A 72,089-nucleotide genomic window follows, 5' to 3' on the forward strand; every position below is an offset into this window, starting at 1 on the left:
GTATCAGGTGTCTACCAGCTTGGGGATGCCCTCCCCTTCAACACGCATGTAGACACACACAAAGGAATACTTGGAAACAGAGCAGGGCTTCCAGTATCTCATAAATACAATGACAGATTTCCCAAGAATTATACTCTGGGTTAGAGGAAACCAAGGATAGAAAATGTTCTTAAAAAGAAAATCCATAAAGAGATATCTGACCCTAACCTCAACTACCAGAGCCACAGAGAAGAGAAACAAAGACTTTGTTATAAAGAAGACATTAAAACAAACACATGTACAACATTGATAAGCATTTTACTCAAAGGGAGAAAAGAACGGGAAGGGCTGAAAGTCTCCACACAAGCCAATCTTTTTGATGAAAATATATTTCCTTTTTTCTTCTGGTCTCCTCTATAAGACAGTGCACAAAGTGCTCATTTATATTTTCTTTGTTTTCATCCCAAAGCTAGAAGATCAAAGAGTTAATAAAACCTCCTAGCTATAGAAGGTCATTACAAAACTAAATGCAGCAATTCAAAGTGGAAAATAGAATGAATGCCAAGGAGATGTTTAACGAAGTAACATTCTAGATGTATTCTTTGAAGAACATTTGCAGACTCGTTTGATTGCTTTAGAGCACACAGGGAACAATGCAGCTGCATGGAGCTAACATTGACTGATGGTTGCATTCTGCCAAACCAAAGCCAGGCGGCTTAGAATCACAAGTGTATTTGATACAGAATTACCTAATATAGTGGAAATAGTCCTGTGTATTTTGCATAGCAAAATAATATTAAAAACTTCCACCTTTTCCCCCCTTGGGCCTAATTAAATGCCCAAACATAAGACATGAGTCTATTCATTGGAAAAATAATGAAGCACTATTTTTCCAAAAACTGACAAAACTAGATGGCAAGATAAGGGATTAGCTTAATTCTTCCCATTAGCTATTGAGATCCTCCTTCTTTTGCTTTCTTCTTCTTTTTTTGTTCTTTAGTGCTGACATCCTTATAATGGTAGCAAATACAGAATACAAAAGGGAGGCTTTGGAAATCATCAATATTACCACATTGATTTATTCAAAAGAGACAGGTTGGTACACTGGTCTTGCATTACAGCGTGACATGCTAGAGTTTGCCATCTACTGTATACTGTCATCTAAATGTTTGAGTTCCCCCCAAATTCTTATGTTGAAACCTAATCCTCAATACAATAGTATTGAGAGGTAGGGCCTTTAAGAGGTGATTAGGTCATAAGGGCAGAGACCTCATGAATGGGATTAGCACCCTCATAAAAGAGGCCAAAAGAAGTTTGTTTGCCCCTTCCTCCACGTGAGGACCCACCTAGAAGTCATCACTTATGAAGCAGAAAGCAGGCCCTCAGCAGACATGAAATCTCCTGGTGCTTTGATTTGGACTTCCCAGCCTCTAGAACTGTGAGAAATAAATTTCTACTGTTTATATTTTTGATAGCAGCTCAAATGGACTAAAACACTGTAACCCTGGGGTCTTAGCATTAGGACCCATTAAACAGGTTTCCTCCTGGAGAAGAAACAGCTGAACATCCTAGAACATCAAAAGTGCCTATCCTGTTGGTAGGCCATGGCTATGTGGCAACATAAAGGCCAAATGATAGAGGGTATTTAAGGTCTCCTACTGAGGTCTAATCAAATGATGTTTTTCCCACTATTTGAAAACTTGGGAAAAATTTGTTTTCATGTTGAGGTAAAAGGAGATCTTTCCTAGGGTAATTTGAGGGTGAATTGAAGACTGGCATAGCTAGGTGTTCACATAATGATTTTATTCAGGAGAGTGTAATTTAAAAAAAAAAAAGCATAGAAATATTTAAATAGCTGAGATTAAGCTTTAATCAATTAAACATTTTAATTATTTGGGACAAATAACTAACATTTCACTATCAAATGAATCTGTTTTGAAGTACCATTGAAAGTTGCGTTGATGCCAATAAACAGTCTTTTCGTTTTTCTTTTTGCCTCAGTGGTGCATGTCACTTTCCTGCAAGGCAACTAGTTTGCAGATATGGTCAGAGGGAAAATTACTGAACAACAAAATGAAAAGGGGGCATAAGTCAGCCAGCTCTCTCAATCCTAGGAAAGGAAACTTCCCTCCTGCTTATGAAAGAGGACGATTGTGCTCAGTACCACTTAACCAGTGCCAACAATCTGGTAAGCCCTCTATTCAGTGCTACACCAGGGCTACAAAAAGGTGACCTAGAGTTTGGGGCTGAGGTCAGGGAAAGGTCACAGCCTGAAAAATGAAACTAGTCAAAAGAAAAGAATCCTAGGAATGGGTGAGGTTACTCATCCACCAAAGTAACCCAATCTAAAAGATGGCATTTTTTTGTTGTTGTTGTTCTGATAGTTTAGTGGTCAGGGAAAAAATAAAAGAGAAAGAAAAGGATTTGTTAAAAAAAAAAATATTCAAAATTCTAAGCCTTTTAAATAATCCTGCTGGCCCTTGCAAGCTTGTCCTAGCACGCTTTGAAGTGTGGCCATAAGAATCAGCATTTTGTCACTAAAATGCCTACAGACTTTCTCTATTTTTTTACTTCTGCTTTTTAGGTTCATCAATTCCCCTCTCCCCTCACTGGTTATCCTCTCCATCACCACCACTACAATTTCAAAACTAAAAATCAGATGCTAGGTATGAAGACACTATTACCCTGTTGTTTGAAACGTGCTCTGAACTAGCTGGTTGACCTTCCCCTCCTCAGCATCTTCTTGGTGCCTTTCTATAAAGGCAGCGTATCCAACACATGCCAGTATGTGGACCTTAGTTGGTCATGGTACGCCAGGAGTGCCTGTTTTAAATAACCCCTTTTAAGGTTAAAGGAACTTTAATTCTTGGCATATTTATTTGCCCTTTCATAGCTTTTATCTTTGAGATGTAGATGAGTGCTTACAGGGTGCCTGGAATGGAAAGAGGCTATAGGATGATGGAGCATAGGCTCAGGGTTGCATATCTTCAGGCTTCCCCACCTCAAAACAAAACAAAAAAATCCATGACATTTCTTTTCCTGGATGGCAAAATGAAAACATCTCATGAATAAATCCACAAATAAAATGATATCACTTTAAAGATGTAAAAAAATTAGGTGTACTTTGAAAAAGTACATTTTAAATAGGTAGCCAGAAGCAGATATGTGCAACTGAAATGTTTACTATTCATCTGATTTCTTTTTCTAAGAAACACAAAAACCATGAAGTTAGAAAGAATTCAATTAACTCTCTTCAGTGTGTAGAAGGATGTAGAAGGACTTTCAACTTCCTTTTGTTTTATATTTGTTGTCAAGAATTCATGCAAGAAAGTCAATTTTATACAAAATAATTTTACAAAATTACTTTTAAGATAGTCAATTTCCATAGATCAACTTCAGTAGGTCATATAATATGTCTTTTAATATGAACTCCTTAGCTTTATTAGTGCATTAAAAATTATTTATCTTGCAAAACAATAAATTAAAAACAGAATTAGAATGTCTTTGCTTTATGTAGCCACAGTATTAAGTTAAAATAGTATAATGCATGTTATACAAAGAGAAATGTAAATGGAGCCTAAAAGAGCATTTTTAAGTCAGTTTCACATTAAACATTGAATAGAAAAGTTGACTTATCTTAAGTAAAGCAAGTCACTACATCACTCTGCTACAGCAAATGTTTCTTTGTAAATGAGGATGAACTGACAATGCTTGAAAGTATAGTTCATCAGAATCACAAGAAACCAAATATTATGAATGTGTAAAATTCCGTGTTTATTTAATATCAGTTACACAGCCAGTTTATTGAAACCAGTCTTTGTAAAGACAAATAACATGTCTGATGAACATAAACAGTATCATACAGTTGAAATTCACCCTGTATTTTCACCTGAATAAAGATGTCATTATGCAAGAATTTCAACAATAAAGACCTTGCCTTGAATTGGCATGGCATCTCTCAGAGCTTCAAGGCAGCACAGTCTTCTATCCAACTCCAGAGAGATTATCAGCTCTGCATCAGGGAACTTCCGTGATTAGCTTGTCCACACTTAGCTACCATGTAACCTTCCTCCAGTATCTGCATTGGCCTCCAGTGTGGTCAGTGACATGGGCACCTTCTCAGAGGACATATCCAGAACTCAAGCTGGGTATTCCTAGGACAAAAAATATGCAGATAATGTAAAAAGGCTCATTCCAGTCACAGAGAAGTATGAGTGTTATACTGCTTAATAATGATACCAACAAATATTAATTTTATTGTTATAGTTGCCCATATATATTAAGTTTACTATGTGCCAGGCATAGTGTTAAGCACTTTACATTCACTAGCTCATAAAATTGATATAAGAACCCTATAACTGTTAAAATTATCTCTGCTCCAGAGGCCAAGAAACTTGAAAAAGTGATAGAAGCAGGGTACCATTTGCATCATCAAACACAGTTCAGGTAAGACTAGTAGCTTCCTTCACCCAACATTGTAATGAACTAATAGTTTCTTCAAAGCCACTCACACTTTCTCTTCTGCTCTGCCTTTCTCTCTTTCTTTCAAATTAGTTTTTAAATTGATATATAAAATGTTATATATTTACCGTGTACATCATGATGTTTGGAAGTATATATACATTGTGGAATAGTTAAACTTAGATAATTAACAAGTTTATTACCTCATGTAGTTACCATTTTTGTGGTGAGAACACTTAAAATCTACTCTCTTAGAATTTTCCAAGATACAATCTATCATCATTAACTATAGTTACCATGCTGTACAATAGACCTCTGGAATTTATTCCGCCTATCTAACTATAAATATGTATCCTTTAACTAACAACTTCCCCCTACCCTCAACCTCCTAACCACTCATCCTCCGGTAACTATCATTATACTCTTCACATCTTTTCCTTCTTTTCTTTCTTTTCTTTTCTTTTCCTTCCCTCCCTTCCTTCCTTCCTTCCTTCCTTCCTTCCTTCCTCTCTCTCTTTCTTTCTTTCTTTCTCTCTCTCTTTTTTTTTTTTTTTCAGAGTTTCACTCTTGTTGCCCGGGTTGGAGTACAATAGTATGATCTCATCTCACTGCAAACTTTGCCTTCTGGGCTTAAGCAATTCTCTCACCTCAGCCTCCTGAGTAACTGGAATTACAGGTGCCTGCCACCACTCCCAGCTATTTTTTTTTTTTTTTTTTTTTTTTTTGTATTTTTAGTAGAGATGAGGTTTCACCACATTGGCCAGGCTGGTCTCAAACTCCTGACTTCAGGTGATCCACTCGCCTCGGCCTCCCAAAGTGCTGGGATTACAAGCATGAGCCACTGCTCCCAGGCTTACACTCTCCACTTCTATGAAATCATCTTTTTTAGATTCCACATGTAACAGATCATGTAGTACTTGTCTGTCTGTGCCTGGCTTATTTTACTTAACATAATGCCCTCCAAGTTAATCCATGTTGTCAGAAATGACAGGATTTTCTTTTTTTTTTTATTACGGAGTAGTATTCCATTGTGTGTATTTATACCACATTTTCTTTATTCATTCCACTGTTGATGGACATTTAGATTGATTCCATATATTGGCTATTGTGAATGGTGCTGCAATAAACATGGGAGTGCAGCTGTATTGTCAACACATCAATTTCCTTTTCCTTTGGATGTATATTCAGTAGTGAAATTGCTGGATCATATGGTAGTTCTATTTTGAGGTTTTTGATGAACTTCCTTGTTGATTCTGTAACGCTGTACTAATTTAAATTACATCAAAAGTGTGCAAGGGTTCTCTTGTCTCCACATCCTCACTAATACTTGTTATCTTGGTTTTTTTTTTTTTTAATAGTCACCCTGCTAGATGTGAAGTGATAATCTTGTGGTTTTTTTCATTTGTGTTTCCTGTGTGATTAGTGATGTTGAATGTTTTTTTCATATACAGTACCTGTTGGCCATTTGTATGTCTTCTACTAAAAAATGTCTATTTGGGCCTTTGTCCATTTTCTAATCAAGTTATTTGGTTTCATGCTATTGAGTTGCTTTTATAGAGGCTAACTAAAATTCTTGATAGTCTAGAAAGACTTCCTTCTGCCTCTCTGATAATATTTTTCTTTTTCTTACAATTTTTATATTCCAAACCACAACATAGCTCTCCTTGCAGCCAGGAGTGGCCATGTGATGGATTCTGACCAACGAGATGCAAGCCGAAGTTGCTAGTTGGGACTCCTAAAAACACTTTTAAAAAGTGACGGACTCGGCTTTGCAGACGCTGCCGCCGAGGAAATTCTTGTACTACTAGCCATGGTCAACCCTACCGTGTTCTTCGACATTGCCGTCGACGGCGAGCCCTTGGGCCGTGTCTCCTTTGAGCTGTTTGCAGACAAGGTTCCAAAGACAGCAGAAAATTTTTGTGCTCTGAGCACTGGAGAGAAAGGATTTGGTTATAAGGGTTCCTGCTTTCACAGAATTATTCCAGGGTTTATGTGTCAGGGTGGTGACTTCACACGCCATAATGGCACTGGTGGCAAGTCCATCTATGGGGAGAAATTTGAAGATGAGAACTTCATCCTAAAGCATACAGGTCCTGGCATCTTGTCCATGGCAAATGCTGGACCCAACACAAATGGTTCCCAGTTTTTCATCTGCACTGCCAAGACTGAGTGGTTGGATGGCAAGCATGTGGTCTTTGGCAAAGTGAAAGAAGGCATGAATATTGTGGAGGCCATGGAGCGCTTTGGGTCCAGGAATGGCAAGACCAGCAAGAAGATCACCATTGCTGACTGTGGACAACTCGAATAAGCTTGACTTGTGTTTTATCTTAACCACCAGACCATTCCTTCTGTAGCTCAGGAGAGCACCCCTCCACCCCATTTGCTCGCAGTATCCTAGAATCTTTGTGCTCTCCCTGCAGTTCCCTTTGGGTTCCATGTTTTCCTTGTTCTCTCCCATGCCTAGCTGGATTGCAGAGTTAAGTTTATGATTATGAAATAAAAACTAAATAACAACAACACAAAAAAGTGACGGACTCATGATCTCTTCACCCTTCTTCTGCCTGTCTCGAATTGTCCATCCTCAGATTTCTTTATACACAAAAAAATTATTTTCAGCTAGGCCATGTTAATTTGATTTTCTGCTACATGCAGCTGACTGTACTGATTATCTAAAACTGCTTTATAAAGTTTTGTGACTAGGGGGTGGGAGCAATGATCACTAATATTCGTTAAGTGAAAGGATAAATGATTGAATTGTATATCTTAATTGTGGTATATTCTGTACAACATTTTTACAATAAATTATGCTGAATGAGTTTCTTTCTATTTGATACCAAAGACTAGCACATCTGAAATAACTGTCAGTTTTTCTCCTTGCTAAAAGTACACAGATTAAAAAATAAGCCGTTTGGGCCATGTGCACTGAAAGAATGGCTATAACTCTTGCCCTGATCAGAGGCTTCCGCAAACTAGCGTTGAACTCACTGGGGGCCCAACAGAGAAGAAAAGGAGGAAATCCGGAGATAAATTAAGGAATTTTTGGAGAAGGTGAGATACTTAAATTTTATAAAGATTTTTCAATTAAATTGAATAAAACCCACTTTCTAATCTCCCCCTATTAATGATTGAAATCCCATTTCCAACACTTATTGGGTATGTCATCTTAGACAAGGTTGTTTCACCTTCCTGAGGTTACTATATTTTTTAGCCATAAAGTCAATATTTTACAATCCATCTCATAGTATTATTTTTAGGATGAACTAAAACAATGGATGTGAATTGCCTAGTACCGCACTTGACACATAATATAAAGTTAGCAGACTTTCATGCCCTGTCTGCCTCCCTGCTACCTGATTCCCCACGGCTCATCTCCACTGACCGAACAATGACTTTAAAGACATCAGTCTAATCTCTGAAAGCATTTTTCCTTTTCTTGCCTCACAGCCCAGTCACTATACAAAGACATCATTTCACTGGACAGAGATATTAGTGAAAACAATGCCTCTGACCAGGGTATAAGTTTCTTGAAGGCAGTAACCATGACTTAAAACGTCTATGTCCCTTACAGAACTTGAGTTTCTAAAGAATTTCCAACTACACTATCTGAAAGGAAAAGAACTTTGAGATATTTCATTTTAAAATAATTTTTATCAATGCAAATGATCCTGTTTTTCAAGGTACAATCTTGTCAGCATTTACCACCAAATAAGCACAATGCTTGAGGACCTACAAAGTAGTTATGAACATAGACAAACCCATATTTTTGATGATAATATGAAGGTATACCAAAAATAAAAGAATCCCAATATAACTTACAATGGTTGTTTACTATGAACTATTCACTATGCTAAGCAACTTCATACATTACCAACAATCCTTTCTAAAACTCTACAAAGTAGGTATTGCTAACTTCACATTATGGAAAGGAAAACCAAGGATACAAGACTTGACTAGCACTAACTGCTAAGTGAATCCAGAGCACCTTAGCCAGAGTGTGAATTCAAATTTTTTATGTTCCTATGTTTGAGTTCTTTGTACTTCACACACTGCAGAGCAGAAGACATGAAGATTATGAATTTCTGGGGAAGAAAAGTCAAAAATGTCCATATAGTTTGATAGAAAACAACATTTTGGGATCTTAATCATTCAGATCCATACCATCAAAATTAGTTGTTGTTCATAAAATAAACAATAAAATAACAAATATTTTTAAAGCAACATACAAAGTTCTAATTTAATCTTTACAACATTTCTGTAAGGTAGATATTATTACCTCTTCATATGAATAGATGTTGAAATTCAGAGAAATAAATGACTTTTCTAGATAACAAACCTTGAACCCACACCCTGGCCTCATGATAGAGTTATTTCCACCACACCACAATATTATACTCCCTGTGTTATTTTACTTGAGTTTCAGTGAAAAAAAGGATACAGGAATGGATGAAGGGTGTTATGGTTTGGCTCTGTGTGCCCACCCAAATCTCATCTCAAATTGTAATCGCCATGTGTCGACGGAGGGACCTGGTAGGAGGTGAGTGGATCATGGGGATTGTTTTCTCCATGCTGTTCTCATGACAGTGAGTGAGTTCTCACAAGCTCTGATGGTTTAAAAGTGTGGCACCTCCTTCTTTGCTCTCTTTCTCCTGCCATCATGTAAGATATGTTTTGCTTCCCCTTCACCTTCTGCCATGATTGAAAGTTTCCTGAGGCCTCTCCAACCATGCTGAACTGTGAGTCAATTAAATCTCTTCCATTTATAAATTACGCAGCTTCAAGTAGTTCTTTATAGCAGTATGAAAACAGACTAATACAGAAAATTGGTACCAGAGAGAGGCATTGTTATAAAAATAACCCGAAAATGTGAAAGTGACTTTGGAATTGGGTAACAGACAGACATTGGAACAGCTTAGAGGACTCAGAAGAAGATAGGAAGATGTGCGAAAGTTTGAAATTTCCTAGAGACTTGTTGAATGGTTGTGACCAAAATGCTGATAGGGATATGGACATTGAAGTGCAGGTTGAGGCGGTCTCAGATGGAGATGAGGAACTTATTGGGAACTGGAGCAAATGCTACTCTTGCTATGTTTTAACGAAGAGACGGGCAGAATTTCTGCTAAGACAGTGGAGAAAATGTCTACAGGCCATTTCAGAGATCTTCATGGCTTGGGAGGAAAAAATGGTTTCATGGGTTGGGCCCAGGGCCCCACTGCTCTGTGCAGCCTCGAGACATGACACTCTGCATCTCAGCTGCTCCAGTTTCAGCTGTCCTAAAAGAGGCCGACATACAGCTCGGGCCATTGCTTCAGAGGGTGCAAGTCCCAAGCCTTGGTGTCTTCCACATGGTGTTGGACCTGTGTGTGTGCAAAAGACAAGAATTGAGCTTTGGGAGCCTCTGCCTTGATTTCAGACGTTGTATGAAAGCACCTGGATGTCCAGGCAGAAGTCTGCTGCAAGGGCAGAGCCCTCATGTAGAACCTCTACTAGGGGAGTGCAAAGGGGAAATGTGTGGTTGGAGCCCCCACACAGAGTCCCCACTGGGGCATGGTAGACTACCACTGTGAGAAGAGGGCCACCATCCTCCATACCCAAGAATGGTAGATCCACCAACATGTTGCACTGTGTGCCTGGAAAAGCCACAGGCACTCAACATCAGCCTGTAAAAGCAGCCGTGGGGCCTGTACCCTGCAGAGCCACAAAGGAAGAGCTGCCCAAGGTTTTGGGAGCCCACCTCCTGCATCAGCATTGCCTGAATATGAGTCATGGAGTCAAAGGAGTTTATTTTGGAGCATTACAATTTAATGGCTGCTTTGCTGGATTTCAGACTTGCATGGGGCCTATAGCCCCTTTGTTTTGAACGATTTCTCCTTTTTGGAATGTGAATATTGCCTGTACCCCAATGGTATTTGGAAGTAACTATCTTTTTTTTTTTTTTTTTTTACAGACTCATAGGTGGAAGAGACTTGCCTTGCCTCAGATGGAACTTGCCTTGTCTCAGATGAGATTTGGACTTGGACTTTTAAGTTAATGCTAAAATGAGCTAAGACTTTGGGGAACTGTTGGGAAGGCATGATTGATTTTGAAACGTGAAAAGCACATGAGATTTTGGAGGGAACGGGGTGGAATTATATGCTTTGGCTCTGTATCCCTACCCAAATCTTATCTTGAATTTTAATCCCCACATGTGGAAGGAGGGACCTGGTGAGAGGTGATTGGATCATGGGGGCGGTTTTCCCCATGCAGTTCTCATGATAGTGAGTGAGTTCTCATAAGATCTGATGGTTTAAAAGTGTGGCACTTCCTTCTTTGCTCTCTCCTGCCACCATGTAAGTTGTGTTCACTTCCTCTTTACCTTCTGCTATGATTGTAAGTTTCCTGAGGTCTCCCTAACCATGCAGAACTGAGTCAATTAAGCCTCTTTCCTTTATAATTTACCCAATCTCAGGTAATTCTTAAAGCAGTGTGAAAACAGACTAATACAAAGGCACGGACTTGTCACCATCTTTAGCCCTTCTTACTTCCATTATATAAATTGCTCTCTTTTGAACAAATGTTTTTTTCAACAGGTGTCTTCGGTGAAGTCATTTTGATACAGTATGAATTCAATAAGATAAGTCTTCCATCGAGCATGCTTGGGCAAGTAAATATCAAATTTTCTAAAGGTCTTTAGTCCATGCTTGGTGTTCAGCATTCCCTTTTTCTCCTCCTTAATGTTTGTTTTCAAATGAGCAGCAAAGAATCAATTTAAGGGCTGGAATAGCTCTGGGGTATTTTTAACAGGTGCTGAAACTCATGTTTAGGTCACCAGTTCAGATCCCAAGATACGTGGTTCTCTCTTCTGCTGCTCACGATTTTAAGTGGGAAGACCAGATCACTACCATTAAACTGGCATGTCCTACCATAAAACCGTTTCTCCCTACCTTCATTGAAGGTACTGGTGAGGAATCACCTAAGGTTGTTACCATTGAAAACTAGCAGAACAGTAACTATCATTCACTCCAATGACACATGGTGCATCTCTTATGCTACTAGAAGCAGCACAGCTGGATATAAGCAACCAGGTGAGGTGGGAGAGCATATATTCCTTGAAAAAAAGTCATCTTGAGTTTGGGAAAGGTGGGATTAGGGTGAGCAGCAGAAAGAACAGAAAGGAGTAGGTGACAAAGAAGAAAGATGATGATCCAACTTTGGACTAAATTAGGACAGAAAGAATGATCAAATGGATCAATAGCTAAACATGTGAGAGAAAAGGGGTCAAATGCCAAGTGTATCAACTTTGAAGACCAGAGAACCCTAGATAATAAAGATGGAAGTCAAAGCAGTTTACTCCGTTATTCTTAATAAGTCTTAGTTATCTTTTTATTATCTCTAAGTGTTATAAACATTGTCTTCAGGTATTACTGAGAAAAGATGTTGAATTAGGAAGACCCAATAATATCTGTAGTTAATATCCTGGTTCCTGCAGTGGATGTAACAGTGTACGTCATAATTTAGGACCTCTAAGACTCCTTTCCATTTGGTTGTGCCAGATAGTGCATTTTTTTTATTTTTTTCCTTCTCAAACTTTCACTGACTGCTGTGTAATGCCTTATTACCAAGTGAACACTTTCATTTTACTGTTCTCTGTAACATATCTTTACTAATTTAATCATCAAAGCAAACTTGTAAGTCCAAATTTATTAATATCCCCATTTTACAAATATGGAATCAATGTAAGAGAAAGCCCTGGTGACTTTCCCAAGGTTGTGTAGTTAGTAAAGTTAGGGTTTAAACTCAGTTAGTCTTCTCCAAATCCTTCTTCCTAAGCACCACACAATAATGTCTTGCTTAGATGTTTCATGGAGTTAAAATATTTTAGTCTTCTAAGGATAAAACTTCAGTACAAACAAAGTTATAGTTATGCTCCTAAGAATTTAGTGAACCCATCACTGACCTAAAAAGCCAAAATTGTTTTGTATTATAAATCTATAATATAATTCCTAATCCATTTAGGTGTGCAAATTATATTTTTAGACATAAAAATTATAATATTCTTTTATCTACCTAATGACAATTATTATAGAAATATGAAAATTTCATGAAGAACTTAAGAATTATAATATTTAAATGGTTTTATTCAAAAAGCTAGTTTTTTTAAACTATGTCTAGTTTACAAATAATGAAAGAGTCCTATATTCCTAACACCATGTCTGGGCACTATAAACATTGTTTGTATTAGTGAAAATGATACTGCTGTTGGTGGCATTTCAAAAAAGGAAGCAGAAGTTATACTTGGGAGTTGAACATAAATATAATCAGAAAAGATGATGAACTAAGTCATATTTACAAAAGGATTTAAAATAATGACTCATGAGTCTTGTAAAATATTTTCCCCTTTTTAACATAGAATCACAAATAGTACCCTATTGGTTCATTTTTTTGATGTCATTTGTGCCATAAATCTCCTTGCTAGATAGGAAATCTAGGCCATACCACCATTCTTTAAATTAAGGTTACTGCTCTTGCTTGGTGATTGGATGAAATAAAACCTAAAGATTACTTAATTTGTTTCATTTCATTTTGAAATCAATTTAAATCAGTGGCAATTAAATAGGCAAACTCCTAAAATTTCTGGCATGGTCAGGGAGCATATGAATGGGAGTCTGCGTGTGTGTGTGCGTGTGTGTGTGTGTCTGTGTGTCTGTGTGTGTATGTGTCTGTCTGTAGTTTATGCATGTGCCCAACTGGAGACTACTGCAGTGATGACAACTATTTGGTAGTAGAGACTGGTAAAAAAGGGGAAAAAGGAAAAATTTAAATGAGGTGAACTTTTTCTCTATTGCATGTTTATCTACCAAAGTCGTAGAAAACCCAAACTCATTTTAGGCTTCTTGAAAAGTAATCCAAAAACTGATTTAGCATCTCTTATAAGATGTGCACATATGGCTGGAATGCTAAACATCACGTTGAATAAAAAGCAACTTTCTACACTTTCCCCTAAAAAATCCTATTCTGATTGTACTGGTCTGCTTGGGCTGCCATAACAAAATATGATAGACTGGGTGGCTTTAACAACAGAAATTAATTTTCTTACAGTTCTGGAGGCGGGAAGTCTGAGATTTAAGTGTTGGCCCATTTGGTTTCTGCTGAGGGCTCTCTTCCTGGCTTACAGACTGCCACATTCTTGCTATTGCCTCACAGAGGGACAAAAACATTCAGTTCACAGCACCGACCAAATATGATTTCCAGGCAATCCAGTGAGTAAAGTCTGACTATATTAGCCTGAGGCTTTTCTGAAGTATTCCTGTATCCACACAGCTCAAGTTTCCATCTCTGGCCTTACTAGAAGCATAAACCTTCTGGCTATATATCCCAGATATACGCTATCCAAAGAAAACACCAGAATAAAGTACAATGGAAAAGTGGTTCTCAAAATGAGATTCAAGAATTTCTGAAGTTCTGTGATAATCCTATGTAGTCTGTGGGTGGTCCCCGTGTTACATAAAATAATCAGTTTTGAGTGGCAATGTCCATCCTTTTTGTTCTGGCATGAGCTAATAATTTGCTTATCAGATATAGTAAAATTATGTGTCGGCTCACTATTACATCATCAAAAAGAGCACTAATTCTGATAAATTACTTTGACAGGTACAGCTGGAATAGAAAAGATAGTGGATTCTTTGGCTTCATCCAAGTGGACTGAGGGTTGAAGTATTTTTCCAGTCATGTTCTTGAACATCAACTTTCATGGCATGCTGACATTTCCAGGCTACTGAAGTTGTGATGATTAACTGATGCTGCATTTGATGAGAAAAAAGTTTGCACGTTCTAAAGGAGCTAGGTTTCAAATGACTATAGAGGGTACAATTTCCACTGAAGTGATTTCTCTTAATCTTAATCCTTAACCACTCTCATTGCTACAGTACCTTCCAAAAGTGAGCATAGTTTATAAAGTCTTCAGACTACCTTTCAGCACATTAACATACTCTTCACAATCCCACAGTAAGAGCACCTTAAGTGCAGGGATATTTTTCTTTCTTTTCTTTCTTTCCTTCCCTCCCTCTTTCCTTCCTTCTTCCCTACCTTCTCCCCTACCTCCTTCTCTCTCTCTCTCTCTCTCTCTTTCTTTCCTTTCTTATCCTCAGTGCCTAAGAATTTGTTCTATAAAAGTCTATTTGAATGAATGCATGGAGATACCTAAAGTGAGTGACTTGAGGTAAAGTGATACTTGATCACCTATATCGTAAGGAAAGTGAGGCCAGGCGTGGTGGCTCACACCTGTAATCCCAGCACTTTGGGAGGCCGAGGCGAGTGGATCACCTGAGGTCAGGAGTTCGAGACCAGCCCGGCCAACATGGTGAAACCCCATCTCTACTAAAAATACAAAAATCAGCTGGGCGTGGTGGCTTGCACCTGTAGTCCCAGCTACTTGGGAGGCTAAGGCAGGAGAATTGCTTGAACCTGGGAGGCAGAGTTTGCAGTGAGCCAAGACTGTACCACTGCACTCCAGCCTGGGTAACAGAGCAAGACTCTTGTCTCAAAAAATAATAATACATTTTTAAAAAGAGAGAAAAATAGGCTGTAGATATGGATGGGTAGTTCAAAAAAAATAAAAAATAAAAAAGGGCTCATAAGGAAAGTGAAAAAAACATTAAAATGTACAACCATGTCAAACCATGCCAAAATGTCTGCTGATAGAAAGAGCCCTTCTCACTATCATATATAATCATTTAGAACAGAACAAGGCCTCCAGTTTTGTATCATCGCACCCCTGCCTAACTTCTATGATTCCATGTGAATTTAAAAAGCCACTCTCAATCCCAGGGTTTACACTCACTAACTTTAGGCATCAGTGTCCAATTCTATGAAGTCTTAGAATCGCATCTACATTACAGTGCTCAAGCATCTTACGACATGCTCTTTGATGAGCATGTTTGGGGAAAAAGTGACCAGTCTCTGTCACCATTCAGATCTCCTAATTTCAACTCACTCCTCTACTGGCATCTCTTTGGCCCAGCAGAAATTTAAGAGAAAAAATATTGTGAAAAGACTATTTAAGTCTGGCCATTGAAGCAATTAGTGCATCAGATTAAAATGACATCCCTGTTATAACAAACTAGATTTCTTATAGCACTGGAGAAAAGAAAATTTACTGATGAACTTTGGCTTCGAATTTTGTAAAACTCTAAGACAAGTTGTCATTTATCTTGAAATACTTTGAGATATTTACCTCCTGAACTTAAAATGTCCAACTTTCTTACTTCTGCCCTTCTGCATAATTCTTCCCTCTTCCAAGCAATAAATGGCAACTCAGTCTTCTGGGACCATATCCAGTATCGTCTCTACCATGAAATCTTTCCTAATTTCTTCACTAAAATGTGTGCTTTAATTAATTTTTCTAAACATATTTCTCCTTGGTCCAAGTCCAAGGCCTGTGTCTTACTCATTTGCCTGTCCCTAACATTTAGTAGAGTATCTGATTAGTACATGTCAGGTACTCAGCAAATATATGTTAAATGTAAATAATTAATGAGTGCAACCACCTCCCAGAGATTTCAACTTCTCCCTAAAGTGTAATATAAACTGAAGTCATGATAGAGTACGCCATCTTAAAATTTGATATTCATTATTATTATTATTAAAGAAGCCACTATTTAGGGAGGAATAAAAGATAGACAATTTTTTCATTCGAACTTTCCCAAGGAGGGCATGTCCTTATATTTTCAGAGTGGGCAAAAATCAGACACATTGTTATTAAGGCCAATTTAATTCTCTTTGTCCTGGAGTCATTTAACATTTAACGTAATTATCTGCTTGTACCATTAATAAAGAAGAGGAAAATATATACAACGTAAAGGTATCTCTACCTTGACAAAACCAGGTTTTAAACAATTCCACACTCTTCACTCTTTCCATGTTTATTATGTCTCTCAGGGGTCAATGTCAGAACAGATTTTAAATTCTTGTTCATTTCCTCAAGCAAATATTCTGAAACAAAGGATCCAATAACACTTTCAATTTATAATATCTCACTACAAATTTTTAATTTTTTTTACAAATGAATTATTCAAGTTGCAATTGATAGTGGCTTCCTTTGAACATTATTTAAAGCTCTTTTTAAGTACCTAAAGGATAACAGAGAATAAGAAAATTCTTCTGTGATTGGTTAAAGAGCAAAGGTATGTGTGCTATTGACAATATGGAAAAAATCTGCCAAGTGATTTTAATTAAGCCCAATAATGTGAACCCATACTTGATGAGGAGGAGAACTAAGCAGGAAGCCAGTTATAGAGGATGACATAAAAGATGGGAGATCATTGGGTCTGAAACTCTGAAAGCAAAGATAAATGACTCTTTTTTTTTTTCAACCAAAAGGAATCGGTAACTTTTTGGCTAACTTAGTTGGCTTTTCCTCCATCAACTAGGGTATATTCTTTCCTCTCCTTAAGACTGTTTCCTTTACTGTAAAATGGGACCATTGTAATACCCTTCATAAATGACCAGGATAGGCAGACCTGAAATAACAGTCCTTCCTGAACTCAGTCAGATAGGGTAAAAGCTGAGATAGAGAATGCTACTGGGAATTGCACTGCAAAAGAAACATCTGGCTGGACGCAGATATAACCCTAATACTTTGGGAGGCCAAGGCGGGTGGATGGCTTGAACCTAGGAGTTTGAGACCAACTTGGGCAATGTGGTGAAACCCCATCTCTACAAAAAGTAGCCAGGTGTGTTGTGCATGTCTGTAGTCTCAGCTACTTGGGAGGCTGAGGTGGGAGGATCACCTGAGCCCTGGAAGGTTGAGGTTGCAGTGAGCTGAGATGGCGCCACTGCATTCCAACCTGGGTGGCAGAGTGAGACCCTGTCGCAAAATAATAATTAATAAATAAATAAAAAGAAAGGAAGGAAGGAAGGAAGGAAGGGAGAGAAAGAAAGAAACATCCAAACGGGAGGCTCAGTATTGGGGTGTATTCCAATTATGACACAGCTATGGGTGACTTGGTGTTGATAAATAAGTAAATAGCTCTTTGTGTCAGATTCCTCCCTGATGAAACAAGGGAGATTTGCAATACACATAAAGCAGTTGACCCTGAGCAAAGTCCTAAAAATAATTTGTGGGTTACATAAACCAAATTAACTCACACTGACATGGATTGCTAAAGAGGCATTGTGGAATCCACACACAAACAGTGTTGTTTCTAGTCTACCCCACCATCCTCTTTTCAGAGGAGATTACAGGAGAGACATTTCTAAAGACTGGACACTTAAAACAAACTCTCAAATGACCTGGGCTGGGCTGCATGACATGATGCTGCTAGATGAATGGCAGTCTCATGAATGAATCAAGGAACTGTAAAGATGAATTTCAGGCCTTTGTGAAAATGGCTCACAAGTGATCCCCAATTTCAAATGATTGTCATTTCTGTTTCTGCTCAGACATTCTGCATCTGAAACAGATCTGCTCATGAATCCTTGCCAGAAAATCTAACAGAGTACAGCAGAGTGTTCCTTTTCCTGGTGAGCTAATGCACAGAAATATCCATTCTAGAGTCCATGGTGTGCATGGAATGACATTTCTTGGAATTTCCCAGGGACTGAAACTTCTCCAATGACTATTCGACTGGGCTCTCAGAATTAGGAATAAACATGTCAGAGCCAGAGGGTGGGTCTGAAAATGGAAATCCTCAGGATGAGACAATATTAATTAGTTGGAAAGGGTGATAACTTTTCTCTGTCCCTAGTTCACAACCTGGGAGTGATTTAGACATTAGGATATGCAGCCTAATTTCCCATTTCAACCCTTGGTTTTATACTTCACTAATTGCTGTTAGTTATTTCTTTAGATAACCCAATAACACAGAGGTCTATTGGTCCCATTATTTGAATAAAGAAAACTGAGGCAGAGAAAGGATAAAAAATTAGTTCCCATCTGTCTGGGATTTTAAAATGTGTTAAATGTCTTACTCTGTTTTACCTCTTTCCATATACATTGATTTTAACATCCAATCAATGGATGAACCAGCTTGACTTTGCTGCCCACCTCTTCATTCCCTCCACTCCAACAAGAGACAGGCTTCAATAAATAGATAATAAGTAGACAAGGCAATAGATGTTTTTAATCTAATTTAATTTAATTTATTGAGGCAGAATCTCGCTTATTGCCCAGGCTGGAGTGCAGTGGAACAATTATGGCTCATGGCAGCCTCAACCTCTTGGGCTTAAGAGATCCTCCTGCCTCAGTCTCTGGAGTATCTGGGACTACAGGCATCTGCCACCATGCTCAGCTAATTTTTGTTTAATATTTTGGCCAGGTGCAGTGGCTCACACCTGTAATTCCAGCACTTTGGGAGGCCAAGGCGGGCAGATCACTTGAGGTCAGAAGTTTGAGACCAACCTGACTAACATGGTCAAACCCTGTCTCTACTTAAAATACAAAAATTAGCTGGGTGTGGTGGTGGGCACCTGTAATCCCAGCTACTCAGGAGGCTGAGCCAGGAGAATAGCTTGAACAGAGGAGGTGGAGGTTGCAGTGAGCCAAGATTGTACCACTGCCCTCCAGCCTGGGCAACACAGCAGGACTCCGTCTCAAAAAAAAAAAAAGTAAAATGTTTTACGGAGACAGGGTCTCACTATGATGCCCAGGCTGGTCTTGAACTTCTGGCCTCAAGCAATCCTCCCACTTCAACCTTCCAAAGTGCTGGGATTATAGGCATGAACCACTGCACCCAGCCAAATATGAAAGTTTTTAATCTTTAAGTCAATTAAAGATTGACTTTAAAAAGTTCATTTTAATTCAGAAGTGACCATTTTGTCATTCTGAAATTTTGTTCTTTGTCCTTCAGAATGTTTGTTTACTTGACTGGAGCACCCAGTGTGGTCGAAGTCCCTGTGCAGTAGGAGGAAGTTGTTCTTGCATCCTTCTCAAACCTCACAGAAACACAAGGATTTCACAAAAATCTGTCGATTTCTTTCTTCAACTGCGTTTAATTATGATATTTTTAAGACACAGAATTTCCTCTTAATTTAAAGCTTTCGTTTTCTAGGAGCATTTCAGTTTTTTCTTTTCTGTGAAAGCCTGTGCATTTTTTTAAAAAGATTCATTAGAAAGTTTGTCTTGTCATGTTTCCAAGAATTCAAGACTTGTAAACTTAAAACAAAACCCATTTTTACCTTTGCAAACAAGCCTCAAAAGAGAAAATAACCCTACTTTAGCTTTCAATTTAAAGTCAAATTTTATATTGAAGGAATTCTTTTCCATTCACTTTCTCACTAACTCATGTCTCACAATGCTGGCTTCATTTTTCTAATATTTACTGTTCCTCCTCAATAACCTTGTCAAGTCAATCTTGTCATAATTTGAGGATGAAGAAATAAAGTTTTATTGTTTTTCAAGTTCAGACTTAATGTATATTGTTCACAAAGTGATGAAAAAAGGTCATTTTGAAAAAATGATTCAAGTTGTCAAATAAAGTAGTGACATCCATTTCGTAGGTGGCCTATGGATAGCAGTCCTGATTTTATGATTTTCTGACCTCTCTGGGCTTTGGGTTTCCCATCTGTCCAGTGAGGGAGTTGGCTGCCAACTCCCCAAGATATAGTCTTTAACACAGCAGCCTCGTGCTTTTCACCATGTCACTGACTACAGCCATTATGTAATATTTCCACTGCTATATTCACTGCACTAATTTTCACTTGATGTTTGTCTTTAATCTAACTCAATTTTTATTTTTAACTTTAAGCGTGTTTTAAAAGGAAGCTTTGTGTACCTGCCATTTTAAAAAGTGTCATCCGTATAGTTGGTAACCCAAAAAATTATATTTTAATGAAAACCATACAGTATTATTAAATTCTGGCTCTACATAGTTATCTGCTGAAGATGCTGAGCCTGAGGCTTGTCTTCTATTTCTCAAAAAGGAAGATAAAAGTGTTAGAGACTTCTTTGTTAGCACCAGACTGAGATTTTCTTCTTGATATAATTAGAAGTCTCAAAAATCCTGAAAGAGGCTAATTTTCTCATTGTGTTATTCACTATCCATATGCTTCCTAAAATTATTTTGTGCACATTAGTGATCCATATTCTTCATCCCAGAAAAAAACTGGGCTGAATGTTGTTCTTAACAGTTTATTATATTGCAGATCAGTAATTTCAGTTTACAGACACACAAAAGATACAGAGGAGAGGTACCTTCCTCTTCTGGTGCTTCAAAAAGTGGAAACACAAGCATCGTGTAAAAAGAGCTGACTCCTCTCTCTACTCCATGACTCTGGGTAACTTGTTTGGACACGAAAAGGTAATAAGGAAGTGTGAATAAGAGCAGGAATGAGAATCCAACTGGTCAACTTGATTTGGTTGTTGTAAAAGACCTTTATCTAACAATCAGATTGAAAAATGTCATTAAATCAGTCAAAACTATTTTTGTCAGAGCTGAAAGGCAAATGCTGGAATCAACTTGACAAAGTAGTTGTATTTTAACAGAGAATCGGTGCAGTTTTGGTAATACTGAAAAACTACTCGACCATCTTTAACTTGTTCTAACTACCAGTAGCCATTCATATAGTAAAAGTGAATGTTTTAAAAGCCGAAATGAATAACTATTTCTGCTATACTTGTTCATAGTTTTGTTTGTATGTCTGTGGTTTTTTGTCGTAAGCTTGTATAGTTAAACACAAAGTAAAACTTCAGTTCAAAAACTTTACTTTCCCCTTTGTTTCCCCTTTGCTGCTAGAATTACACAAATGACCAAAGTTTATAATCTTTTCATTATCCAGCATGAAGTAAAAATAATAATTAAAGCAGACTCACGTTGAAAGTAACAACAGAAAATTAGTGGGATAATTCACTGCTTTTTTTCGGTTTTTACTTCTACTGCCAACATAAAACAGCATAATGGCAATTGAGATATCAATATTTTTAATGCTCCGTTTTACTTGGCAGTAACTGCAAGGAAACCTATCCATCTCCCTGAGTCTTAAAGACAATTCCTAAAATTAAAGTTAGCACTAGCCATTTCCGATGCTCACTTCTGAGTAGGAGATGGGTGGTTCACCTTCACCAGAAGCAGTCTCAAAAAATCCCCATGGCATCTGCCATTGTGAGAGAATTTCAAGTTCATGTAAGCTTCAGTTGCTCCTTTATGCCTTCACCTACCTAATTCCTGCTTTACCTAGTCTGGAAAAAAAAATAAATGAACACAGTCTGGGTCCACAGACTGCAAGGCAAGTTCCTCACAGGATCTGCAAAATCAGACCCTGGGTGGGATCTTGAAATTCTGTGACTTGGTGTTGTGGAGAGCAGCGGCCTAGGATTCAGGAGCCCCGGGCTCCAGGCCCAGCTCTACCACTAACTGTGTGACACTGAGCAACTCTCCTGTATTTACTGGTCTTCAATATTCCCATCTTTAAGGGAAAAGGAGAGAAAGGATCTAGATAGTCATTTGTTGCTCTAACGTTCCATAATTCTGTCTACTTCCTATAGTAGTTACAGTAGTCGTCTAGTGTTAAAAAATAATATCAAATAATCTCAGACTTCAGGGCAGCAACCCAGCCTGGCTAAAAGTTTTAAAAAGATCAGGAAGCATGAACCTTCATCAAGCCATGCATTTTATTAAGGAATTAATAATAGACTCACAACTAGATAGATACTGTGATTTTGATTGGCTGGTTAACTCATTGACTCTGCCATGTATTGACTTTCAGGAAGTTAGAGAATAATACAGACCTAACCATTAAGCAGTTGATCTTCAAATACACTTGCATTAATATTTTGTTAATTTCATTTTATTTTCATCACAGTGTGGCTAAAATTCCAGAGATAAGTATCTTCCTTTATGTGAAGTTCTCAGGGAACAGTAGCATTGATACATTTATCATTAAAAAAAATGCAGGCTATCTGCCCAACAATTATGTATAAAAATACATTTGAGTGACTAGACCAATAGAGGCCTTCATATTTTGTTAATTTTCTTTTGTTTTGTTTTTTAAAGCGGCAAGGTCTCGCTCTGTCTCCCAGGCCAGAGTGCAGTGGAGAGATCATAGTTCACTGCAACCTCAAACTCCTAGGCTCAAGGAATCCTCCTGCCTCAGCCCCTCAAGTTTCTGAGACTACAGGCATATTCCACCACACCTGGCTAATCCTTAAACGTATTTTGTAGAGACAATGTTTTACAATGTTGCCTAGGCTGGTCTCAAACTCCAGGCTTCAAATGTTTCCGCCTTAGCCTCCCGAGAAGCTGGGGTTATAGGCACAAGCCACTGCACCCAGCTTAATACAGGCCTTCATGTAAAATCAGTGGCTAACTTCAAGCTTCACAGGAAGGGCATGCTTCCACAGAAAGGTGGAATATTCCCAAGCTGGAGGACTAGCTGAGAAAAGGCACCCAAACTTTATTCACTTAAAGTCTTTACTTTTCCACAACAACTCCATCAACAGTGTAAAATTGAAAACCAAAGACTATGTTTTCCAAATATTTTTTCAAAAGCAAAAGACTATATTTATTTATTTTAAATTTTAGCCAAAATGTGATAACTTTTAATTACAAAATGTTATTGTAATATTCTTTCCTTTTTTTTTTTCCCCCAAGAGCAGTATTCTGACTTTAAGAAATGTAGGCCGGGCATGGTGGCTGACGCCTATAATCCCAGCACTTTGGGAAGCCGAGGCAGGTGGATTACCTGAGGTCGGGAGTTCGAGACCAGCCTGACCTAACATGGAGAAATCCCGTCTCTACTAAAAATACAAAATTGGCTGGGTATGGTAGTGCATGTCTGTAATCCCAGTTACTTGGGAGGCTGAAACAGGACAATTGCTTGAACCTGGGAGGCGGAGGTTGCGGTGAGCCGAGATCGCGCCATTGCACTACAGCCTGGGCAACAAGGGCGAAACTCCGTCTCAAAAAAAAAGAAAAAAGAAAAAAAAAAAAGAAATGTAGTAGCTAATATTAAGTTCCTAAGAGAGTCAGTCAACATCTGTTAAAATTCAGCCATTCTGAATAGATAGCTGGTAAACTTTAGTGGGATTTTGTGCCTCAACTTGTTATTAAAGTTACTCTTGAGAAATGATCTTCAGTTTGAAGTTCCCTTCCTTTGTGCATTCAGCAAACTAATATTAAGGGCCTACTACGTGTCAGACACACAGTAATCTCATGTGTGTTCCTTAGCACACTCCTTTCCGATGGAGATAGATAAAAACCACCCCGTGGCTCAAGCTTGGAACTACATCTTGGAGGTCAAATGTCCACCCACTCCCAGAAAAGAGCAGAAAAGATAGTCTGAGGCTAAAAACCGTGAGAATGTGTTCTGTACCGGAAATCCCAAGATCTCCTTCAGCTCCTCTCTGACTCACTTTCCTGAATTATATACTTCACACCTGACTTTCTTCATCAAGAGGAGGCAGCATAGCAAAGAATAACACTGCCTCTCTAGCCACACAAATCTGTTTCTGAATCCTCACTTCCCCACTTACTAGATGTGGAACTTGGGCATGTTCTTAAAACCTCTTTAAGCCTAAGTTTCTTCTTCTCTAAGTTGGAAATACTCTGCAGGGATAAAATGAGATAATGTGAGTAAAGCTCTTAGTACTGCGCCTGGCAAATGATAAGCACTCAGGAAAGTGTAGCTTCAATTTAATCTTGTCATTAGCTGAGCATAGAGATGACAAATGAACTAAGATTTATTAAGTTCCTAGTGATCCCTGGGCAAAAAGAGATTCTAGAAATTACCTTCTCCCCATTCTCTCTCCCCAACCCCACCCCACACGTTTCTTCTTTATAGATTTGAGAGCTAATTCTCTAGCTTGTGTACCATGCTTTTCCTTAATATCCTCTTTCTAATTACTCATGATTTACTTTGGAAATATCACTGTATATCAAGAAAACCATCAACAGAGAGAAAAAAGAAAAAGAAAAATGGTAAAAATTTATATCATGACCTAAGAGATATTTATTAGTAGCCATTTCTATGTGGTAGAATTAATGATGATTTTTATTCTTTTGACTTGTGCTTTTTTGTATTTTCCAAATTTCTACATTAGCACGTACTGCTTTTCAAAGAACAAAAAAGGTATTTAAAACGTATGTGTGTGTATGAGAGTGTATAGCTGGAGGAAGTGATGTAATAAAATCAATAAAAAGATGTGGTTGTAGGAGACTGTGTGAAAGTAACTGAAACAGGCATGACTACTGAGAGAAAATTATTTTAGTAAAAAGTCCAGGACTTCGAGCTAGAAGACATTGGGTTAAAGTCTAGTTCACTGATTTGGTAGTTTTAAGACCTTTGTGATTTAACCTTGCTAAACCTCATTTTTCTTCTCAATAAAATGGGAGTAGTAATATCATTCTCCTTGTAATTCCAAGTAATTCCTTAAAATTTAAGTGAGATTGCAAGTAAAAAATGTATGATACATTGTGCAGAGTTAGTGCTCAGATTATAAGTCAGTGGACTTATAATCTGAGGAGCACGTAAATACTTTTAAAAAAGAATTAATCAGAAAATTTAGACAAAAGCTCCTGTACTAATTAACATTATTTCATGCACTTGGATGTCTCATCCATACCTGATGTGTAACATGGTAAAAACTGAATGTAATATCTTTTTTCTCATTTTCCCCACCAAAACCAGCTCTCTTTCTTGTATTTATTATACTGTTGATGAAAAGTTCCACTGTAGTGTATTTTCCTGTTAATAATATAGATTTATTCCAACCCTTGATTTTGCAATATTCAATCTGTTCCTTATTCCAATTGAGATTTTCTCTGAAATGTTGGTTTAGTTCAACCTTTTGTCTATATTTCCATTGACAATCTTGGCATATGCTGCTCTTTTCCCACTCCAAATGGATTTTTTTGTTTGTTTGTTTGTTTTTTTTTTTTTTTTTTTTTTTTTTTGAGATGGAGTCTTGCTCTGTCGCCCAGGCTGGAGTGTAGTGGCGTGATCTCGGCTCACTGCAATCTCTGCCTCCCGGGTTCAAGTCATTCCCTGCCTCAACCTCCTGTGTAGCTGGGATTACAGGTGCATACCACAATGCCCAGCTAATTTTTGTATTTTTAGTAGAGACAGGGTTTCACCATGTTGGCCAGACTAGTGTTGAACTCTTGATGTCAGGTGATTCACCCACCTCGGCCTCCCAAAGTGCTGGGATTACATGCATGAGCCACTGCGCCTGGCCCCATGTGGATTGTTATGATGCCAGTGTCTCTTCTCCTGAACATACTCAAGTGGCCTACAAATCTTCAAACTTCATTCTCATCACATCACTCTTTTTCATTAAAGCCTTCAATCTTGGCTGAGTGTGGTGGCTCATATCTGTAATCCCAGCACTTTGGGAGGCCAAGGTGGGAGGATCCCTTGAGAACAGGAGCTTGAGACCAGCCTGGGCAACATAGTGAGATCCTGTCTCTACAAAAAAATGGAAAAATTAGCTGGGAGTGGTGGCAAGCCTGTATTCCCAGCTACTCAGGAGGCTAAGGCAGGAAGATTGCTTGAGCCTAGGAGTTGGAGACTGCTATGAGCTGTGATTGCAACACCCGCTCCCGTTGCCCTCCAGCCTGGGTGACACAGTGAGACCCTGTCTCTTAAAATAAATAAATAAATAATACATAAAATAAAAATAAAGCCTTCAATCTAAATTCTTTGTGTTACATTCAGGACTCTCCATGAAAGTATAACCAACTGCCCCTCCATCCAACACTGTATTTCTCCAACATCAGTTGTTAGTATTCTAAAGGCCCCGGGTTGGCCCTGTCCTGTGTTCAAATTTACTTCATCACTGTTCTCTACACAGAACATGCCTTTGAACGTTATTCTCTTTCAGAGTTTGTGAGCCTCAGCACTATCAACATTTTGGGAGGCATTATTCTTTGTTGTGAGGGACTGTCCTGTGCATTGTAGGATGTTCAGCAGCATCCCTGACCTCTATTTTGTGACAACCAAAAATGTCCCCAGACATTGTCCACTCTCTCAGGGCAGTGGGTAAAATCATCCCCAATTTAGAACCACTCCTCTGCTTCTATGTTTTTGCCCATATCCCATAACACCTGCACTCTCAGATTACACTATAGGTGTACATAATAGTACTAGGGACTTTTTAGAACATTTATTCCAAATTTAACACTTGAATCTAAATTTGTTATAAGGATTCTCCATGTAATTTCCAGAGGGTTGTACAAGAGAATGCTGAATACACTGCATTCATTTTTCAAAAATCATCTGGATAGGATGGTGCTTCATGTTTTCCTTCTTAAAAGGCGGTACATATTATTAAATGAAAAGATCTCCCTCACCATTAATCCTCAGAAAAGTAACAATTTTTTTAAAAAGTCCTCTTTTATTTTGCTGTGTAAATTACATCAATATGTATTTTTTACATATTATATTCTTGTTTGTCTATATTAGAACACATGTTCTAATTGCAATGTAGGTGGAAAATGCAGTTCATATATGAAACTGTCTATAATTTACACAAATGTATCCAATAATATGTTCATTAAATGTTAAACAATCAAGTATTAGGTGCTTTTTATAATACATAAAGTCTTAGTAGATTATCAAGTAAATGTTTAAGAGAGTTTTACTGATTATTGAAGAAATTGTTGGGGTTTTGCATGTACTAAGAATGCATTATTATTTTTCCCATTTACAATATAAGTTATTTGCTTCTGCTACACAAAAATTTGCCTTCTCACATGTTTTCAGGAGTGGATTAGATTTAGATAGTTAGAAATGGCTATAGTTACATTATTTGAGCACTTACGCAAAGGTTTGTGCTAAACATTTTGTATATGTTGTTTCTTTAAAATAAATACCAGCAGACATACCTAGACAGGAAAAATAGAGAATAGATATGGAAGGGAGGTAGAAGATCTCATTTTAAATTTTTTAGAAAATATGTAAGTAATTCTGGTTTTTAATTCTGAGAGGAGATAAAAATCTGCTTGTTATTGTAAGGTAGGACATTTTGTTCCCTTACTTTCCAGTTTATCTCTCCATCCACTGAATTCTAGCTTCTGCCTCCACCAAATTACTAAAACTCCATTTGCTATATTCATCAATAGCCTCTTGTGGTGAATCCAGTAGGTTTTATTACTTATTGTATGTGATTTTTTTGACTTCCTTTAACACGTTTGACCATTAGGTCCCTTAAAAATACTCTATTCTCAAATGTGTATCCCAAGCCAAAATTCTTGCCTGATCTTCAGATGCAATGTTCAACTAAACACCAGGCATCACAACTTAGATGTCTTACAGACACTCCTATGATTCAATTATGTGACTGAATTCATCACATCGTCCTCACCCCAAATCTGCTTTTCCTCCTCTGATCACCACTTCAATAAATGGCTTCATATCACCTCAATGTTTTGAGCCAGGAATAAAGCATGATTGGTGAATTTCCTGTCCTTTGCTCCTTTACCCAAACAGTCATCAAATCTGTTGATATTTGTCTTTAATAGCTCTTAAATCTTTTATTTCTCCATCCTCACTGCTACCACCTTAGTTCTGAATCTCACAGTCTTTGACTACTTTATGCAGCAGTTTCCTAATTGGCCTCCCAGGTGGTCAACTAAGTATAAAAATAAAGTGCTTATTTTCCTGAACTGACCAATCACGTATGCTAGAATAGATAAGACACCTCACACAGCTGTCAGGCAATGCACAATGTGGAACGAGGTACATCGAGAGTGCAGGAAGAAGGCAATGAGAGTACTATCAAAAAGCTAGGGGACCTTAGTTCAGGTGGGTGATAAAAGGCAGCTAAATGTGACTACTGGGTGTCATAAGGAAAAAGTCAAATTCTAAGGCAAAGACAAGAACCAAGGATAAGCAACTACTGAAACCAACCAGAATTACAGACAGAAACCAGGGAACAGCAGTAGAGGGATTTATAGGATTCTGCAGAATATCTTATTTTTATCCAGGCCATTTTTCATAAACCAGGTGTAGACTTGCAAGTTCTTATACAATGGCGTCTTGGAAGATATCATGTAGCATCTTCCTTGAGATACATGGCTTTGGGAGGCCGAGACAGGTGGATCACGAGGTCAGGAGATTGAGACCATCCTGGCTAACACAGTGAAACCCCGTCTCTACTAAAAAAAAAAAAACGAAAAACTAGCCAGGCGAGGTGGCAGGCGCCTGTAGTCCCAGCTACTTGGGAGGCTGAGGCAGGAGAAGGGCGTAAACCCGGGAGGCGGAGCTTGCAGTGAGCTGAGATCCGGCCACTGCACTCCAGCCTGGGCGACAGAGCGAGACTCCGTCTCAACAACAACAACAACAACAAAAAAGTGGGGTAAAATATTTCAACTGTATCCACAGTAAGAGATGACTGTATTGAGTCACAAATGGTCAATAGGAGGGAATAATAGAGTAAACTATTCCAGAAAAAGATAAAATATATGTCTAATTATATGTCATTTTCAGCTCCTCTACCTCAACTTCATTCTAGGAGATCTTAAGGCAAAAAACTTTGCCTTTATCTCATATATAACTGTTTCTGTTTAGGCTACTTTGGTCTCCCCCTTAGCTAATTTTGCTTATTTTGAAACAGGATTTTGTACAATTTGTTCCTGCTGCTTGCCATTGTATTAGACAAAGTGTTGACATGATATGTTGTTCTTTAGATAGTAAACAGTCTATAAAAATCATTAGTTACAGATAAATAATGCGTATAGCAAAGGATGTCATTTTAGCTCAAGTAGATACATGAAAATTGGTAGATTCTAAACAATAAGTTTCTTTAGGTGTAAATTAAAATAATGTTTTGAGATACATATACCTACTATGTACCCACAAAAAATAAAAAATAAAATAATGATAAAATAAAATGATGTTTTGTTTTCCAATCAACATCAACTTCTTGCAAATAATTCTTAGGCTCTGAAAACTACCTTCTCTTAATTTTTTGTGAAAATGTTAATGAAAGTAGACAAAATTGTTCTTTGCCTATCCAAATGTTACAAATTTGTACAGATAAAAATGTGAGGTCACCATATTCCTTGGTTAGTTGATAAATACAAGAAATGTACACATTAGAATATGATATTGTATTCTGTCTTTTTTTTCAATGTCTTTTTTTTTTTTTTTTTTTTTGAGGCGGAGTCTTGCTCTTGTTGCCCAGGCTGGAGTGCAATGGCTTGATCTTAGCTCATTGCAACCTCTGCATCCTGGGTTCAAGGGATTCTCCTGCCTCAGCCTCCTGAGTAGCTGGGATTACAGGCATGTGCCACCACACCTGGCTAATTTTGTATTTTTAGTAGAGGCAGGGTTTCTCCATGTTAGGCTGGTCTCGAACTCATGACCTCAGATGATCCTCCTGCCTCAGCCTCCCAAAGTGCTGGGATTACAGGCATGAGCCACCACGCTGGGCCTGCTTTTTTCGATTTTAAGAAATTTAATCTGATGCAGGCAAAATAAACATAAAGATATGCAAGGTCTGTTTAGCTCTTCATTTTGAAGTGCTAAATACTTTCATTTTTTGATTCTGATTATAGTCCATAACTGATATTGTCTGTTTCATTGTTTTCAGGGGTAACTCTGAATTCTTTTTAAAGATGAAGAATTATGGAACAGATTATATGAAATGCTGTACAGTTAAGAGTAATTAATAATGCTTATGATAGTCATTAATTAATAAATTCATTCTATTTGTAACTATTTATAATAGTGAAATAGAAAGTGACTTTATGTTAATGGATCATGAGAGAAAAAGAAAAGTTTTTTTTTTTTTTTTTTGAGACAAGGTCTCATTCTGCCACCCAGATTGGAGAGCAGTGGCATGATGATAGCTTACTGCAGCCTTGAACTCCTGGACTCAAGGGATCTTCCTGCCTCAGCCCTCCAAGTAGCTGGGACTACAGGTATGCCACCACACCCAGCTAATTTTATTTTTTTTTCAGATGGAGTTTCACTCTTGTTGCCCAGGGTGGAGTGCAATGGCGAGATCTTGGCTCACTGCAACCTCTGCCTCCTGGGTTCAAGCAATTCTCCTGCCTCAGCCTCCTGAATAGCTGGGATTACAGGCATATGCCACCATGCCCGGCTAATCTTGTATTTTTAGTAGAGACAGGGTTTCTCCATGTTGGTCAGGCTGGTCTCGAACTTCTGACCTCAGGTGATCTGCCCATCTTGGCCTCTCAAAGTGCTGGAATTACAGGCGTGAGCCACTGCGCCTGGCCAATTAATTTTTTAATTTTTTTTGCAGAGACAGGGTATCTCTCTGTTGCCCAGGATGGTCTCCGATCCCTATCCTCAAGCAATCCTTCCACCTCGGCCTCCCAAATTGCTGGACTTTACAGGCAAGGGCAATTGTACCTAGCCAGGAAGTCTAGGTTTTGGAGAGAGTGGGTGTGTGGAAATGTAATAGAGGATAAAACCTATTAAAGATATCATCTAAATGCCTTGACCATAGATTTTTTTTTTTACATTTCTTCTGAGAAGACAAGATTTTTAAAATTATAATATTCTCTACATTCAAATGGTTCAGTGTTGACAATTATCCCAACATCACCTCCATATTAACATGGTAAAATGCCACAAGGAGCAACTCATTGATGTTACCTAATGATCTGATTCTCTGTGAACCAAAAAAAAAAAAAAAAGTGTATTTGCATAAACAAGGTGCAAGGTGATGTCAGGATCTATTAATAAAAGTATGAAGGGTCTGAATCAACCAATATGTACCTGGTTGATATTGCCATGTCACATCAGCTCCTAGTTTTCGGTTGTTTCCGGTAAAACCACCTTATATTTTTATCATACTTTATAGTTTGCAGAAAGATTTCACATAAATTATCACATTGGATCCGAAAGAGAATCCGGTGAGATGGGTAGGGCAGATTTTTGTCAATATATACTAATAAGAAACATAGACATCTAGAATGTGGCCATAACATGTAATAAATATGATGCTGATTTATATCTCCCCTCAGATTAGGAGCCGGGGAGGAATGAGAAGTTAATTGAGCTGAGCATCTCAGGAACAGGAAGTCACAACTGAACAGCAAGAGTTGATTCCACCGAGAAAAGAAATCAGCTTGGACAGAGATCTTCTTCTCAACACCAAAAGGCCCCTTTGAGTTTTTATAGCAAGAGTCCCCAGTTCTAGGAAGCCAAGCACAGGGCAAACTCTCTGTGTACTGACTTCCAAACTGCTTGGTTTTGGATCCCTTCTCACATAGTCTGAAGGGAAAGGAGGTGTACTTGTTTCATTGGATTACATGGAACATCAGAAATCAGGTGGGGTGGCAGTGGTGGAATCTCTTAAAAGTCTTTTGAATTCCTTCGTCACTGAACTGGTTCTAGTTAAAATCTTGAGCAAAGAGATTAAACAAAAGAAAACAATATCACAGATACTGAACAAAAAGGAATAGTTCATGTATCTGAAGAGCTCTTTAATCCTAAGCATAGTCAAGGAATAGTTTAGAGGACTTGCCTAAATCAATTTCACTTCAGAATGAAGACAATATCTGGGTTAGTGACCAACATTAATAGAAGAAAAAACATCATTAGCTAAATAATGAAGTGACAGGAGTGGAGGAAGGTGAGAGGAAAGAACACACTAAAAAGGGAAACAGAAGACATGAGCAAAGTACAAAGGAAAAGGAAAAGAAATTGAATCTTTCTCATTTTTTTCCCCTTTGATAAAACATTCAGAACAAAGATTATAACCATACCTACTGTATAAAGGTTTAACATGCAGGAGATAGTTACACATCAACATAAGACCAGTTAGAAGTTCATGTCCAAGGTCAATGATACATTTTTCTTATTGCAAATCTTATATGCAGAAACCTAATTATGAGATATGAGGATTGACCCAGGCAAAAGATAAACATTTAACAAAACAAAAATACACCTAATTCTCTAAATAAAAATGTTTTCATCAACACATTTAAAATATTATCTCTCTAAAATCAGGATAAGTTTAAGTCATAATATGGAAAAATGTGCTTTCCAGGTAATGTAAAATACATGTATTTCTGCATTCACAAATACATTCCACTTGCTAAATAGATTTTGGTTTCAATTCTACTGACATATGCTTAATAAACCTAAAGTTCTAACCATGTTCTTTTGGTAAAATGTCAATTTGCACATGTATTCAATTTGCTTCCAGTCTTTTTTCCCATATGTTTATTGACTTTTAGCTTAGTCCTTGAGGTTCTTACAAATTATTTTCTTCTCTCTTAAGATGAGGACTGATCTAGCTCAAGTTATGCACCTAAAAACTTAGTTGTAAGTAAAAAATAGAACAATAAAAATAACAACGTGGAGTTATCTCAGTTATGTGCTCTGTACCAAACAAGACACTTTATTAGGTAAATCAATTATTAGTGCTTCATTTCAGGATAGTCTCAATACGATGTTTTTGCACCTTATTGTGGATTTTAATAAATTTTTGGCTTAAACAACCTGAAATTTATCAGCTTACATAGTGATATCCACCATAGGCAAATATATTCCGGGAATTTCTGTTTGACTAACAACATCCTCCAGTGAACACCCCCACTCCGTTTTTGTCACACATGTGGTGGTAAAGAAAGGGAAGAGAAAAGTCTTTGGAGATGTTGTGACAAAACACACAAACTGTAAGGTCAAAATGCTTGATGGAGAGATTCTATTATCTCTAGAAAAAAGTATCTTTCAATTTACCTTTGCCTGGAACGATTGTCTGGTCATATTCGGACATTAGTCACCTGCCCTAAGTCACACAGTTTGTAGCACTGCTACAGAATCTAAAATGTGATGCTCACCTCATTCAAGACTGTATCCTTTTTTAGCAGGAAAAAATGGAAAAAGATTTTAAGTTAAAACAGAGTTCATAAACATCAACTAGGGGTTGAAGAGGGCAGTCTGAATCCCCAAATTCTTTACATTCAACTATGCATGGTCCCAGTTGCCCAGATAACTCTGAAACTTATGGTTTGAAATTTTTGGTTACTGGCTAGCATCCATTCTGATTGGTTGCTGTATCCATTTTAGTTGGTCCGTTTATACTTAACAGCTTTATTTACTTATTTTAGAAACAAAGTCTTGCTCTGTCACCCAGGCTGGAGTGCAGTGACACAAATGTGGCTTATTGTGATCTTCGACTCCTGGGATCAAGGGATCCTCCTGCCTTAGCCTCGTAAGTAGCTAGGACTACAGGCACCTGTCGTCATGCTTGGCTTTTTCTTTTTTTTTTTTTTCAGAGATGGGGTCTTGCTATGTTGCCCAGGCTGGTCCCAAACTCTGGCTCTTAAGCAATTCTCCCACCTTGGCTTCCCAAAGTTCTGAGATTATAGATGTGAGCCATCATGCTGGGCCTTAACAGCTTTACTGAGGTAAAACTGATATGTAACAAACTGCTCATATTTAACTATATAATTTAAATGTATCTCTATGTATACACCTGTGAAGCCATTATCACAATCAAGATAATGAACACATCCATCACTCCTCCCAAAGTTTCCTCATGCCTCTTTGTAATTCCTGCCTCCTGACCCTCCCCAACGATAACTGCTGATGTGCTTTTGTGCCTATACGTTAGTTTGAATTTCCTAGAATGTTACATAAATGATTTGTACTCATTTTTGTCTAGCATCTTCCACTCAAAACAATTATGTTGATTCTTCCATGTTGTAAAATGTATTCGTGGTTTATTATTTTATATTGTTGGGTAATATTTCATTGTTGGACTATACCATGATTTGTTTACCTATTCACTTGTCCATGGACTATTGTCTAAATTTTTAGGGTTATTAAGCTGTGCAGTGCTGAACTTTAGATGGGTGTACAACTATTATTCCATTTAGCCTATTTTTCTAATCCTAGTTAGCAGTTCCTCATAATGTAATTCTTCGAAGGCATATTTCTGTTTCACAAAATGTCAACATCTTGGGGTTTGCAAGCTATTGCACTTTTTTTCCCCTTTAATTTAGGCTGGATTGGTCAGCTTAGTCAGTCAACAGTGTTTGAGAGACCTGAATAGCCAAATTAGGAAAAAGTATTGCAAGTTTATCTGAGATCCTTGGGAATAAAGATAGCTTTCCACTGAGTTTCATTGATTCTTTTCTTACTTAATTTTTTGTTTCTGTTTGTTTGAGGAAACGATGTAAAACTTAGGTGTTACTAACTTTTTTAAACAAAAATTAATTACAGTAATACTTATAACTAAGCTAAGAGTAAAAGATACATTTAGTTAGGGGATAAACTCATTTTTATTTTCCAATTTCGAGAGACTTTTTAAAACTAAGAGGTTTTTATTGGAATTGGAAAAATATATATTGATGTTATTTTTTTAATTGAAGGATGTAAGACCAAGATGGGGCAGATTTCTAATTTTACTGATTGGCACTGTAGGAAAATGTTCATATTTCACAGGTATAACATTATTAATGCCCAATCCCATAGTCCTTTTTCATGCAGAACTCCCACTGGGAGTACCACATGAGAAAGAAATGCAGGATGAGACCCGATTATTATAACTCACAAGACTAATTATGACTTTGAGTTTTCCTGGATAAGCTAATTCTTTCTGCACCCTGGGATCAGTAAGCACAAAAGTAGTCTCACTAGGGCTTCACTGCATTTAACATTATGTATATTTACAAATAAATTCAGAGACATTAAACAGTACTTCAGTTCTCCATTTTCTTTGTAGTTTGTTTTTAAAATTATAAAAAAAAATTTAAGACAATGCTATAGGTGTAGTTTTACTTTAAAAATAATAATAAGGTACACACCAGTCATTTATTTTTTGGCTTTGACCCATCTGTTTTAAATAGACTATTTATTTTTATCAGCGTCACTGGTGAGTAAGACTAAGGAGGGACATTGGAAAGCAAGGATTAAAGAGAACTTCAAAGAAAAAAGTACGATAGACAAATAGGAGTTGGAAGGAAAAGACAGAAAGAGAACAACTGTTGTAGATAAAAGAAGACTGTGGCAGGAGGGGCTTAATTTTATTTTTATTTGTGGAGAGCTTTGTGAATGACATAAAATGATTACATATTCTTGAATGATTTAAAATCAGTGTCTGATTTTCTGGTTTGACAAATCTCACGATCAATGATTCCAGAGTTTTCTATGGTGCCACTATCAACAAATCCCTCCAACAGCCTTTTTTATTCAGTTACCCATTGTATTTCTATATGAGAGAAAGTCTCTTTGTGTACTAAGTAATTTCCATGTTGTGAGGTTTCTTGTCTTCAGATACCTTCAATTTTATGCTTTAGTCAGAAAACTCACATAGCATTCAAAAAGGAAAACTCAAAGCAATATAGACTTTTGTGCCCTTTACAAAGAATTAGAGCTGTGTGCCCCTACCAATATAGCAATATATTATATAAGGTCCGTACTCCTTTTCACATGCCTCTAATACAGATACATTTCATGAGGTAGAACAGCAAACACTGAATCCCTCTAGTAGAGATGCACAAAACAAGTAATTATAGTTAGTTGTAGAAAAATAATTATGCAGTTGTGTGATGAAAACCAGTTTTTAACTGGGAGGGGAAATTCTACCAAAAAAGCATTTGGAAAAGCTAAATGTTGTGCTCTGGGAAACTTCCAAATGCAGCTGTATCACCAAAGAGAGGTACCATGGTTTTTTATTTTTTTGTAATAGCACATTGTACAATGGTACATTGAATGTAATACAGTATGCTCATGTACAAGGCACATATAATTACTGCTATTTTCTGTTGACTTTTCTGTCTAAGTGACCATTTTCTCTATTACCCACTCATATAATATTTTAGCAAGAATACCCTTTATTGTCAGTTAATGCTTACCAGGTAGTCCTTGATTATGATTAAATAGACACCAAGGATCACTAACAGTTCTTATTTGGTGTCAGCTATTACTATCATAAATGTTACTGCATATTCCATATGTTCAAGATATACATGATAGCATTTAATATAGGAAAAAAGCAAACGGGGCTTTATTCATAATGTGGCATATTTTTCTATACATTAGAGAGGACATCAATGAAGTGTGTACATTTCCACAGAAGGTATTTGTCACAAATATCTAATGTTCATTCTGCTCTTACATACACCTAACCCTCATTGAAGCCAAGGGGATTTTGCTTCCTTACTGTTAAGCATGGTTGTTCTGGGCCCTTTTAACTAAATCCACTACCATGAATGAAGTTAGAGCAGAAACAGCAAGTACAGCTGCATTTACGCTTATATCAGCATTTCCGTTTAACACATTTTTAAACTACATTTAAGGAATGTGGAGGTTATGACATGAAATGACAAAACCCAAGCGTGTGAGCTGAATGAGACTATCTTTAGCCAGGCTTCCTGGGCCAACGGGAATGAAGTATGCGGTCTAAAGAAAGAGGCTCAGCTTTGCCTCAGAATTTTCAGGAGTGTGGAGGCTCTTTTTAAAGTCTTAATATTAAGCATATCTTATCTATGTACCATAATGGCATCTGTGGTCAGCAAACAAGCCCGTGAAGCTCGAGGAAGTTTCCATCCTAATCCTTTCATTGCTTCTTGCTACTTCCTCCTCCCTACAGCCATATACTGGACTCCATACTACTACAAAATGAAAAGAGCAAACAAATAAGACTACCTTTGGTGCAATTTCCATGGTTGCTTTCAAGTGAAATGCAACTTCTCTGCGTTTAGTAATTTGAGTTACTAAACTCTAAAACTGGTTTAGTAATTTGGGTGTAGAAAGGAACTGGTCAAGATAGAACCTTTAAAAATCCATTTTATTATATGTTGATCAATGTTAAAATAATGACAAATCTATCTATATTGCACATGCCTGTATACATATATCTGTATATTCTTGTGAAATATAGAAACCTTGGTGCACATACGAAAGGCTCTGTATTCATTTTTGCTTAGTTATCATCATTAATATCTTTGGGATATTTATTCATTGTAAATCTATCTTTATCTCCTCATTTTCTAATCAGTTGTAGAGCTTGATAGCAAATACACATGCTAGAGTGATATATTACATTGTCATTAATAACAAATTATATATCATATTCTAAATGTTTTAGCAGACTAACGTTTTCTCTTAGCAATTTAAATGATACAGCATAATCAAACATAAATTCTGAAATTGTATCTACTGAGATTTTGAATAAAAAATTATTAAATCTGTTGCTATTTTGCAAGCTATTTTATTTTTAAAATGGTAATGTTTTCTTTAAAAACTTGGAAAAATAAATATTTGTTGCTAATTTCATACATTTATTTTGGCATACAGCATAGTGATTATTAATAATTGTTCTCTTTAAAAAGTAGATCTACTCATTAGGGGGATTGGGTTTTTAAATATAATGTTAAGATTAGTGTAATTAAGTACTTTGAATTCTTAAATACTCATTTAACCACTCCAAAAAAAAAATATAAGTTGAATGCTTTTAAAAGTTCTTCAAAAACCATTGTCAGTTTTATTTTGTAAAATCTACTTCAAAAATTAGTCGACTACTGTGAAAGAAATGCTTTTAATAGAGAGATGAAAAAAAGCAGGGAGGAGGGATTCAGGAGGAGAAAAATGTCAAGTAAATCAATATGATTAATTAAATTAAATGTGGATTCATAAAGCTCATATTCACAGATTTACACAATATATTCACAGTGACATTTAAAACATGTTTGGAAATCCCTAAATAAAGTCCCACGTACATGAAGACATTTTTCATCTTTAAAAAATAAAAGAAGTATCTACGTAATAAAATCATATATCTTTACTGCTAACTACTATATATGTTAATAGCTCTTTGACAGAAAAACAATTTTCAGCTGTAAAACTTTTAAAGGAAAATATATCTAGTTTTGCTACTTTCTGAGAGGTTTATCCTTAAGCCTATCCATAATCTTGGCTACAAATATAGCGTAAATACTTTTTCTTGTTTTTAATTCATATCAAGGTCGTTTTGGTGTTAAGCCATTAAATTTACAACTCTCTATGCTATTCTTCTACTGGGTCACTAAACTGTTAAAACTTAGCAGGTCAAATATTTATAAGAATAAACATTAATTTTTACAAGTTGTAAAATATGATGTAGAGGAAAAGAACTGGTTCTTAAGTTTCTGAAATATTTTTTTTTTAAAAAAAAAAAACCTCAGGCAACACAAAGACAAAAGTGATACCTTAAGCCTACTTGTAGAATTAATATGTCTGAATGATAAAAATGACAACAGGGTCTTTAACACAACATAACACCTAAAATAAGAGATTTGGAGAGAATATCCAGGTTCTGACAGTACTTACTGGTGTGATTTTTATGTAAGTCAATTTAACTTAAGAAAATTAATAGTCTTTAGGTATTAATTCTGAGTTGTTTATGATTACTCTGTCACAAAAGTCTATTAATGTTAGTGGGTTTCTCCTCCAATCCTGTGTATTTCATATTAGTATAAAGCCTTTTATTCTTGCTTTCATGAAGAGTATATTATATTGCTTTCACAACAATTCAGTCATAGCTCAAGCTATTTTAACAAATGACAATTTTTCCCTGTAAAAAATGTTCCAAGATGAAGATTTTACATCACAGAGAAAATGGAGGAAAATTGAGAGAATACTTTATTTCCTTTAGTAGCTCGCTATTGATGATGAAAAACAAGGAAACAAATATAATTGGTAAAACAAACCCCAAAGGAAGTTTCAAGTATCTCAAATAGGGGAATATTCTTAGTTGTAAATAGCTCAATTTTATTCCTAGAACCTAAACTATGTATCCCTACCCCGCCCCCCCACCACCCCAATCTTGCTTCCAATTTCAATACTTCAGCCTTATCAAGTAAACAAGCTGTTGTTAGAATAGAAAATCCAGCTAAGGTTTGAGGGCTGCTGCCACGTCCCTCTCTTCCTAGCACAATTCGGTGCCAATAGCTTTTGGAAAAGGGAAGAAAGAAAGGTCTGCCACTGTGGTGCGTGGAAGTGAAGGGGCAGAGGGGCATCACTTCAATCTCTTGGCTCTGGTTCTTTCTCACTCTCGCATCTCCAGAGAAAAGAGATGCTCTTCATTCACAAAACAAAACAAGAAAATCTCTATAATTATTTTTGGCTCAGCTCCATTGAAATTCATTCTCCTGGAAGCGTCTCTGTTTTAGATTAAAACAATGCTTAGAATATTCATTCTCTGCTCCCCTTTTCTTTCTTTCTCTCTCACTACCCCTGCATGTCACCCACCCCCAACCCACCCACCCACCACCATTTTCCTCTTGCTTTCTCTATTTCTCAGTCTTGGTTTCTTTTGCTCTCTGCCCCTGCCTTTGGTTATATTTTTTCTTAATAGTACCAAAGTTAGGCCTCAGAGATTGCTAATACCAGTGCCTACAAGTGCCTACTCAAGGTCTCCATGTTTAATGTCATTTGTTCAATCTCCCCTCTTTCAGTCAGGGAATTTCCCCAGTCCTGTGTCACTGGTCATATTTTATGATTGTTGATTTGCTGATATAATGTTCCAAACCAAAAAATAGATCACTTCTTGTTTTATCCTGTTCAGTAAAATTGGGAATACAATTTACTTTCTCTTTCCTACAGACCTCTCTTCAATATCTAGTCCTCAAAAGATGAATAAAATCTTCATTGTCCATAGTACGTGGTAGTTATTAAATTTCAGCAGCAAAGCATAGAAAATTATTATTTAAAAAAATCTAAATTTTACCATTTAGTCAGACAAAATTTAATGCATGAAACAAGGATGTAACTATACAAATTTTTTTTTATCACTTTTAACCTTGATTTTTTTTCTTTATGGTAAAACTTTTGCCTCTTCTCTTTGCTAAGGGAAAACAATTTCAGCAAATGGAAAGTCGAATTCCTTTTCCAAACAAAGTTTATGTGTACATATTAACAAAAGTTATTTGTGCTATGAAATGTGGGATCCTGTTTCCTGAAACAGTGGATTCATTTTGGATCCTACTACAAGACAATAATTTTATTTATAATGACTTACATCCTGTGGAATTCCAATTTCTCATACCTTTCAATTTTTGGTGACTGTAGACAAAAGTTGCTGATAAACCTTTTACAGAAAGAGGTGGATCTGATACCTACATTCATTAATATTAATGCATTATTCTGTTTCTTACTTTCTAATTGTAACAATGAATTTGAGTTCGTTTCAAATTCTTGGTTGTTAGCAAAGGCATCCAACCTTAGTACCCATCACCCGTGGAGTGCGCTTCCTATTTAGGGGTACATTTCTGCTCCTTTGAACAATGAATGTTTTATGTGGATACTGTATTCATATATAAGTAAGCCCTACCCTTCCTGCACCATCTTGACAAACAAAACAAAATCCTGACAGTTGCCTAGATCTGAAATGTCTCTAGGATTTCCTATATGCTCAACAACACAAAAGCAATTGTGTAAGCGTGTATTTAAAAGAGTTTGAAAATCCATTCTAAGACTTCACAAGAACTGATTACTGAACTCCATTTGGTTTACCAAATAAAGAGGAGAAAAGAAAAAAAAAAGGAAAAGCACACACACTGCCGTTAATTACACAGTAAACATTAAATAAATATTCTTTATTTCTATCCTTTGCCCTTTTCAAAAAGAAAGGTGGTAATTTACATGTACTGTGCCTCTTTCCTCTCATTGTTTTAATTCCTTTCTTTCTGGCTTCTTTTTACTTCTATAGAAAAGAGGTGGACATATTTGAGAAGATGGAAATGTTTACCTAGTACATTTGTACATTTTTTTCATGTAAAGAAAGAGCCTAGGCACCTTCTACTTTGTCTTATGACCTTTGTTAAGCCACTAATCTGGAAGCTGCATTTTAATTACAAAATATTGTAAAGGGAATATAGTAGGAATACACAACCTTTGATTCCTAGCCAAATGAGAGAAGTTTAATAGCAATGTATGGTTGCAGGAATGGTTATGCTTGGGATCCATATGCATGTTCAACTCACACATTCAGGCAGTGCAATAAAGCAGGGAAAAAACAGCTGATACACAAAAGGGACCGTCTAGACAGTACCCCATCAGTCTGGCTAAATTTGGTGCTGGCATTCCCAACGGGATTGTAATATAATTGTTCTGGTGTCTGCGTTCATTCTCCCTGTCAAACACCATTCCAAATATACATCCTTCTCCCCCCAACCACTCTTGTTCCACAAATATGAAGCCCAAACTGTGCCATGTTGGAGAGGGTGTTAGATGGCTCAAGCCAAAGAAAACGTTGTAATTTAGCAAAATCACGTTGTTTAATTCCTTAAAAAAAAAAAAAAAACTCTGTTACATCTTAGCTCCAAATAGAATTAATTTCAGTCAAATTGTAATAATTTAAATTAAGAACATGGAAAAGATCTCAATGCAAATCCAAACAACCTGAAAATATTCAGCACCTTAGATGAAAGCAAATAGGCCTTTTTACTCCCTATATTTATTAGCCTCTGTCAGAAAATTTAACAGAAATCAGAGATGTGAAAGTGTAATGATCGACATGGATCATAAATTCTAATGAGGAAAAAACCTAATGAAAAAAATGTTAAGCAAAAGCATTGAAAAAAAGCAAATTGTGTATTTTTTCTTTCTTGTGCTTAAAGCCATGATTTTTTCACTCTAAACACCTTACGAAAGTTGAATTTGTGATATTTATATATGAACAACTTCATAGTTTTGGCTTTTTATAAAAGAAACCAGCCATATTTACACACAAATTTATAATAACTATCAATTAATATTTAAAAAATATTTTGGTTTAAAACACTGAGAAAATGAAAATCACTACTTACAAAATAGAATAAACCAAAAGGCACACGATTAAAATGAATAATACACAGATTATTAGCAAAAACATTTGTAATCTAAAAACTTCCACAATGTTGAAATTAAAACTGTCAGATTCCTTTTTTTAAAAAAAAAAGGAAAATTCAGACTTTAGGATTACCATATAATATAACCACAGATACATTTATTTTATTTTCTGTTTTAACATGTCACCTCTGGGCATTGCTTAGATATTAAAATTGGGCAGTAAACCTATATTTTAATCTTTTTTTAATTCAAAAAAATATTTTGGGAAAGAAGCTGGGCTGTTTGTTTTGTCTTGTTTTATTAAGTGTACATCTATGTTTGTACTTCTGATTTTGGAGGTTTAATAATCCTTTCCTTGATGCTGTAAATAGAAATTGGTCTCCCACCTCCCAGCAGTTTTGAGATTCTAGATTAGGAACCCAAGTGAGTGAAGAAATCTCCCAACCCCCATCAGGGACTACTCTAACTAAAGAAAAATCAAAGAAAATACTTCAGGCACTACATCCTGCCTTTATCCAACTTCAGGAGGCTGAGAGACAAACACATCAACCAAAACGGGGCACAAGCGAGAAATGGCTGTTCCAGAAAGAAGCAACACACAGAGTCTCAACTCGCACAAAGACAGAGCACCAATTACACAGAAAACCACCACCAAAGCAATCCAGAAACACTCAGATATGCTTTAGAGATGCCTTAAAATGCTCACGTGGAAAAGAAAGAGAAAATAAGTTTAAGAGATTGTATCCTTTTATTTTTAATTTTTAAAAATGTAATTAGTGACTTCATACTTTTTCCTTCTTTGTATAAAATTGCTATTCTGATGTGCACGTGGGTACTAGAAACAGTCATTAAAAAGATAATAATATTTGAGCATAGTGCCTGCCGGAAGCTGGGTATTTTGCTTGTGATTTTTGTTCGCTTTTATTTTACTTTTTTAGAATACATACATGGTATAAAGTGAAAGAAAGGCATACTGCAGGTCTCTGTGAGATGAGACAGTGTAGCAAAATCTGAGTTTTATACTTAGTTTTCAAACTATTGAATAATATCCTATGAGACCTCTTAGGTCTTAACTGGATTAAAATGAATATATTTGTGCTCCGGCTCTTTTCAGCTAACTAATGTACATGTGAATTGATAGTGTACGAGGGAGCAGGCGAGAGCAAGTGTATATGACACTGGGAGTGGATGCAGGGGTCAGGCCGAGTGTGACTGTGTAAAAGGAGCGTGCAGGACGGTGTAGGCTGTCTGGACAGAGTGAGAGAAATGAAAATTAGCAGGCCTTGGGGTCTGGTGCGTTTTGTCCAGAACCACAAGAGAAGCTTAGTTGGGAGATGAGGGGGGAGGGGAAGGGTGTTGGTGAAGGGAGGGTGGAGAAGGAGGTGTGGCGTGTGTGTGTGTGTGTGTGTGTGTGTGTGTGTATGACTCTGAGGTTTCAGTTATGGTTGAGCCTTGGGTTTTTGTTTTGGCGGTTCCCAGCATAAATAGGCTGGAGTTTCAGGTTCAGGGTGGAGTGCATGCCAGGGGATCGGATCGTCGTTCTGAGTTTCTCTTTCTGGCCCTTCTCTATGGTTGCTGCTCAGAACATTGCGGCTGTGAAGGATTGGGGGGAGAAGCAAGGGATGGGGGTCTGTCTGCAGCTGCCCCTCTCACACTTGAATAAAAGAACTTTTTTTTTCAGGGGTAGGGAAGCTGTGAATACCTTTCCCAATAAGAGATGAGGCATATTGAAAACTATATTAAATTACCCTGATTAACAATTTAGCCACGAACAGGGGAGCTTTGGGAGATCTCTATAGGCAGGACTGGGGGCTATTCATGCCAGCAGCTAAGAGGTCGAAAGGTTTCTGAAGTTCACAGGCTCAGAGCCTTTGTTATGCTAACAGACAATCTCAAATCAGCTGCCTAGTGGAGTGTGAAATATAAATGATTCCTTGAGAACTTCCAATAAGTTGTCACTCTTGCTCTCCAAATACCAGGACAGGCTGCTAATTTCTAGCGGGCCCTTTTGCAACATTGCTAGCCCTAAATGAATGCCTTTGTAGTTCAAATAATCTTTTCAAGGGAGCTGTCCTATCATCATAGCCCAAATGCATCTTGGTTTTGACTATTAAATGAAAATCAGGGCTCAACTGTGCTTGACTTTTCCAAGCGCCCGATGTTTGGGAAGGATGGTGGCAGCTCTCATGCACAACAAGTTAGCACCCACTGCAGGAGGGCCAGGGCATTAATAACAGCCCACAGCCCCCAGCTACCCCAACTCTCACCCCCACTCCTTACTGGAAACAAAGCTCCAGGAGAGATTTACGTGGCTTCCCTTGGGCTGGACTACCTTCCTCTTTCAACCACACCAACATTTCTTTAATTTATGGACCCTCTATCCAAGAGGATAGCCAGCTGACCTGCTAGCATCTGACTGGTCACTTCGAAGCATCAACTTTGGGGATGGATGTATTCATTCTTCAGGGCAGATGAGAGGTCAAGGGGAAGAGGGCAAGGTGTGTGTCCAGGCCATGCCCCTAGTATCAGATGCCTGTGGATATTATTTTATCATTTTCCCATGAGAAGGATGTGAACATGGCTTATGATCTTGAGGGTGACCTTTGAGCAGGTCCCGATGGATAGAAAACCAGTCTTGGCTCTCGGAGTTAAAATTGCAAAGCTTTTAAAATAAGGAAAAGCACCCCCATTCTAAATCTCAAACAAGCTGAGAGGAGTGAGAATGAGAATCTATCAGGGAGAGTGTGCTCAAACATTCTTATAGAAAGGACAATGTAATTTATACAAATAAAGAAAACACACAGACAAGAGGACAGAAACCAAAGGAAATTAGAAATCCATCTGCATCAGCCTTCACAAAGGAAAGGATAAAACCTTACAGCAATAACTTGGGTCCTGAAAATTTTGATATTTTTGACTCCATGACTTCCACTTCCTTGCTGAAATATCAAAAGGTCCATGATAGCACAGAAGCCTCAGCTTTTTCCAAACAGAGCAGGTTTGATTTTTGAGGCAAGGAATGGGAAAAAATCAAATGGACTACATTTCTTAGTATATAATTAGGGTAAGTTTACATTCATATAAACAATATTTTAAAATACATCATTAAGTAACTTTGTGAAGCTGGATGATACAGTCATACAGAAAAACCGAGGGCCTTGGTTTCTCGTCATCTTATTCTTCTTCTAATTACAATGATTTAAAATGATTACATCAAAAATATTCTGGGGAAGTTAGTTTCTACTGGTATAGAAACTGATTTAAGTAAACACTTTTTGCACTCTAGGTCTACTAAAACTTCTGACTATATATTAAAACATGAATTAGATATAAATAAGAATGGTGGCATAACTTTCATCAGTTTTGGAATCATCTAGCTTACATTTTAAAATGTTTTTTAAAAAGCCAGGGTAGACAGTACAATTGTGAAGGACTCTGGGATTCAACTCAGAGAATTTGGTCCTTAGACTAGGAGCCAGTGTTTAAGAACCAGGTCATCTTTGTCTTTCAAATTCTTATTTGTTTCACTCAGTAAAACAATCTGCAAATAATATTGCCTAGGAAAATTAGTTCAGATTACTGACATTACAGGAGTAAAAGTTTATGGTTTCTTCTGCCAAATGTCAAAATTAGACAATAATGTATTATTGATCCACTCACACCCTTCTCAGGGAGACTTAGCATCCTTGATATCCTTATTTTAGAGACAGTAAAGTGACTGGCTTTGGATGCACTTCTAATTATGCAAAACAGAAGGCAACATTGATAGCTAAAAGTTCAGCACATGAGAGACAATGTGCCTAAATTTAACTTTTCATCTCTTTTCCATTTTTAAAATTTAATTAATATTAAATGGTAGAGTATCTACACGTTATTGACACATTCTGGACATTCAAAGGAGAAATACTTTCCCTGTGCTTTCCAAATACTTATTTTACCACTTCGAAGTGTCCTCTCTCTTTCCGTCTTTAACACATCAAAACAGGGAAGAAAGCGCTTTTGTGTTATAACTACAGAGAAAACATTTGAGAATCTGTCAATGCACTGAATACCAGCACCAGTTTGGGGGTTGGTTTGTTTTTTTCCCCCTGCCGTGGTATTTCTTTTCCCTCTGCTTTTGCAGTCTTTAAACTCTGACCACTTTGAGAAAAGCAATGGTTGAAATGAAAAGTTAGGACAAATTGCATTAAACCTGTGTGTTGCCAGAATATGAGCGTGATGAAAGCAGGGTTGGGACATTATGGAGCCATAGCAGCTCTCCACACACAGAAAATTAAAATAAAATAAAACATAAAAGCTGGTTTTTTTCTCTCTTTCTCTCTTTCTTAAATACCCATGATCTAAGAGAAAGGGAATTCCTGTTTTAAAAAAAGTTTCCAGGGTTGCCATTTCTCCATAGTGGGGGTGTCTGAATGCGTGTGTTTTTGTGCGTGCATGTGAGTATGTGTTTGGGGAGAAAAGAAAGAATGGGGAGGAGGAAGGGTAGATAACTTTACTGACATATTAATTCTTTAGATAGCAATAAATGAACGGTCCAAATAGACATTTGTTTTGTACAGATCTCTTACAAGCTGTAGCATATGCTTCATTTATATGTATATTTATTTAGAAGTTTAGAGAATAATAGGTGTAGTTTGGCTATAGTAGCAGTTATTATTTAAAGTCCAAAGAGGTTACAACTTTTCTGCTACTCTAAACATGAATACAAAAGTCTCTTGTATATGCCTCTTGCTTTATGTTGAGGGCCAATTAAAAATAAAGATAATATTCTAACTGTCAAGCCTTAGGAGGCAAAAGAATGAGGCTAAAAGGCAAAACGACTCCAAGATGGCTGCCTCTTCCTTCTTCCCCCTCCTTACTGCCTGTTTTCCACATGAAAATTAATGTAATATTTTGTTTAGAAATCACATTGTAGGTCATTTGCAAATGAGGCAGCCTCTGAGGCACCAACATCTGCCTAGAATACCCTCATGATGCCATCGAGGTATGGAAAGGGATTAAAATGCAAACATTCAAATGTATTTAGGTTTGTACATAGTGACTAGACTTACACACATACACACTTGAATGTGTGAACAACACACACAGCTGCAAATGGAATAAAAGGCCAAAATCCTCCTTAATGCTTAGGACAGAAGGGTAAAGGAAGGCGCCAGGCCACCACCTTTCTCCCCAAAGGTTAGAAAATGCACTGTTCATGGTCTGGATTCGATGTTTTAAAAAAGATATATCTTACTGATGACTCTCTCGTTAGCCAGACTTCTGAAGTCTGGGGAGACAAGATTTCCATAAATTATCTCTCTAACTCATCTCATGCTGGTGCAAAGTGCAAAGCTAAATTTTTTTAATTGTTAATATTTTTTAAAAAAGAGAAAATACTAAGCTAACCAGTTTCCTGACAAACTGGTTAAAAGATTAAGAACACTAGTAATTAATACTATTAATTATAATAAATATATTCTTATCATAAAATTCCACCCATAAAGCTAAACTAAAAATAATGTAGGAAATAAATAAAAGCATATTTGGCTCTTTCTAATAGATTTATAGCAGGTTACTGAGCAGATTTCACTGCACTAGGCAAAGAACAAAGCAAATGGTTTAGTTCCTACAGGAAATATATTAAAAAAAAAAAAATGGAAAAAACCCCACAACCCTTTATCTAAAAGCCATCAGGGACAAGCACTCAATACAAGTTAACAAGCAGGAACTGATAAGATAACATTTATATGAGGTCAGAAGTCAAATGCCAGTCAAAGGCTTTTAACCTCTTGGGTCATAAACAGGAATAGTTAAAAATGAGAGGTAGTTATTTATCGGATTTTAAGGGTACCTGATCATTGCCAGAGAATCACCGATAATGAAACTAATTGGGATTTATAGAAAAATAACTTTGTAGCTGTTCAAAGAAAATTAACCTACAAACCCACAATTCTTCAATTGGTAGGGAGAAAAACAAACAAAAAATCCCTCTTTTGGGAGAGAAATAAATCTGGCAGTATAAACAGTAACAAAATATCTCTCAAAATCAATAATTTATGACTAATGTACATATCGATTAATATATAGTAAATGATTTTTAAAATAAATTCTGTATTAACAGTCTAACAACAAAAATAAGCATTACATAAGGTATTTCCAAGTTTTGTTCTTTTTCTTTGTTCCTTTTCAGACCCTCTAAATTAGACAGACTATAACTCCAATATCACAATATTTCTTGCCCTCAGAATGCCATCATTTATAAATTTCAATATATATATATATTCTAATAGCAATTATTTTTAAACATTGGAATATTGAAACTGCTTAATTAAATTTTTATCTTAATCTATCCAGAGAAACAGATGTCTCTTTTATTCGCCGTCAGAATATTTTTTCTTTGTTTTGATTTTTGTCCTTTTTGTCTCTTTTTAGGTTTACATTCCAAACTCCCAATCGTTCCTGGTCTCTGCATCCGTGCTGGTTCATATTTTCAAAGCATACCCACCCCTCTTTTTCCTTTGCAATAAAAGAAAGCAGATCTAGATATTTCTTTCTAGAGAGAGATAGAGGGATTGTTGTTAGGCCTGCTAAGGCCCACTGTTTCTTTAAACAGAGTCCATAATACCCTAGGCGAACATTGTGGATTTAAAATGCTTTTAAATATTTATCACTAGTATTTTATCATCATATTCAAATGACACCTGGAGTGCACTCACCTTTATTGACAATCTCTGTTCTGAAAGTCCATTTGCTTCCTTAAAGCCCCCCAAGCAGAACAAGGACTACCCGTTTTCATTCAGTTAATGTTTAGTAAAAAACCAAGCAACCTTAATCAGCATGCTGATTGCATCGTCAACTAACAAATAATTTACTACTCTGAGCATTGCATTCCATTAAAAGCTCATTAAATTTTCTGTTCTCCAATGGGAGGTTTAGCTTTTGAACTGCATGCTTTTGCTTCGAATGATCATTTATTCAATCTTTGCAAAATGCTGTGGTTTTTTTTTTTTTCCTAAAGTATAGGTGAGCATTTCAATACCTATAGATTGCAAACATATGGAAACACAGCCCAGAGTTGGAGAATGTTCAATTTGATTTATAAACTCTGTTTAATAAAAATTCAACACAATCTCTTGTACTTTTAGTAAATTCTGAAATAGTTGAGTATATCTGTGGTTATATGTGATCCAAACATAGTCTCAGAAATATGAATACATAATATAAAATATCAAATCTTTTTTATGCTTAAATTTTTCTTTTCTGCCTGTTATAGCTATAATTATTTTTATCCTTGTAAATAGTTGTTTTCCACTGATTGAGAAAGGGGCATGATACCACAAACCTCTTACCCTATTTGATGCCATACTTAATACTTTGGCGGGGGGGTGGGCAGTGGCAGGTTACCCAAAGAAATCCACATTTTCTGGGGTTTGCACATTTTTTACAAACTCATAATCCCCTGAATTGTTTTCATGCCCAGACTTGTCTAGGAAAGAATGTGTTTATTATTTTTAATTTAGGGAAATGTAAGAAAATATCAGGCCCCCAAATTAACATGCATCTTTGGATTGCTAATTGTGCTCATTGCAAATTTGGGTCATTTTGCATGAGTGACTCTAATGTAGGGCTGAGATTGCCACGCAGCCAGCGCAGTGGATTCCTGATTCCCCGTGCTAATCCTGAACTCTGTGATTGTGTCAGGTGCAGTTCTGTATGCTCTAGCAGCTGGCTCATCCTCATCAATGCAAATAAGGCAACTCCTACAATCAGAGCCTCGCGAGTGTGAGGCCTGATTGCTGAGGGCAGGCTAAAACACTACACAGACTCTCACTTTCAAATCTCGCTAAGTGACAAGACAACTGCAGTGTCCCTCTAGTTCAAAATCAACCTTTCGAAAACAAAACAAGAAGAAAGGGATGGCTACAAAGAGGAGGAAAATCCCAATATTTGGGAAGTGGACTCATTTAGATGGGTTTTATTTAGATACAGAGATAATGTAAAGTGCATTTCAACAAATAATTATTTAGCTTCTATTCTGTGCAAGATACTTTGCTTTAAGAGCTGCAGGGGATACAAAGGTGAGGAAGAACACACTTCCAGCTTCCAAGGAACCCTATCACTTGATTGCAGAAAATGGTAAAGATTAAGATAATAGTAGAACCATTATTAAGGAGCAGTCACCAAAATCATAAATGAAAACCAGAAAACATACTTTTAAGGGAAGTATTTAGAGATGGCATATTTGTGGCATAGACGTTAAGAGCAAGACTTTGGAAGCTTGGGGTTCAAATCCCAGCTTTGCCACTTTCTTGCTCAAGTTACTTTGCCTTTTTAAACTGTAATGTCGTCATCTGCAAAATGGTGGCAACACAAGCACCTAGTTCAGAGATCGTGAAGAATGAAATGAGATTATGTAAATAACAACTTACCACAGTGCTTGGCACATAGTAAGTGCTCAATAATGTCAGCTATGATTATTATTATTTCCTTCTTAACACACAAAGAAGGATGGGATCCAAAAATAACAGTGTGCCACAGTTTGAAAGGCATTTATTTGATCTTGTCTCTAAATTCCCATTTTACATGTAGCACTTACCCGGTGGAAGTGAAAATACAGTGAACACTAAAAAGCCCTGTGTCTCTCGGTGGTGTCTGGACAACCCTGGCAACTCGGAACATGAAGGAGAGAACAAGAATTCCCTGTGCTTTTCCTTTTCTTCTTTTCCAAACACGTGTGCAGACTTCCCCTGCATTTCAGCCCCACCCTCTTTATTTTACTGCCTAATCTATAAAGGAGGATTAACAGCAGCACGCTGCTTTGGCATAGAGCAGATTCTGGGTGAGGACCTGTAGGTAGAGTTTAATGAATACAATTTTCTAGGACTGTGAGTGCATATTTTTAGCTCCATGCTGGGCTTCAGCGTTGGTTCTTGAGACAGATGAACAGACCCTTTGATCAGACTTGGGTGTTGCTCCAAGAAGAACCTTTTCTCAGAAAGTCGTTAGGAAAAAAAAATTGTCTTCTGTTGCCCTTATTCCTAATGTGCACTCTATAGATTCAGATTCCAGATAACTGGTCCTGATCTCAGTAAATTAATTGCATTGCAATATTGAGTTACACCATTGTGGAAAGAAAAAGTACTCCCGGGTAGGAACAGATCCACTTTCTCACGAAAGAGAATGGCTGGTGCTCAAGTGTGTGGTTGCCATCCTTTCCCTTTTGAGAGTAGGGTAGAGCTAGTTAACCTTCCTGGGGGAGGTTTGGCCTAGACAACATCATAGACACTATATCCCCCCTGGAGTTACCAAACAATAAAACTGCTTCCTTTGCCAAACACAAAGAATGGTCTGGAGTTGGATATTAGCAAACAGCAAACCACATAAAGAAGACAAAAAAAGGGAGAGCGGGAGAAGGAAGAAAAGAATAAGAAGAAGGATAGAAGAAAGGAAGCAAAATTACATGAAGAGGAAAGCATAAAATAAGATCTCTTTTCTGCTTTAGCTTGCCAGAAAAAGAGGGCAGCCATCCAGTTTTGTCATGATTTTAGCTAGTGCCAGGCAAGGATGGGAAGGTGGAGAAGAAGGGATTTTGATATAATGCCAAGCAGGTCAGGGATGAGGCACCGGGTCTTTGGAAATAGCTGAGACTTTAATACCTTGGCATTGGGAGAGTGTGCACAAGATGGGGAAGGATTTGATCTTTTGCATTCCTGCTCAGGACCCTCTCCTTCTCTATCTAATAGGATTAACAGATATTTTCCTAAGCAGAAATCAAAATGTGTCAAATCATCTGAGGCAGTCAATTTGTTCACAATGCCCACGTTCTTACAGTACAGATGCAGCACTATTCAAAAACAGCTTCATTTCAAGAGATACAAAGCAGCAGAGATGTAAACATTTATCTTCATAATCTTACCCTCCTTTCAGACTGCTTAATTTTTCCCAGTGATTTTCCCCTCCTCTTTCACTCTCCCCGCCTCACCCCCCGCCCCAGCTCAAGCTTCAAAACATCTAGTACAAAAAAGACAAGACTTCCCCAGAGGATTCGGGTCTCAGTGATCCTGATGATGCAATGTGTGCTCTCCATTATTCCTGGAAGCTCACTGGATATGTTCCTGTATCCCGCCTCACAGCTTCAGTTGTCCTTATTTTTGCATCCCTTACAAATCCTCCTTGAACACCTGCAAAGGTTACCTCCACCTCTTCCTCCCACCTCATTCCAAGTTATCAGAACTTCTTCCCCACCTTTGCCACCCCACCTCTACACTCTTATTATTATTATTATTATTATTATTATTGCTATTATTATCCTCTCCACCAGCACAGCCCTTGTGATTTCTCCTTAGGGAAGTATTAAGTTGCCTTCCCTTGTGCTACCTTAAAACTGCTTGTCCTCTTCCAGCTAATTTTGAACACAACAGACCACTGTCACCTTTGGAAGAATGAATGAAAGTAGTTAGAGTAGGATTCCAACTTCGCATTGTTGGCATTCCTGAAAATCTCATGCATTTTCATTGCCCCCTCCCCACTTCCCTTCTTTCTCATTGAGACCCCATAGCAGCAATTAGAAGCTCTGAAATGAATAGAAACAATAGCTACCAGTGTGTGTTATTCTTAAAACTTGAATAGTAGACATTTAGCAAGCAGAATAAAGGCTGATTTTATTCCTCTTTCTCATCACTTGTATATTCAGTATACATATATAGTTTTTTTAAAGGTGGATTACTAGCTGGGCACGGTGGCTCACACCTATAATCCCAGCACTTTGGGAGACTGAGGTGGGCGGATCATGACGTCAAGAGATCAAGACCATGCTGACCAACAGGATGAAGCCCCGTCTCTACTAAAAATACAAAAATTAGCAGGGCATGGTGGTGCACGCCTGTAGTCGCAGCTACTAGGGAGGCTGAGGCAGGAGAATCACTTGAACCCAGGAGGCGGAGGTTGCAGTGAGTGGAGATCACGCCACTGCTCTCCAAACTGGGCGACAGAGCGACATTCCATCCCCCCCCCCAAAAAAGGGGATTACTGACTATAATCTCCATAACAACATATTTTTCACTGATATATTTTGGATGTCTATTACACCATAATTCTCTATGTGATCGTGGTGTCAAAATATGATGAATTTGTCCATTCTCCCTAGAGAGTCCTCTCCACCATTTTTCCTTCCCACCTGTTAAAACCCTACCCATTCTGTGGGATCCAACTTACACCACATCTCCTCTAGGAAATTTTCCTAGATCCTCCCAGAAGAGTTATTCTCCCTCCCCCAGGGCTCCTAGTGAGGACGTTTATGTCTTTCCTGTCTCACCCACTGGAGTTGGTTTTGTAGTCTGGCCATTGTTGATGTCTGTCTGCACCCAGACCAGGAGGCCTGGAGCACAAAGAACTTATCTGTCCTTTCTGGTTTCTCTGTCACTCCTACAAGAGGGCCTGGCACAGCAGAGTGACTCTATCAACTGAAGATGATGTACGTATGGATGATATCTCAGCTTTCTGAGCCAGAGAAAAGGCCACCAGTACCTGTTTTGAGCATGTCTGGATGAGGGAGATGTCAAGCCACTCCTGGCCCTCTTCTCCCACCTCATTCCCACTTATACATGACAATGATTTTGAGACTTCCTCACATTAGAATTTTTAATATTTTTTTCATCTAAATGCTCATCTTTAGTAAATATGTAACTAGATGAATTGTGAAGTGAGAGAATTAAAAAGTGCTATCTTATATCTGAATGAATAAATCATTTATATTAGCTCTTCTCTTTCTAGGCTAGTCTGGAATTGGCAACAAATACCTAAGCATCAGTACTCTTTGACATAGTGTATTCATTTATTTTTATTTTTTAAGCAGTCTGACAAGTTATTTACTGTGTCAATTAGCATTGGCCTGAAAAGGAGTTGTTGTGCTACATGTGTTTATGTTCAACTTTTGAGTTGTCCTGATAATTCTGGCTTTTATTTGTACAGGTATTTATCTTGAAAGAATCACCACCACCACCACAAAAACCCTACCTCATATTTTAACATTTTCTTAGAACCACACCTTGTTTTCAACCCCATCATTTCAGTATTAAATTTTTTCTCCTGATAAGGCAAATGACACTTTAGCCTTAGTTAATGTAAAACAGGAAGGTGTTAATCTCATTTTCAACATGTCAGCTCTTCCAGGTAGGGTATTAATACGCAAGATCCCCTGCTGGCAGCCTCAACAGAATCTTTCCAGCTGTGAAGTGAAGTCCAAACCTGGTAATTTTTGCTTTCTTTTATTGTTTGTGCTCAGGTCTACTTCATTCATTGAAAAAGGTATAGCAGTAGCTAAATGCATATAAAGAAACAAAGGGATGTTTGCAAACTATTGACTTAACTCTGTACTCAGACACTATGCTAGGTTTGTTTTAAAATATTCACACACTACAAACATTTGGGTATGTTTGATGATAAATAGCAACTAGGTAAGACATATTTGAAAGATCCCCAGAGATCTATAATTTTGCATCAGAGAACTCCAGTTCAGTGTCACCAATAGCTTTGTTTAATTTGCTTTCTTTAAAACAATAATCTAGACTAAACAAGGAACAGTAGGGGCTATGTTGTAGGAAGTATTTTGGGATCCTTATCTAACAAAAAAAATTATATTCTTGGAGTAATGTGGGAACCAAACTTTCAATTTTTATTTTTTCTACACATTGTAGAGATGAAAGGAAAAAAATGTTTTTATAGTACTGAGTTGGTGTGGACAGTGTGAAGGAGATATGTTTCCTACAGAAATTTTTAGGAGTTTGGGGAATTGGTTCTACTTATCCTACTCTATTACTATAAACACTAAAGGTGTTTTTGTAGGGGCAATTTCAAAAGAGGGCAGTTAGAGCAAAGAGGAAATCAGTAACTATAGTGAATATGTAAGAATATTAAAATTAAGCTATTTGTAAATATGATTAATCACAAAGCTTAATTTTTAAAAATATGATGTAAATATGATTAATAGGTTTTAAAGAAAATTTCACATGGTTCCAATTTAAGAAAGAATTAGAATAGGCATTTTAATTTCATACAGGAATGGAATTACATGTGGCTTTAAAAAATTATTACTAAATAGACTGTAAATACTGATAAGCTATTTGTTCATTTGAACTAAAAACAGGAGAGAAACAGAAAAAATAAAATGGGATGGCAGCACAGACAAATAAAATAATATTTACAGGGTGAGCAAGTAAGAAGATGTGGCCATAGAAAAGCATGAAAGGACCTGGGCCCTGGAGGCATGCAACTAGTCTTGTACCTAGTTGAGGAGAGATTTGAGAGGAGAGATAGTGATGGTGCCACTGAAGAGGTTAATTTTTGCACATGTCCTCCCACTTGCTAGTCACATGTTCTTGTTTCACAGTTGAGACAGGTATTATTATGCCCACTATACAGATAAAGAGACACAAATGCAGAGAAGTTGAGGCTCCTCTGACATAGAGAGTTACATGTCAGCCCCAGCCCAGCCCTGTGATTCTTCTCCTTTTTTTTTTTCTTTTTTTTTTAAGGTTAGGATGAGAGCTTAAAAACTGCGAAAGGAAGGGAAAAAAGATGAACCAAAAATATGTGAAATTTTTTAAAAAGAGTCACTGAGGAATTCTGAGCTGTCAAATATATCCAGAAAAATAAGGCAGGGAAAAAGTGAGATTATAGGGTTTTGAAAAATTCCTGTTCAAGTTCGGAACATGCACAATGCTTCTTTTAATTCATCTCCTGTCTGTACATATTTTCCTACACACCATTCTGTAGTTATAGAATTAATTCCCTTGCCCACTGGGTCAGTATTTTATTACTTTACTGGTTTCTTTTTGTAATAGCTTTTTTATACTCCTTGCCAGTGAAAGTATACCCCCAGAAGAAGAGGACGACCAAAGGAAGGAAAATGTGGGTAGGAAAGGCCTGGCAAGCAAGGTCACGGTTAGAGCCACATCTTGATTGTTCCATTTCCCCAGTGGGCACTATTACACATTTCCCCTTAAGCATGAGGCCATGTTATTTTCTGTGTTTAGCTTTTACCTAGAACATGGATGAGCTCATCTGAAAATATAACAAAATTAAATTCTATCATTGCTCATTGCAACCACGTAGCTGATATTTTATGTATTGCATCTTAAATCTCCTTCTGGAAGTGTAACAGAGTTATAACCTGTATAATTTGTACCATTGTTGACATTTTTATCTTCTTCGAAACAATTTAGTACAACTTTAATTGAAGATCTTAAGCCTCACAGGTTAGTGGGCTTGGAGCAGGATGTGGAAATAATGGGAGAAAACCACTCATCAAAGTAGTTAAATGACTTGAACTCGATCACACAATTGGCTGAGTGTGGATTGAGAACCTGGAGTTTTATTTTAGGCTCTGGATCTTACCACGTTGCCTTTCAAATTCATTTCAGCAGGACACAGTGGCTCATGCCTGTAATTCAGCACTTTGGGAGGCCAAGGCGGGTGGATTACCTAAGGTCAGGAGTTCTAGACCAGCCTGGCCAACATGGTGAAACCCCGTCTCTACTAACAATACAAAAATTAGCTGAGCATAATGGCAGGTGCCTGTATCCCAGCTACTCAGGAGACTGAGGCAGGAGAATCACTTGAACCGGGGAGACGGAGGTTGCAGTGAGCCAAGATCACACCACTGCACTCCAGCCTGGGCAAAAGAGTGAGACTCTGTCAAAAAAAAAAAAAAAAAAATTCATTTCAGTCAGTGTTTATTGATCACTTGCCATGTGTTAAATGCTATAGATAATTGCATTAGAATTCCCCACCCATGAGCTTACTCTTTTATTAGGGTATGTCCAAACAGGTCTAGAAGAAAAATTTTAAAACATCTTTTGCAGGAAGAGAAATTTCTAAGTCAAAACATTCATTCACCCCGCAACACAAAACCCCAACATTTAATTATGCAACAACATAGATGAGGGAAATCTTTAGCTACAAGTAGTGAAAAACAATCAATACTACAAAACTATTGGCCTTATTTGTATGTCTGCCAAAATAAGTAAGAACACAGGCAGTGAAAGAAAAACTTGACTACTAAGATACCTTCCTAACTCGAAGCTACCATCTCCAAATATTCTCTGAGTCAACCAACAAGTATCAAGTACTCATTTCCTGTCAGGCACTGAATTAGAGATCTGAGAATGAACACAACAGATGTAATTCCTACCGTATTGAATGAAATAATTTGAATATCTTTCCTACTTTCAAAATATAAGCTAATATACTTTCCAGCCATTCAAATTTTAGTAAGAATTACTTTAGATGAATAATCAATTTTCTTGGTTCTCTGTTATGGGAGTTAGTGAGAGCTCAGTTTTATTGTTCATGGTGAGGTTGCAGGGCAGAAAACAGAGAAATAACAATAAAAAAGTGAGAGGTCATTTTAGAACATGGAGAATCTGGGGAGGGTGTCCCAGAATGCAATGCCAACAAATATTGAGTACTCATTTCCTGTCAGGCACTGGATTAGAGAACTGAGAATTCCATGGAATGATGCCACTATGAAGAGCTCATGGTTACCTTAGAAGTTTGGGTGTCTAGAGAAAAGTAGGAGAGGAATGACCAAGGAAAACATTGCGTTCTTATTGCCTAAGGATCTTGGTGTCAAATTCATTGACCCAGGAATCTGTGAACTTAGAAACCTTATTAAAGAATTTAGATTTTTTCCCCCCATAAATAGAACCCTTTTTTTTTTTTTTGATAGAAAGTAGGATTTATTGTTTGGCATTAGGAGATGGCCACACAGTGGAAACCTTCATGAGTAGAGAGCTTGTCATTTGTCCAGAGGGCCACAATTGGGCATGTATTTGACTCCATAGTCATCTGGGATGAACTACTTCTCAGCCACCATGTCTCCAACTTCATTCAAATTGAACTTGATAAAGTATCACTTCTTTGAGATGTGGATCTTCTGGCAGCCAGGAACTTGAACTTGGCACTGTGTAGGGCCTCAATCACATGCTCCTTGTTCTGCTTGGTGCAGATGGACCTGATGACTTGGCCAATATGAAGCCAGGCTATGATGCTCTGAAGCTTTCCAATGGCACCTTGCATACCTGTCTACAGCCTACACAGGGACAGCATAAGGTCAGAGACATGAACATACCTTGGAAAGGGCTATCTCCAAGGTCCCTTAGAGGCACTCCATACAAGAAACAGGCTGCGTACACTACCAAGGAACCTGCTGTTTTCAGACATTGCACACCAAGCCCCCATGAGGAAAAGAGCTCGGTCAACTTAACTGGCTGCAGACAAATAGGCCTTTTTATTTGCCACTATTAAAATCAAACTTTAAACAGATTCTTGGACTTGTGGCTCATATCCATCAGCTCATTCAACGTTAGCACCTGTCTTGTCCCCGGTAGCTTTTCCAGAACAACTAACTTCACCATGAAACTCTATTAGTTTTCCCAATTCAAACTTGGGTTCTTCAGCTTTTTACTTTTTTAATGAATACATCATGAAGAGGATAAATAGATTGGCAAGCATTTTCTATGTCTTTTCCAACGTTGTCTGGAATCAATTTATTGACCACTTCTTTGAAGTCATTTGTCTATACTTCTTTGTTTATGATTTCCGTCATCTCCTTCTGAATTTGACAGACCTGTTGGTGCTGAGCATAAGAGGTCTTCTGTATCTGACCATTGTATTTTCTATAAAATCAGTACAGAACTAACTAAGCAAATGACCATTGGTAGTCTTGACACTGACATGAGCTTCAGTCATGGTCTACCATTTTTTGACCACGGAACATATTTTGTCATGGGTAAGATCCATGCCATGGAAGTCAGTCAGGCAGTTTTTGCCCTGAACATCTTCAGTAATCAGCTTGTTTATTCTAAATGCAACTTCACTATTCTGCAGATCAGCAAGTCCCACTTCAAACACATGACCCTTAAGGTCATCAGGTGTAATTCTTGTTCCTTGAATCCTGGAAACTAGTGTCTTTCCAATATTCCTTATATTGAACATAGCAGGTGCTTTCACATGATACCAATCTTTCTTAGAAAATGGATCAACCCGTTTCTTCTTGGCTTCTTTTTTGCTGCCTTTCATAAGACGCTTATTCTTGCCAACCACCATCGTGCTGTTCAGAGACCCAAAAAGCAAGAGTTTGGATTTTGTCAACCTTGAATAATGTCTACAAAATATCACCTCTTAGTAATCTTTCATGAGTGATCGTTCTAGCCCCAGAAAGACAGAAAGACTGTTATATGTTCTTATATGTTCTGGCTCATGATATGGTCTGACATAGGATAGTCTTTCTGTCTGTTCTATGTCAGACCATATCATGAGCCAGAGAGCTGATATTTCAGGTAGGTTTAGAACAGCTTTTTTAAAAAAACATTTTCTACCAAAGTACCCCTAACTGGTAGTAGAGGAGAAAGTTTTGAGTGGCAAAACTCCATCAACAGAATTATACCAGTGATGGTAGGGTACAAGAGAACTGTTGAGGGTAAGTCAAGGCAGGAGTCTGAAATGCCTTTAAAATCTTGTGGCTGTTTTCCTTAAAAATTTAAGCAGTTATTATATACCACCCCATAACAGTTTCATGCTTTTTATTGTTTTTGTTTTCAGACAGGGTCTCGCTCTGTCACCCAGGCCGGAGAGCAGTGGCACCATTATGAATCACTGCAGCCTCAACCTCAACATCAAGCGTCCTCTGACATCAGCTTCCCAAGTAGCTGGGACTACAGGCAGTCATCACCATGCCTGGTTAAGTTTTTTTTTTTTTTTTTTTTTAAATTGTATAGACAAAGTTTTGCCATGTTGTCCAAGCTGGCCTTGAACTCCTGGCCTCGAATGGTCCACCCACCTCGGCCTCCCCAGGTGCCAGGATTACAGGCATGAGCCACTGCACCTGACCTCATGTTTGTTTTACATCTAAGCAATGCTTTAAAATACCTGCTAGTATTAAAATTGACTCTATGGGAAGAGATGCCATAACTGTGTGGTCTCAGTCCACCCACACACTTCGGCACATGCACGAGGATGTTTTACAGGGTTTTGTTGGGGAAGATACTAAATACGCATGTTCAGTTTTCTGAGCAATCACAGTGCCATGGTTTAGTTGAATTGAGAGTACCTTGAATTGGTTTGTAAGAGTGTGACTGGTCTCAGGATTCCCATTCATTCCTGGGACCCCCAAGTTTCCAAGGATTTTTCTATGATCTATATCTGACTGCCAGTGATAAGGGCTTGTACGGCCAGGACAAGTAGAAAATATGGGACCCAGCATTCCAGGTCAAAATGATTCTGGGTGAAGCATCCCTGCCAATCATTCCCATATGGACTGTTGTTGGGGTGATCAGACCCAACACCAGGTCGTTAGGGAGAAGAAATCCAGCAGAGTCAAAGGATTGAGAAAAAGACAATTTGAGAGAGAAAGTGGGACCAGGGGGCCATAGCAAGCATGGAGGCTGCGAAGTCACCAAGCTCTGGGAGCCCAGGCTATTTATTGGTGCTCAAACAAATAAACAGGTGGTGAGGATGTGGGAGTTGAAAGGAAACAGTGTATCAAGTGAATGAGAAATATATGGCTGCTTGAGATAACAGGAGTGCTAGAAGCAAGGAGCCAGCAAGTCTAGCAGACATGGAAGCCCTGCCTCAGCTTCTCTCCAAACACACAGCTTTTCTCCCAATAGGCTGTTGATAGAATTTTGCCTTTTAAACATCCCCCTCTACTACCAGACTTGGCCCCAGAGAAGTCTGACTGAGTGTAAGGCACAGAGAGCACAGAGAAGCTGATCCAACTCTGCCATTATCTAGGTTCCCTTCATCTCATCAATATTTATTGAGGGCTGGGCGTGGTGGCTCAAGCCTGTAATCACAGCATTTTCGGAGGTCAAGGTTGGCAGATCACTTGAGGCCAGGAGTTTGAGACCAGCATGACCAATATGGCAAAACCCCATCTCTACTAAAAACACAAAAATTAGCAGGGCGTGGTGGCGCATGCCTGTAATTCTAGCTACTTGCGAGGCTCAGTCACAAGAACTGCTTGAACCCAGGATGGGGCGCTTGCAGTGAGCCTAGATCACGCCACTGCACTCCAGCCTGGGCAAAAGAGAGAGACTCTGTTTCAAAAAATAAAATAAATTAAATTAAATTTAAAAAAGGCTTTGCAGATGTGAGGGTATGGACTTTGAGATGGGAATATTATCATGGATTAGGTGGGCCTAATCTAATCAGATGGGTCCTTAAAATCTGAACCTTTTTCATGCTGGAAGAAAGAGGAGATAAAAGAAAGATAGATTAAAAATGTGAGGCCAGGGGTGGTGGCTCACGCCTGTAATTACAGCATTTTGGGAGGCCGAGGCACGTGGATCACCTGAGCTCAGGAGCTCATGACCAGCCTGGCCAACATGATGAAACCCCATCTCTACTAAAAATACAAAAATTAGCTGGGTGTGGTGGCACGCACCTGTAATCCCAGCCACTTGGGAGGCTGAGGCTAGAAGATTGCTTGAACCCAGAAGGTGGAGGTTGCAGTGAGCCACTCCATTCCAGCCTGGGGGACAGTGAGACTCTGTCTACATTAAAAAAAAAAAAAAAAATGTGAGGGACTCAACCCACTGTTGCTAGCTTTGAAGTGGAAAGAGAGGCAATAAGACAAGGAACACAGCCTTGACAACATCTTGCTTTTGTCTCAGTGAGACCTGTGTCAAATTTCTGATCTCTAGAACTGTAAGATGATAGGTTTTGTGTTATTTTAAGGTACTCAATTTGTGGTAACTAATCACAGCAGCCAATAGGAAACTAATAAAATTCCCATCCTTCTTGTGCTTGTATTCTAGTGAAAATATAAATAAATATAAATAACAGGGCATCTAAATATGCTAATAAGAGGTAGGAAGGAAATGAATGAAGTGATGTGAATGGGACTATAATGGACTCATCTGTCAACTTTTTAATGCTTTAAGAATGCTCTAATGCATGAAGTTTGGCGTTAGGCAAAGATTAGCTCCCCCTATAGGAGTTATTTATGTATCTCTTTTCCAGCTAGAGACAGGCATTTGACTTGGGCTCCACTAATAATACAGCCATGCTAGAATTTAAATTAGAGGCTACTGATGCAAAAGGGAAGGAGAGTTCAGGTAATTTCTCTTTCTCCCTCCCTCCCTTCCTCCTTCTTTCCCTCCCTCCAGCCCTCTTTCCCACTATCTCTTTCTCACTCTCTATCTCCCTCCCTCTTGTAATAGTAGCTGGGGCTACTGGTAGCTAGATTACTCCTTCATCAGATAAGTTCTGCTTCTGCAATATAGCTTTAGATGCTGTTCTAAAAGCTGAGCCCAAGCCTAGCACTCCAGCCCTCTAAACAATTCTGTAAACCACAAAACATCTTTGTATTACTCTTTTTCTGCTTAACCAATTGAAGTCACTTTTGATTTCTTGCAACTGAAGGCCCTGAAGGAAATAGATAGTCATTAGACTTTGGACACTGTGGTTAAAGAGGTCTCTCTGAGAAGGTGAACTGGGGCAGGAAGAATGTGAAGGAGCAAGTAATGGCTGAGGAAGCAGTCAGACTGAAGAAATGTGAAGACTACAGTGCTGGAGCTGGGGTGCAGAAAAAGCAGGACAAACAACGCCCTTGCCTTTGTGGAGTTTACCTCTGGTAGGGGTTATCTAGATAGTTAAAGGGAGGCAAATGATAGGCAACATAATTTCAGATACGTGTTATAAAGGAAGCAAAAGACAGAATTACAGGCTTCAGGCCAGGAGCTATTTTGGATAGGATGGGCAGGAAAGGCCTCTTGGAAGGAAGTGACATTACACAGAGACATAGGAGATTTATGACTTAGAGAGTGTCCCTCAAACACAATATTGGAACTCTGCTCAGGGAGGTGAGTTTCCTAAGAGTTCTTCAAGCAAAAACATAAACAAATATTGGAGGGTCATCTCTACCAAGGTTAGGAATATTTGGGAAATTCAACACATGTTTAAAATGCTCCTAGAGACATAAATTTTTCAATAGCAGTTGTGATCATCTTTTTGATGATGTTCTCAACCTTGAACTTGCCAAATACAAATGATAACATTTTTAGGGAGATAATGCCTTACATTATGAACATTTGTTCACATCTACAAATTAGCTTGAATTTTGTCTTGGATACTTTCTATGTGAACAAGTACTAAAAAAATATAAAGCAGATGCAATGTTGGTTCTTCGTCACTTCTGTCAGCGGCTCTTCTAGTTTGACAGACTAGGCTGTCAACAATGGAATGAAGCCAGTGAGAGGTGACAATGTGCTAGCTGCACTCACTCTCGGTGCCTCCTTGGCCTGGGTATCTACTCTGGCGGTGATTGAGGAGCTCTTCAGCCTGCCACTGCACTGTGGGAGCCCATCTCTGGGCTGGCCCAGGCCAGAGCCGGCTCCCTCTGCTTGCAGGGAGGTGTGGAGGGAGAAGCGCCGGCAGGCTGCCGAGGACGCTCATAGGTCAGTGTGAATTCCTGCAGGCGCAGGCGCCGGCTCGGCGGGCCCTGCACACAGGGCGGCTGGCCGGCATCACTGGCCCAGGGCAGAGAGGGGCTTAGCACCCAGACCAGCAGCTGCAAAGGTTGCTCCGGGTCCCCCAGCAGTGCTGGTCGGACGGCACTGTGCTCAAGTTCTCACCGGGCCTCAGCTGTCTCCCTGTGGGGCAAGGCTCAGGACCTGCAGCCCACCGTGCCCAAACCCCTCCTCTGCTGTGGGCTCCCGCGCAGCCCAAGCCTCCCCGAGGGGAACGGCCCCTGCTCCGTGACACCCAGTCCTATCCACAGCCCAAGGGCTGAGGAGTGCAGGCGCAGCTCGGGACTGGCGGGCAGCTCTGCCTGCAGCCCCTGTGCAGGATCCACTGGGTGAGGCCAGCTGGGCTCCTGAGTCTGGTGGGGACTTGGGGAACTTTTATATCTAGCTAAGGGATCATAAATGCACCAATCAGCACTCTGTGTCTAGCTCAGGGTTTGTAAACACACCAATCAGTACTCTGTGTCTAGCTCAAGGTTTGTAAATACACCAGTTGGTGCTCTGTATCTAGCTAACTCTGTGTCTAGCTAACCTAGTGGGGCCTTGGAGAACTTTTCCGTCTGGCTATGTGTCTAGCTAGCTCAAGGATTGTAAATGCACCAATCAGCACTCTGTCAAAACGGACCAATCAGCTGTCTGCAAAATGGACCAATCTGCAGGATGTGGGTGGGGCCAGACAAGGGAATAAAAGCAGGCTGCCTGGGCCAGCCAGTAGCAACCCAGGTCAGCCAGTGACAATCAGCTCCCTTTGTTCTTTTTGCTCTTTGCAATAAATCTTGCTGCTGCTCACTCTTTGGGTCCATGCTGCCTTTAAGAGCTGTAGCATTCACCAACGGTCTGCAGCTTCATTCCTGAAGCCAGTGAGACCACGAACCCACTGGGAAGAATGAACAACTCCAGACGTGCCACCTTTAAGAATTGTAACACTCACTGCGAAGGTCTGCAGCTTCGCTCCTGCCAACAAGACCACGAACCCACCAGAAGGAAGAAGCTCCAGACGCATCTGAACGTCTGAAGGAACAAACACCAGACACACCATCTTTAAGAACTGTAACACTCACCGTGAGGGTCCGCAGCGTCATTCTTGAAGTCAGCGAGACCAAGAACCCACCAATTCCGGACACACCGGTGCTAACAGAAAGAAACATCAACTTCAGGCAAGAGTCTTCCAAAATAATCTGTTTGCAGATGGAAGTTGCTGGTTTTCTGTGAGCATGAAAAATTAATTATCAGTGAAAGGGCATTTACTACTTTCAAAGTCCATCTATTTATTGACTTTTTAAAAAAAATCTTCCCAGAGAAAAGAACTATTTTCTAAAATTGATTAATCAACTTGCTGACCTGAGTCAAAGCTTTGATGAAAAACAGAATGAATGTACTTTCTCATATAAATCCCAGAAAACATAGGGCAGGAGGGTTTTTGGCCTGTTTTTATCCAAAGCAGTTATCTGAAGTATCTTTTCCCATGAAAAATCAGAAAATTATTCAAGTAAAATATTAACAGATTTATGGTAAATATGGCAAAGTGAACATATACATCTACTTTGACTTTCTTCTCAAACCCCAGAAATGGCAATAAGACACTTAAAAAAATTATTATACTCTAAGTTCTAGAGTACATGTGTACAATGTGCAGGTTTGTTACATATGTATACATGTGCCATGTTGGTGTGCTGCACCCATTAGCTCGTCATTTACATTAGGTATATTTCCTAATGCTATCCCTCCCCACTCCTCCCTACCCATGACAGGCCCCAGTGTGAGATGTTCCCCTTCCTGTGGCCAAGTCTTCTCATTGTTCAGTTCCCACCTATGAGTGAGAATATGTGGCGTTGGTTTTCTGTTCTTGTGATAGTTTGCTGAGAATGACGGTTTCCAGCTGCATCCATGTCCCTACAAAGGACATGAACACATCCTTTTTTATGGCTGCATAGTATTCCATGGTGTGTATGTGCCACATTTTCTTAATCTAGTCGGTCATTGATGGACATTTGGGTTGGTTCCAAGTCTTTGCTATTTTGAATAGTGCCACAATAAACATACGTGTGCATGTGTCTTTATAGCAGCATGGTTTATAATACTTTGGGTATATCCCCAGTAATGGGATGGCTGGGTCAAATGGTATTTCTAGTTCTAGATCCTTGAGGAATCACCACACTTGTCTTCCACAATGGTTGAACTAGTTTACAGTCCCACCAACAGTGTAAAAGTGGTCTTATTTCTCCACATCCTCTCCAGCATCTGTTGTTTCCTGAGTTTTTAATGATCGCCATTCTAACTGGTGTGAGATCATATCTCATTGTGGTTTTAATTTGCATTTCTCTGATGGCGAGTGGTGATGAGCATTTTTTCATGTGTCTGTTGGCTGCATAAATGTCTTCTTTTGAGAAGTGTCTGTTCATATCCTTTACCCACTTTTTGATGGGGTTGCTTTTTTTTCTTGTAAATTTGTTTGAGTTCTTTGTAGGTTCTGGATATTAGCCCTTTGTCAGTTGGGCAGATTGCAAAAATGTTTTCCGATTCTGTAGGTTACCTGTTCACTCTGATGGTAGTTTCTTTTGCTGTGCAGAAGCTCTTTAGTTTAATTAGATCCTATTTGTCTATTTTGGCTTTTGTTGCCATTGCTTTTGGTGATTTAGACATGAAGTCCTTGCCCATGCCTATGTCCTGAATGGTATTGTCTAGGTTTTCTTCTAGGGTTTTATGGTTTTAGGTCGAAAATTTAAGTCTCTAATCCATCTTGAATTAATTTTTGTGTAAGAGATAAGGAAGGGTTCCAGTTTCAGCTTTCTACATATGGCTAGCCAGTTTTTCCAGCACCATTATTAAATAGGGAATCCTTTCCCCATTTCTTGTTTTTGTCAGGTTTGTCAAAGATCAGATGGTTGTAGATGTGTGGTGTTATTTCTGAGGGCTCTGTTCTGCTCCATTGCTCTGTGTTGGTACCAGTACCATGCTGTTTTGGTTGCTGCAGCCTTGTAGTATAGTTTGAAGTCAGGTAGCATGATGCCTCTAGCTTTGTTCTTTTGGTTTAGGATTGTCTTGGCAATGCGGGCTTTTTTTTTGGTTCCATATGAACTTGAAAGAATTTTTTCCAATTCTGTGAGGAAAGTAATTGGTAGCTTAATGGGGATGGCATTGAATCTATAAATTACCTTGGGCAGTATGGCCATTTTCACGATATTGATTCTTCCTATCCATGAGCATGGAATGTTCTTCCATTTGTTTTTGCCCTCTTTATTTCATTGAGCAGTGGTTTGTAGTTCTCCTTGAAGAGGTCCTTCATCTCCCTTGGAAGGTGGATTCCTAGGTATTTTATTTTCTTTGTAGCAATTGTGAATGGGAGTTAACTCACGATTTGGCTCTCTGTTTGTCTGTTATTGGTGTATAAGAATGCTTGTGATTTTTGCACATTGATTTTGTATCCTGAGACTTTGCTGAAGTTGCTTATCAGCTTAAGGAGATTTTGGGCTGAGACAATGGTGTTTTCTAAATATACAATCATGTCACCTGCAAACAGGGACAATTTGACTTCCTCTTTTCCTACTTGAATAAGTACCCTTTATTTCTTTCTCCTGCCTGATTGCCCTGGCCAGAACTTTCAACACTACGTTGAATAGGAGTGGTGAGAGAAGGCATCCCTGTCTTGTGCCAGTTTTCAAAGGGAATGCTTCCAGTTTTTGCCCATTCAGTATGATATTGGCTGTGGGTTTGTCATAAAGGGCTCTTATTATTTTGAGATAAGTTCCATCAATACCGAATTTATTGAGAGATTTTAGCATGAAGGGCTGTTGAATTTTGTCAAAGGCTTTTTCTGCATCTGTTGAGATAATCATGTGGTTTTTGTCTTTGGTTTTGTTTATATGCTGGATTACATTTATTGATTTGCATATGTTGAGCCAGACTTGCATCCCAGGGATGAAGCCCACTTGATCATGGTGGATAAGCTTTTTGATGTGCTGCTGGATTCTGTTTGCCAGTATTTTATTGAGGATTTTTGCATCGATGTTCATCAGGGATATTGGTCTAAAATTCTCTTTTTTTGTTGTGTCTCTGCCAGGCTTTGGTATCAGGATGATGTCGGCCTCATAAAATGAGTTAGGGAGGATTCCCTCTTTTTCTATTGATTGGAATCATTTCAGAAGCAATGGTACCAGCTCCTCTTTGTACCTCTGGTAGAATTTGGCTATGAATCCATCTGGTCCTGGACTTCTTTTAGTTGGTGGGCTATTAATTATTGTCTCAATTTCAGAGCCTGCAATTGGTCTATTCAGGGATTCACCTTCTTCCTAGTTCAGTCTTGGGAGAGTGTATGTGTCCAGGAATTTATCCATTTCTTCTAGGTGTTCTAGTTTATTTGCGTAGAGGTGTTTACAGTATTCTCTGATGGTAGTTTGTATTTCTGTGGGGTCGGTGGTGATATCCCCTTTACCATTTTTTATTGTGTCTATTTGATTCTTTTCTCTTTTCTTCTTTGTTAGTCTTACCAGCAGTCTATCAATTTTGTTGATCTTTTCAAAAAACCAGCTCCTGGATTCATTGATTTTTTGAAGGGATTTTTGTGTCTCTATCTCCTTCAAATCTGCTCTGATCTTAGTTATTTCTTGCCTTCTGCCAGCTTTTGAATGTGTTTGCTCTTGCTTGTCTGGTTGTTTTAATTGTGATGTTAGAGTGTCAATTTTAGATCTTTCCTGCTTTCTCTTGTGGGCATTTAGTGCTATAAATTTCCCTCTACACACTGCTTTAAATGTGTCCCAGAGATTCTGGTATGTTGTACCTTTGTTCTCACTGGTTTGAAAGAACATCTTTATTTCTGCCTTCATTTCATTATGTGTCCAGTAGTCATTCAGGGGCAGGTTGTTCAGTTTCCATGTAGTTGAGCGGTTTTGAGTGAGTTTCTTAATCCTGAGTTCTAGTTTGATGGCACTGTGGTGTGAGAGACAGTTTGTTATAATTTCTGTTCTTTTACATTTGCTGAGAAGTGCTTTACTTCCAGCTATGTGGTCAATTTTGGAATAAGAATAAGACACATTTTTAAAAAGCACAAATCAATAAGGACAGCGAGAACAAAAGAGTGTAACAAAACAAACAAATAAACAATATAGAGACTGAGAAGCAGGTGAATTGGTGGTAAAAAGAACATAACAAGCTGGGCACAGTGGCTTATGCCTGTAATCCCAGCACTTTGGGAGGCCAAGGTGGATGGATTGCTTGATTCCAGGAATTCAAGACCAGCCTGGGCAACATGGTGAAACTGCATCTCTACTAAAATTCAAAACTGAGCTGGGCAAGGTAGCATGTGTCTGCAGTCCAAGTGGCTTGGGAGGATGAGGAGGGAGAATCACCTGAGCCTGGAGAACTTGAGGCTATAGTGAGCTGAGATCATGCCACTCCAGACTGGGTCACAGAGCGAGACTGTGTTTCAAAACTCAAAGCCAGCAAAGGGAAAGGCTGTAGACTAACTCAGTTTTACACGAGAGGCTGAACAAAGCTCTGGGACTGACAGCACTAGAAAGTCTCTGGAAAAATAGGAAGATTGGCTGAAAGTCCAAGACAGCAGTCAGATCCATCAGTGGTGTCTCCAACTCCCAGCATCTGGCAACCACCACTCTATTTTTCTTCTCTCCCTACCTTCTCACCCTGGCAGAGGATCAGAGATCTAGTCTCTGGGGAAGGTATAAAACAGAGTCTTTTGGCCAGTGGGGTTGAAGGCAAGGATAGGATACTGAGGGAAAATAATGCATGTTAAATGTTTAAAATCCTGCTCCTCTTTATCTACCTGGCTTTCAGAATACTAGTTGACAGACTTTTATCATTAGTCTGGAGATTGGAAAATCCTTCCCCACAGCCTGACCAGCTCAAGAAAAAAAGTTTCAAGATAATAGCATTCTAAGTTCCCCAACAAAATAGCCAAGCTAGAATGCCCCAAAGTAAAAACTGTGATTGGATAAGCTGCTTCCCCACCTCCAGCCTCAATTACTCCCAACTCATGCCAACACATTCAGAGATGCCCACTGCCTTTTAATTTTAGGGAAGCCTTTAACTTGAAGGGTAAAAGGACCAAAGCAAAACAGCAGATAAATGCCATTTGGAGCAAATGCATACCCTACATGGAAAAGAAAACTCCAAAAACAAAATAAAACAGAAATCACACTATTAATATATTCAGGAAGATAAAAAACAACATTGCTACCATGAAACAAGTATAATATACTGTATAATAAATAAGAATATGCACAGAAATAAAACAATCTATTATTTAAAAATATATGTATGATAGCAGAAATGAAAACAAATTGGAAGTTTTCCTAGTCTGTTTTGTGCTGCCATAATAGAACAGCAGAAACTGGGTAATCTATAAACAATAGAAATTTATTTGACTCATGGTTCTGAAGGCTGGGAAGTCATGATTGAGGGGCCATATCTGATAAGTTCATCATAGTTCATCGCCTGGCTGAAGAGCAGAAGGGCACAAGAGCACTCGGGAGAGAAAGGAAGAAAGTGAAACTCATCCTTTCATCAGGAGTCCATTTTTAAGATAACTAACCTATTCCCCAAATCAGGACAATAATTCATTCATGAGAGCAGAGCCCTCATGGCTTAATTACCTTTCAGAGACCCCCCTTCCCCACACTGTTGCATTGAGAATGAAGTTTCTAACACATAAACTGTGGGGACACATTCAAACCATAGCAGAAGGGCTGGAAGATAAAAATTTCTAAAGAAATTTCCCAGAGTGTGGAACAGAGAAACAGAGATGTAGAGTATTGAAAAAAGAGATAAAAAAAAAAAAAAGATGATTAGCCAAAATCCAAGTAATAGGAGTCTCAGAATCAGAGAACAACAACAAAAACGTGTGTGTGTGAAGGGGGGATATGTGTTAGTCTTCTATTGCTGCCTAACAAATTACCAAAAACTAGAATTAAGTATTGCCCTATAGTTTCCATGGGCCGAAGTTCAGATACACTCACTTGGCTTCTCTGCTCAAGGTCTCACAAGGCTACAGTTAAGGAGTTAGCTAGGGCTGCAGTCTCATCACAGGCTAAGAGTCCTCTTCTAAGTTCACACATTTGTTGGCAGAAATAATTTATTTTCAGCTTTAGAATCCATGGTAGCTAGCATTTTCAAGGCTAGCAAGAGAGAGTCTCTCACTTCTACACCTTCTTTTAAAAGTCTCAATTGCTGAGTGTGGTGGCACATGCCTGTAATCTCAGAACTTTGGGAGGCCCAGGTGGGAGGATCACTTGAGCCCAGGAGTTAGAGGTTACAGTGAGCCATGATTGCACCACTGTGCTCCAGCCTAGGTAACAGAGCAAAACCTGCTCTTAAACAAACAAACAAATAAATAAATAAATAAATAAATAAATGGCTCATTTGACCAGGTCAGGTATACCCAGGAAAATCTCTTTTAATTAACTAACTTAAAATTAACTGATTAGGGTCCTATATTATATCTACAAAATTTCTCGCCTTTGCCATATAACATAGTAAAATCATATAATTATGGGGAGTGCTATTTCATCACCTTTGCCATATTCTTTTTTAAATTTGTTTTCTTATTATTATTTATTTTTTTAATTATACTTTAAGTTCTGGGATACGTGTGTAGAACCTGCAGGTTTGTTACATAGGTATACACGCACCATGGTGGTTTGCTGCACCCATCAACCCATTATCTACATTAGGTATTTCTCCTAATGCTATCTCTCCCCTGGTCGCCCATTCCCCAACAGGTTCCAATGTGTGATGTTCTCCCTGTGTCCATGTGTTCTCATTGTTCGACTCCCACTTATGAGTGCAAGCATATGGTGTTTGGTTTTCTGTTCTTGTGTTAGTTTGCTGAGAATGATGGTTTCCTGCTTCATCCATGTCCCTGCAAAGGACATGAACTCATCCTTTATTATGACTGCATAGTATTCCATGGTGTACATGTGCCACATTTTCTTTATCTAGTCTGTCATTGATGGGCATTTGGGTTGGTTCAAAGTCTTTGCTATTATGAACAGTGCTGCAATAAACACATGTATGCATGTGTCATTGTAGTAGAATGATTTATAATCCTTTGGGTATACCCAGTAATGGATGGCTGGATCAGATGGTATTTCTGGTTCAAGATCTTTGAGGAATCGCCACAATGTCTTCCACAATGGTTGAACTAATTTACACTCCCACCAACAGTGTAAAGTTTCTATTTCTCTATATCCTCTCCAGCATCTGTTGTTTCCTGACTTTTTAATGATCACCATTCTAACTGGCATGAGATGGCATCTCATTGTGGTTTTGATCTGCATTTCTCTAATGACCAGTGACGATGAGCTATTTTTCATATGTTTGTTGGCCGCATAAATGTCTTCTTTTGAGAAGTGTCTGTTCATATCCTTTGCCCGCTTCTTTTTTTTTTTTAATTAAAAAGTAAACTTTAACGTTGAAAATGCAAAC

The 72,089-nt window shown here is 38.2% G+C and overlaps 2 protein-coding genes, 2 long non-coding RNA genes and 1 other non-coding gene across 5 annotated transcripts; 2 read left to right on the plus strand and 3 right to left on the minus strand.

Moving 5' to 3' along the window:
* The first annotated feature begins 1,309 nt into the window (after positions 1–1,309).
* On the plus strand, positions 1,310–14,445 carry LOC117064937. Its single transcript, XR_004429753.1, has 6 exons — positions 1,310–1,417; positions 1,981–2,167; positions 4,362–4,425; positions 7,325–7,488; positions 11,007–11,080; positions 14,068–14,445. It is a non-coding gene; the product is annotated as an uncharacterized LOC117064937 (long non-coding RNA).
* On the minus strand, positions 3,730–49,051 carry LOC117064938. Its single transcript, XR_004429754.1, has 3 exons — positions 48,840–49,051; positions 33,165–33,182; positions 3,730–4,133 (listed from the first exon to the last, which is right to left on the minus strand). It is a non-coding gene; the product is annotated as an uncharacterized LOC117064938 (long non-coding RNA).
* On the plus strand, positions 6,210–6,954 carry LOC117064936 (peptidyl-prolyl cis-trans isomerase A-like). The gene has a single exon (XM_033179186.1). It carries the CDS (start codon positions 6,251–6,253, stop codon positions 6,746–6,748), a length of 498 nt encoding a protein of 165 aa, XP_033035077.1. The 5' UTR covers positions 6,210–6,250; the 3' UTR covers positions 6,749–6,954.
* Positions 49,052–58,261: 9,210 nt separating the features above from the next.
* LOC117066249 lies at positions 58,262–58,397 on the minus strand. The gene has a single exon (XR_004430231.1). It is a non-coding gene; the product is annotated as a small nucleolar RNA SNORA70 (small nucleolar RNA).
* Positions 58,398–58,604: 207 nt separating this feature from the next.
* LOC117064435 (40S ribosomal protein S3a-like) lies at positions 58,605–65,193 on the minus strand. Its single transcript, XM_033178586.1, has 3 exons — positions 64,992–65,193; positions 64,712–64,856; positions 58,605–59,233 (listed from the first exon to the last, which is right to left on the minus strand). The coding sequence occupies exon 3, from the start codon at positions 59,227–59,229 to the stop codon at positions 58,876–58,878; it is 354 nt and encodes a 117-aa protein (XP_033034477.1). The 5' UTR covers positions 59,230–59,233; positions 64,712–64,856; positions 64,992–65,193; the 3' UTR covers positions 58,605–58,875.
* Between the last annotated feature and the right edge of the window lie 6,896 nt (positions 65,194–72,089).

The sequence above is a fragment of the Trachypithecus francoisi genome, unplaced genomic scaffold (assembly GCF_009764315.1).
Source record: "Trachypithecus francoisi isolate TF-2019V2 unplaced genomic scaffold, Tfra_2.0 Lachesis_group2, whole genome shotgun sequence".
NCBI classification, from domain to species: Eukaryota; Metazoa; Chordata; class Mammalia; order Primates; family Cercopithecidae; genus Trachypithecus; species Trachypithecus francoisi.

What these genes read in the sequence shown, in the direction of transcription:
- LOC117064936 (XM_033179186.1), top strand. Translation starts at nt 6,251, where the DNA reads ATGGTCAACCCTACCGTGTTCTTCGACATTGCCGTCGACGGCGAGCCC.
- LOC117064435 (XM_033178586.1), bottom strand. Translation starts at nt 59,229, where the DNA reads ATGGTGGTTGGCAAGAATAAGCGTCTTATGAAAGGCAGCAAAAAAGAA.